This window comes from Chiloscyllium plagiosum, unplaced genomic scaffold, assembly GCF_037043375.1.
Source record: "Chiloscyllium plagiosum isolate Xiang-an unplaced genomic scaffold, Cpla_swu_hap1 HiC_scaffold_40, whole genome shotgun sequence".
Lineage (NCBI taxonomy): Eukaryota > Metazoa > Chordata > Chondrichthyes > Orectolobiformes > Hemiscylliidae > Chiloscyllium > Chiloscyllium plagiosum.
The window spans coordinates 65,970,905-66,042,993 of NW_028270178.1; the positions used below are offsets into that span (position 1 = coordinate 65,970,905).

At 43.8% G+C, this 72,089-nt stretch overlaps 1 gene segment (V, D, J or C); it reads left to right on the forward strand.

Annotated features, from left to right (window-relative positions):
• The first annotated feature begins 1,851 nt into the window (after window positions 1-1,851).
• Window positions 1,852-31,986, forward strand: LOC148138590 (Ig heavy chain C region, membrane-bound form-like). The segment is given in 6 exon segments: window positions 1,852-2,044; window positions 3,967-4,275; window positions 4,734-5,063; window positions 8,314-8,441; window positions 15,660-15,777; window positions 31,862-31,986. Coding segments are annotated over 6 exon segments (1,203 nt in total).
• Window positions 31,987-72,089: the final 40,103 nt, after the last annotated feature.

A 72,089-nucleotide genomic window follows, 5' to 3' on the forward strand; every position in this document is an offset into this window, starting at 1 on the left:
GGAAGGAGGGCAGGTCTGAAGACCTCCTCGTGGGTCTGCTCCTGGGCCTGGTCAAACTGGCCATTAACAGGTCCAGGCAGCGGGCCGTGGAGGGGGTCGTTAGGGCCGACTGCCTGCCCCTCTTCCACGGTTATGTTAGAGCCCGGGTGTCCTTGGAGAAGGAGCACGCGGTGTCGACCAACACCCTGGAGTTGTTCAGGGAGAGGTGGGCGCCGCAGGGAGTGGAGTGCATCATTTCTCCCTCCAACTCTATTTTGATTTAGTCCCTACCCTCCCCTTCACTGTTTTGATCACACAGCACTGCTCTTTGATGTGAAGGGCAGTGTTTGTCACTGGCCGCCCGGGTGTTTTCCTATCTTCCTGGTGGTGGAAATTAAATAAAGATTCGTGCACTTTGTGTCTTCCACCGTGTCTCACACCTGCACACACACACCATGGGTGCTGGGGATAAAATAAGCACTACCGCACTTAGGTGGTAGTGTGGGGGTTTAAAATAAAAAATAAAAAAATAAAAAATAAATTGTTCTGGAGGGCTCTCTAGGAAAAAAAAACTTCCGTCCCTCCCCTCCCCTTCACTGTTTTGATCACACAGCACAAAAAAATATATAACCAGGAGACCCGGGTGTCCATGGAGAAGGAGCACGCGGTGTCGACCAACACCCTGGAGTTGTTCAGGGAGAGGTGGGCGCCGCAGGGAGTGGAGTGCATTATTTCTCCCTCCAATTCTATTTTGATTTAGTCCCTACCCTCCCCTTCACTGTTTTGATCACACAGCACTGCCCTTTGATGTGAAGGGCAGTGCTTGTCACTGGCCACACGGGTGTTTTCCTATCTTCAAAGAAAAAAAAAAAAATAGGAGTGTGCGGGAGTCCTCCCCCTTTCTCTCGGGGATCTGGGGTGGAGGGTGCTGCACGCAGCAGTCCCCTGCAACCGCAGATTGCGGTGGTTCACGGACTCCCAGCCCAACTGCTTGTTCTGTGGCGCTGCGAAGTCCGTGGACCACGTGTATATTGGGTGTGGGCGTTTGCACTCCCTTTTTGATTTCCTGAAAAACCTTCTCCTCTGTTTTTGGCTGCACTTCAGTCCCACGCTCCTGATCTTTGGGCACCCGGTACGGAGGAAGGAGGGCAGGTCTGAAGACCTCCTCGTGGGTCTGCTCCTGGGCCTGGCCAAACTGGCCATTAACAGGTCCAGGCAGCGGGCCGTGGAGGGGGTCGTTAGGGCCGACTGCCTGCCCCTCTTCCGCGGTTACGTTAGAGCCCGGGTGTCCTTGGAGAAGGAGCACGCGGTGTCGACCAACACCCTGGAGTTGTTCAGGGAGAGGTGGGCGCCGCAGGGAGTGGAGTGCATCATTTCTCCCTCCAATTCTATTTTGATTTAGTCCCTACCCTCCCCTTCACAAGAAAAAGAAGATAAAACGAATACCATCAAAAGTTGTTACCTCCCTTCTAATTTAACCAGCCTATCATTTCTATGCCTCCTAGATTCCCTTGCAGTGTCCTCTAATTTTAGCCCTTCACATTGTCCTGCTGATCTTTCTGTGTGGATCTCAGCTTCTCTAGCACCCTGCACAATTATGATTCTGGTAATATCGGGGTTAGTATGATATATAAGAACTGATTGCATTTGTTATTAAATTCGTCAAATTATATATATATATATATATATATATATATATATATATATATATATATATATAATATATACATATGTGTGTGTGTGTTTCCTAAAGGCCGAGATGTTCTCCCTCCAACCCTTCTCCTAACTGTGAGCTCCAGTGAAGAAATCGCAAGCAGCAAGTTTGCAACCGTCGTCTGTTCAATCATCGATTTTCATCCAAAGTCAATCTCCATGAGTTGGTTGAAAAATGGCCGACCTTTAGATTCTGGCTTCTTCACGTCTCCCGTGTGTGAGGCGAGCGGGAACTTCTCGGTGACGAGTCGCCTGATGGTCCGTAATAGTGAATGGTTCAACAGCGCAGTCTATACCTGCCAGGTCACTCATGGAGAGAACACTCAAAGTAAAAACATCACTGCACTCCAGGGTAAGAGACACAGACTGCGAGAGCTACAAATCATTTTGAACTCGCATGTGAATCAAACACACACTTTTATTAGGCTTAGTAAACAGCACGGTACAGCTTCTCATTTACCAAAATGCCATGTGTCTCTTATTTCTGTTTGAGTGTCGCATTAGCATTGCTCATAATTCATTATTTTAACTAATCAGAAAAGCATGTTTCCTCTTTATTGAAGACGAATAGACAGTGAATTTTGTTAAATAGTTTGTTGGCTGACCATGCTGGGAGAGGCATTCAGAGTGCCGAGTCCTTGCCTGGTAGCGGCCGCAAGGATAATTTGGGGTCAGGGGTGTCTGAGAGGTATCTGATCGAAATCTAGAAAATACTGACTGACCGAGTTAGAGTAAACGTGGAGTAGATGTTTTGACCAGTAGGCGATAATAGGACCCACGGGTACAGTCTCAGAGTCAAAGGGAGCACCATCTGGAACTAAGATGGGGAGGAATTTCTTCTTCCAGAGGGTGATGAATCTATGGAGCGCATTGCTGCAGAGGGCTGTGGAGCCCAGGCTATTGTCTGTATTCAAGACAGAGATGGATCGGCTCTTGCTTAATTCAGGGAGAAGGCGGGAGAATGGGGTTGAGAAACATATCAGTCATAATCGAATGGCGGAGAAGATTTGATTGAGCGAATAGCCTCATTCTGATCCTCTATCTTATAGTTTTGTGATCTCAAAATGACATGGTAAAAATATGCAGTAACCCTTACTTGAAAATAAATGAAAATACGTTCAATACTTCATTCCCTGCTCAGGAATGACCTGTTGGCCTTGGGCATTGTACGACACAGACTTTTTTTATATCTGGTATTGAGCTCTTCCACTTCATTTATGGGATGTGACCACAGACCAAGTGGGTTTCACATTTGATTAACTAGGATAAACGTAATCTCACTGAGCTTCTTTCAGACGTTCCCTGTAATTAGCGAATGAGGCAGGTGAATAAATTCTGGTGGGAATGCGACAATAGGGATGAATGAACTAGGAATGAATGCCAGGCTAATTCAGCCTGATTTAGGATGGAGATGTTTACATAGTGATTCGTAGACATCTGAGTAAAACTAGTGCAAATTTCCATCGAGTTTGTAGATTAATTTAAGATGTTTCTGCTTTTTTTTTCAATGAAGAAAGTAAAAAATGCAGCCTGGTAAATAAAGTGAATCTACAGACCAGTCATGAACTCTTTGAAAGAAAGGAAAGACTTGAGGGGATGGGTGTTCTTCACGATGTCTAATGCTGTACTCAGTGCCTTGTTTTCAGGTCAACTCCAAATTCAACCCACAAGGAATAATGACATAAATTAGAGAATGCTCTCACACCAATAATGCCAAGTATTTTCGATTACGTGAAATATAATGAACAGAACTTCCATGGCCATTCACCGCTCCTGTAACACTTTAAATCCTCTGCAAATGCATGAAGACTAAGAGAATAATTATGACTAATTACAATTTTCCGAAATTCGGTATCTGATTTGGCACTTAGTGTGACCAGCAACGTAACGTTCATGGTCATAGAAATGAACTCATTATATACAGATTACTCTTGCCCCAAGTATCAATAGATGGTCTTAAGTAAGAGACCAACTCTGAAAGAAATATAACCCCGTGAATTACATTATAGCATCTTCGATGATTTTACTTTTTTCACAGGTTTCACTTTTTACAAAAACAGTGTTCTTTAGGAATAATTACACAGGCTACGTTATAGGTAATCACGAATTATTTCACAGATCAAAATATATGAACAATAGTAAGTATCGTTTCAGCAAGAGTTAGAAGTTGCCATTTCGAAGGTGGTTTCTTCACCCTGTGAGGAAATAACCCGAAGAGTGGGTATGCTGATCCTAAAGAGGCATTTTACATTGATTTTGATTGCTGTTTCATAGGAGATACTGTGCGCCACGATTACACGGTTAAAATCCTCCCGCCACCAGTAGAACACGTCTTGCTGGAGGCGACGGTGACGTTAAGCTGTGTTGTGTCCAATCTTCCTTCTGGAGTCAACGTCACCTGGATAAAGGAAAAGAAGCCTCTGAAATCAGAGATTGCTGACCTGTCTGGACAGAATCCCGACAGTGTGATCAGCAAATTAGATATTTCGACTGAAGCCTGGCTGAGTGGCGTTACTTTTGAATGTGTGGTGTACCATCAGAATCTACCGACTCCGCTGAGAGACTCCATCCACAAGAAGAAAGGTGAGCGGTGATATTAAAGCACAAAGAATCCCATGTGTAATTGAGATCGAGGTACATCAATGCCAAGCTTTGATTGGTAATGAGCAAACACTGCTGGGAGCATAAATGATGCATTTGATGGCAGAAAATCTAAGTATCTGATTAAGAAAGAGACAGACCAAAGGCTATTCTATTCCGATTAAATCAGATAAGGTGGGAAGGAATCTGGGTTGTGACGTCACCATCAGCAATGACACATGGACAGAATGTCCTCGTTGTGGGCTGGAAACATGGATGCGACTTTCAAATTAAACTTTTTACATCTTTTATTGAACATAGTGTCTACCACACTGCTCCTCTTAGAAAATGAATGTGAATAAATCCCAAATTAAAAATGGCATATTTTAATATTTAGTGAAATCGTGATATTGATTCTGGATTTTTATAGTTGATTTATATTTGTCTCAAATATTTTGCAGTGATTAATGCACTGGAGCCATCAGTGTCTGTGCTCCTGCCACCAACAGAAGAAATCTCCGCTAAGAGGTTTCTCTCCCTCACCTGTTTAGTGAGAGGTTTTTTCCCCCGAGAGATCTTCGTCAAGTGGACAAACAATGACAAGCCGGTGAATCCCAGTAACTACAAGAACACCGAGGTGATGGTGGAGAGCAACAACACCTCCTTCTTCATCTACAGCCTGTTATCCATTACAGCGGAGGAGTGGGCCAGCAGTGCTTCTTACTCCTGTGTGGTGGGGCATGAAGCGATTCCGTTGAAGATCATCAACAGAACTGTCGATAAATCCAGTGGTAAACATTTTTGTATACATTTGACTTGCAATGATGGACACTGTTAATTTATGTCAATAAAAATCTCAAAGTTGATTTAATAATTCAACAAAAGTAATAAAGTATTTTTTGTTCCTCCAGTTATGAGCTAAATACACAACTGCTGAATTAATTGATTCTCATTCTTACTTCTATTCCATCTGTGCAGTTCAGATGAGATTAGATTCCCTTCAATGTGGAAACAGGCCCTTCGGCCCAACAAGTTCACACCGACCTTCCGAAGAACAACCCACCCAGACCCATTCCCCTTCATTTACCCCTGACTAATGAAACCAACACTACGGGTAATTTAGCATGGCCAATTCACCTAACCTGCACATCTTAATACTGTGGGAGGAAACTGAAGCACCTGAAGGAAATCCACGCAGATGCGCGGAGAATGCGCAAACTCCACAATGTTAAATTGTATCATTAACAGGTCTGGGAAGCGTGTTTTGTGCAGTTAATGTTCCCTGCTCCGATACACCCTGGGTGAGAGACAGAGTAAAGCTCATTCATTGCAGGATTCCGCCAAGTACCTCATCCATCCTAAATCCCACTGTGATGGAATCTGACAATGTCCATTCTACATCAAGGGGACAACACAAGTTTTGATCTTGGTGTTCCTGATTTCCCGATTGGCCATTCTTACAAAATTCACGTCAGTTTTAAACTGTCACAATTCACCAATTAGAAACGCAAACTAAGAGACTTTTAAAATTAATTTTGATTGGACATACCAATAGTAAAGTGTGGAGATCAATTTGAATTTAACATTTGTTTCTGAAGAAATACAAGGGATCTTGCACCAACTCATGAGTTGACAGAATGCTTCTTTAGTTTCACACCAAAGAAAACCGACAGTTAAGTTGTTGAGGAGCACAGGGAAGAGGAGAGGAGGACGATGAACGGTCTGTACTCTTACTCCCAGTGCAGAGTTTTCTCGGTGGCGGCCCTCTATAATGTAACCCAGTTACTAACAGGAACATTCAGCTTCTTGCATACTGTTTGAAATTGTAACATTTCCGTGCAAAATAATACCTTTGAAGCATGTTTGACATGACTGGCCCTGTTAACAAATGATTAACAGTGACTCCAATAATCCAGAACTGATGTTTGCATCGTCCCGGTGTGAATTTCATAGTCTTGTCTCAGTTTTCTGGAACACATCGGATCAATTATGGCATTCTAACAACTGCTGTGCCATTGTTTCAAATACAGAGCACAAGTAACTATTTTTGAATAAACATATTCAGAAATGTTACTAAACATCTCTGGGGCAGTCGGGATTTGAACTCAGGCCTTTTGTCTCAGAGACAGAAATTCTATCACTGCAACAGGAGAATCGCACATAAAACGCTTATCTCTTCACGATGACGGGAAATGTTTCCTACAACACCAAGGTCGATGTAACTGTGGGCAATCAATTAAAATTAGAACAATAAACTTAGAATAATAAAAATTGCAGTTTGGCATAAGAGCAGAAACACACACAGATACAGAGAGATGCCCACAAGTACACACGTAAAGACGCATATACAGGCTCTCACATAAAGACAAATAATTATGCACATCCACTCAGATGTGCATATACATAAGATGTCACACACACATACACGCACAGAGCCACACATGCAAATGGCACTTGAACATTCATCTAAGCATTTACAAAAACTCACATACACCGAAAGAAAAGCTCTTACAGAAATAAACAGGGGTACTCATACATAACCATGAAAAACATAGACACACGGTAACACACAAATGGCCACAAATACATATGCATTCATACAGCACAATGCATTCCTGAAGAAGGGCCTGTGCCCGAAACGTCGATTAGCTTGCTCCTTGGATGCTGCCTGACCTGCTGCGCTTTTTCAGCAACACATTTTTCAGCTCTGATCTCCAGCATCTGCAGTCCTCACGTTTTCCTAGCACCAATGCATACAGGCATACATGCATGAACACAGATACAACATGCCAAAACTGCCCTCCTGAATGTCGATACACACAGGCACGTAAGTGCACAGAGAAAACGTTAATTTCATTATTTTCCCATTTTTATAATCACAAACATATGATGACAGAGGCAGCTTATTTTTTTATTTTGAAATCACGTTGATCAGCACATATACGCGGTCACACATACACACAAATTCAGAGTCTCACATGCAGACACGCAAGTGCACAGATCAACAAAACGTGGGGCATTTATTAAACAAGGATAATGGCACAAGCATCAACAAGCATCCACACACAATAACACAAACAAGCTTATCAGGGTATGGTTTAGGATAGATTGCCATACAAGCAGACATCATCACATAAGTATAAACATCCATCAAAACATGATGTTGCATGCTAACACTTGTTAAGCACAAACATGAAAATAACCTAGTGTAGCGAGAATCTGAAATTGACACATGAACACACATTTTAGACAGCACTAACGAAAAACGAACAGTCACAAAGACATTACGAGATAAACGTCGGCATCAATGACGTGGCATATTAGCATAATGATGCTTATACATTGTGAATTGAACAAAACTTACGTGCACAAATACATGAGCACACCAGCAATAAAGGAGCATGAATATGTTTATTCATGCACAGACTCAAACATGGGCAAGAGTGAAGTCAGAGTAAATCATGACCACATGCACAAACATTAAAGGAAAACCATGCACATCAAGCAGTTGATCAAGTAAATTAAGGGACACATGCACAAAAACGTATTCCTTAACATACAGACCCTACAAACAAAAATATGAAGCAAAGTTCTTATTGAGAATGCAACTTATTTTCATAATCTACCAAGCAATTTCTCACCAATAATAAAGATGAGAATCACATTTGAACTTTTATCTAATGATGGCCACGATTTTCAACTAAACTGCTGTCACAGCTTATATTTAAAATATAATGATATAATTAAAATAATCGTGCCTAATAAGCATTCCTCAAATAATAATATCCTTCAATAATAGATTAAAAGAAAAAGTAATTTAAAATGTTGTTACAGACAGTGAAGAAGGAACATGTGCATTTATTATTTGCAAGTTCTTGCCGAGAGTCAATAATACACTAAGAAATACAAATAGTCGCAATTGAGAAACATCTGCCTGCTTTATGAAGATGCAATGGTCTCTAGTTATATGACGTGGATGCAGATAGATCGGACTGGATCAATAAACATTTTAAATGCGTTCTCTCGGATTTATATTCATAGATTCAATGAACCACACTTGGATTGAAGACTATGAGGATGATAGTGGCAACATCTGGACAACTGCTTCCACGTTCACCACCTTGTTCTTACTGAGTATTTTCTACAGCGCTGCTGTCACACTGGTGAAGGTGAGAATAATCACATCTTTCACACGCCAAACAGCCCAATACGTTTTGTAAAATCTCTTAGTGTACCATTGAATAAAAATTAAATCTGAATGTCCCTGATCATAAATATCTGCGTCATTGCTTTATCTCTCTTTTCCAGGTTAAGTGAATGAGTTGTGGACCCCTTTGATTTTGCTGATCTGCTTATCAAGGTCTCTGAATTCCCAATCTACAATCTGTCCTGTTGCTGACTCTAACAGTGAAATCATTTTTGCTTCTCAGCGTGTAACTGGGATAATTAATCATGGATTTTCCTTTTCACTTTGATATCGTCGAGTTGATTGTAGTTGAAAAAAAGTGTAGCTGCCCAGTTGTTTAAAACCCATTTGTTTTTCTGTTAATTTGTTCCTTATTCAGAATGGTTGCCTACCCTTTATGATGAGATATTGTATTCCTTTTCTGTTGATGGTTACGATGTATAGAAACTCACAGCTCCGAGTGCACACGATCTCGTCTTAATGTGGCATCCAGCCATTGTATTCACGTCTGTTAACTTTAACATTAACGTTTGGATAAATTGCTTACTTAAATGGTTAATAAATCTCGAATGAATATGCACTAACCTTGAGTTTGCTTAATTCTTTCTTCAAGTCCAGTCAGTAATAAGGGTGGATTCTCAGAACTGGAGTTTTTCTCGCAAATAAATCTCATGGAGCATAAGTCTTGGGATCTATTTGACACACGCCTGTCAAATCCCACGAAATCAGACTGAGATCTATCAGACGCAGGGATATTACTGAACAGCAACCCTCAAAAATAATAAATTTTTGATCAGGCAAGGCAGCGCTCAGAAGTACTGGAAATATTCAGCCATTTGGATCTATGTGACGCAATATGGAATTGAGAACCAATCATAGCAACTGTTCCCAGCGTCTGGAAACTATCAGCAGAGGGGAACAGCCCCAATTTCTCAGTGTGGGCGCGGTACATCATCCCGGGAACAGTGTTGTGAATCAGTTACGCATCCTATCTCATAACTTTGCATTTTTCCAAAAATGTGGCTTCTGAAACTGGACGCAATATTCCAGGTCAGACAAGCGACTGTTTTATTTCAGTTTAACATAATTGCTTTGCGTTTGTTCGGTACAGCGTACTTGAAGTAAGGTTTATTTGCTCTTCTGTCCACATGTCATGGTACATTCTCTCATTTGAGCACATATACATGGAGGACCCTCTGCTCCTGCACCCCTTTGGATTTACACCCTTGTTATTGTATGTTCCCCTGAGTTCATCACAAAATAAAGAGGCAAGTCACATACTCCTGACACTGAGATCTATCTGACACAGCAATATTAATGAATATGAATCCTCAAAATTATAAATCACAGATTAATTTCGATCAGGGATGGCAAAGATCAGAAGCACTGGAAACCTTGCTGCTTTCCATGTCCTTTCCCACAAACTCTCTGCAAAACATTGAAGCTCTTAGCTTGTCTTCCAATACCCCAATATTTTACCTTAAATTGCTATTAATATGTTTCTGTAATTTGCCTTATAGACCAAAGCACAGCTTGAAACAACAAGCACTCCAAATACTGAATTCCGAGAGTGTACACGATAAGGCGACCTACATTCTGAAACGGCAAATACCCATTAACAAATGGCTGACAAGTACAAAACAGCGGGTGAGATGAATTTGAAATAATCAAAATATATGGAAAATATCCTGAAGCTACAACGGTGTAAGCAAGACCTGAGCAGACAGAATGGATATCGTTTTTTTTAAATTGTTATTTATATCCAGAATTTTCCTTCCAATATATAACTTTTTATTTCCCATCACCAAGTCACCCATAGCATCTTTATTTTCAGCTACTAACCATCACCAGTAAATTGAATAATTTATGTTCAAAGCCCCTCAAGGACAACCGACACCATCAAAGGTACGGCAGAAGTAGGAAGACCCAAAAGGAGATTGGAGTCAATTTTTCTAGTGGTGAAATATTAGTGCTGTTCTGACAGAAGGTATTTCTGAGGGATGGTCCAGTAAAGCTATGTGGGTGGAACTCAGAAATAAGAAGAACATGATTATTTTGAGGCAATTGTAATAGTCTCCCCAGTAGTCAGAGTGAAATTAGATAGTAAATATTTTGAGAGATCTAATTTGTGCGTAAGAGTAATAGGAGTGTAATAATAGAAAATTTTAACCTTCCAAACATAAAGTGGGACAGTCATGGTCTTAAGAGTTTGGATGGTGAGGAATTTGTTAAGTGTTGAAGAAATTTTTCTTCATTAATATGCAGATGAAACGACCACAGAAGGAGCAAACCTGTTCTACTCTTGTGAAATAAGGCAGGGAAAGTGACTGAATGGTTAGTAGGAGAGCAGTTTGGGTCAGGGGTCATAATTCAATTAGTTGCAAAATACCTATGGAAAGGATTGGCGTTATATATAAGATAAAGTTCTGAATTAGACGAGGGAAAATATTGACAGTATAAGACAAAAACTTTCAAAGATTGATTGGAGTAGACTGTATGCAGCGAAAGGGACAGCCAGCAAGAGAGGGGCTTTCAGAAGTGAGATAACGAGAGTTCAGAGGCGTGATATTCCTGTTAGAGTGAAGGTAAGGCTGGTAAGAGGAGGGAACACTGGAGGAATAAAGATGTTGAGGCTCTTGTTAAGAATAAGAACAAATCATATATTAGATATAGACAAATGAGATCAATTGAATCTCGAAGAGTACACGAGGTGCACGGACATTCTAAAGAGGGGAATGAGGAGGGCACGAAAGGAAAATGAGATAGCCTTGGTTGATAATGTTAAAGACAATCCAAAGAGATTCTACTCGTACATTAAGAGCAAAGGAGTAGAGATGTACAACATGGGAACAGTCCTTTCGGTCTCATTTTCCCATGCTGACCAGATATCCTAATCTAATCCCATTTGCCAGTACTTGGCCCATATCCCTCTCAACCCTTCGTATTCATATACATACTAAGATGCCTTTTAAATGTTGAAATTGCACCAGCCTTAACCACTTTCTCTGGCAGTTCATTCCATACACACACCATCCTCTGCATGAAAAAAGTTACTCCTTAGATACTTACAATGTTTCCCCCTCTCACTCTAAACCAAGACTCACGAGTATAGGTTTAGAGTGAGACTCTACCCACCACAAGGAAAAGGCCTTGTCTATTCACTGTATCCATGCCTCTCATGATTTTACAATCATTTATAAATTCACCCCTCAGCCTCCAACGGTCCAGGGAAGTCAGCCACAGCTCATTCAGCCGCTGCCTATATTACTCTACATGGCTGTGAATATGTACAGCCTCGAGGGATGGATTCTTAAATCATGTTGCATTTTATATTTTTTTTTACTATTAGTTACTTTAAAATGGAGGATGTGTGCCTTTTAAATTTGATACCAGTAGCACAGACCTGGGGAAATAAACTGCAACCAAAAGAAATGGAAAAACGTAATTGCAGTCCGGATAATCTCACCATATCATTCGTGTAAAAAGTAGTTCCCTGCTTTGACCTTGCAGTTAATAGAGCCTATTAATTAGTCCTGTGTTTGTAATAATTCTCATTTATCTGTCATTCTACATTTAGTTGTTATAGTTATCATGTGGATTACTGCACCTCTCTAAGTGTTTTAGCAAAAATTCAAACCAAACAAAATAAAACTGCAAATTAAATATTGTCTCTAATTATTACAAAAAAGCTATTCAATGACACCAAATTGGAAGAGGAATGTTGAAATATAGTCAACTCTGAGGACCAGAAGACGTTGCAAGAGATTATTAATTAATTTATGGTACGGTCAAAAAATTAGCAAATGAAGATCCACACAGATAAACGTAAGGTGTTACACCTTGGTAGGAATAATGTGCAGGTCACGTATTCAAAGATGCGTATTTAAGTGTGGGAGACAAACAAAGGGATCTCAGACAATTACATCAGTCATTAACCATTTCACCACAGATTCCGAAGGCTATAAAAATGCAAACAAAGCTCTGAGCCTTATCTCTAAAGGGATAGATTTGAAAGTAGGGTCCCTATAAATATTTGATTGACTATAATTATGAGTATCGCCTGTAGCTCCAATTGACATATTATAGAATGTACGAGAGAGAGTGAAGAGAAGATGTACAAGAATAATAAACAAATTTCTGACTGTGTATATCAGGGAAGAATTGTCGTGCTGTTCACTTCTCTCTTGAAAATAAGGTTGACAGTTCTGAAATTATGAAAGGTTTTGAAAAGAGAAGGTACAGATAAAACATTTCTCAATGGGGTGGAACATAACTAGAGGCTGTCAATGGAAGACAGTACCTCTAGAAATCCAAAAGGGAATTCAGAGGAAACTTCTTCACTGAAAGAATGATGAGAACGGGGAATATGTGATCAGCCAGAATAGTTGAAATTAATAGTTTAGATGTATTTCAAGGAAACCAGGTGAGCACTTGGAATGGATGAGAATAGAAAATTACAAAGGGCGACTTACATGAGGAATGATGTGAAACAGCTTGTGTGGAACATAAACACTGGCATGAGCTGATTGCGCAAAATGGTCTGTATTTCCTCTGTAAACCTATGTAGAAAATCACCGTTGTATGAAACAATCAGTGCATTAAGATCATGTAGAGGAATTATAAAGTTTCTCACAAAAAAAGTCTCAAGCATTCAGCACTGAATGTAAATGATTTTATCACATGCCCACTCTTTACTATTTGCTTGCTCTCACTGAAACAGCAGCAATCACAATACTCTTACTCGGATTAGGAATAACCCTTTGTCCATGCACCAATTGGGGGATTTTAATGACTCATTAATGGCCTCAATAGGATGTGCCAACCTGGTTCTGGGAATGTTGTGTACATTCTAGCACTTACGACTTCTTTCACTCACTTACTTTGATTTACAGTTCCTGTATTGATCGCCACCATGGACAGGAGACTGTTCCAGTATGCAGGTGGGATACCCTGTTGTGAGCAATGAGGTACTTCTTTGGGAGGGACATCGAACAAGCGTGTCTCTAGGACGCAGGAGGAGGTCTCCCACATAATGGAGGACCCGTCTGCTGCTAATAAACTGCCAGAATTGGTGGGAATAGACTCAATATGGACCACCTGAGTAGCCATCCATTCCCTTTTTTGGGATCAATAAAATACTACGGAGGTGGAAATATGAGAGGCACTGAAACTTCTTCCTTCCCTGGTCATCTTCCACCGTATTATCCACCTATCCAACTTGCAGCCTGTCCCTAAAGGGCTGATAGAACCCAGTCCCATTCCAATATTCCAGCACAAGAAGGGCTGGCAAACTGGTCAAAATTGATAAAGCTCAACATAGAACAATCTTGACCTGACTGACAAATTCCAAAATGTTACTTGAGATGAGTTCACCAAAAATGACAGAAGTACAGAAACAGGAGAAGGTTTATTTTATGTCTCAGAAGAGTTAGGAATGATGACCAGAAACACGAAACAGACATTTCCGCCACATCCCATTGGACCCCACTACCAGGGATATATTTCCCTCCCCACCCCTTTCTGCCTTCCGCAAAGACCATTTCCTCCGTGACTATCTGGTCAGGTCCACGACCCCCAACAACCCACCCTCCCGTCCTGGCACCTTCCCTTGACACCGCAGGAATTGTAAAACCTCCTCCCTCACCTCCATCCAAGACCCCAAAGGAGCCTTCCACATCCATCAAAGTTTTACCTGCACATCCACCAATATCAATTGCACCCGATGCGGTCTCCTTTACATCAGGGAGACTGGACGCCTCTGAGCAGAGAGCTTTAGGGAACATCTCTGGGAGATCAGCACCAATCAACCACACCGCCCTGTGGCCCAACTTTTCAACTCACGCTCCCACTCAGCAGTGGACATGGAGGTCCTGGGCCTCCTTCAACGCCGCTCCCTCACCACCAAACGCCTGAAGGAAGAAAGCTTCATCTTCCGCCTCGGAACACTTCAACCCCAGACCATCAATGTGGACTGCACCAGTTTCCCCATTTCCCCTTCCCCCACCTCACCCCCATTCCAAACTTCCAGTTCAACACTGTCCCCATAACTTTCCCATCTTCCTTTCCACCTATCCACTCCACCCTCCTCTCTGACATATCACCTTCATCCCCAGCCCTATTCGCCGATTGTACACTTTGCTACCTTCTCCTATCCTCCTCCCTGACCTATCTTCTCAATCCCAACCTCCAATTATCTATTGTACTCCATGCTGCTTTCTCCCTACCCCCACCCTCCTCTCTTTATCTCTCCACCCTGCAGGCCCTCTGCCTCTATTCCTGATGAAGGGCTTTTGCCTGAAACTTCGATTTTCCTGCTCCTCTGATGCTGCCTGAACTGCTGCGCTTTACCAGCACCATCTAATCTAGAATCTGGTTTCCAGCACGTGCAGTCCTTGTTTTTACGTAGTTGTTTTTTACATTTTTCTTGAATGCCCGATCTGTGAAAGTGCAATTGATCAATAACCACAAAATTAAAATCAAGTTAAAATGGTCGCTGGGTCTTCAATGTATTGCCAGACATTAAAATAACAGAAGTCGCACAATATTGCATTTCAAGCACTGATCAGCTAATTTAATGAAACAAGGTCATACTTCAAATTAAAAACGGCACACGATGGTGAATACTTCTTTAAAATTCCTCAATACGTTTACAAGAAATGACACTGAGGGCCAAAGCAAATTGCCAACTGTGGTGGCAGCAGGTGCCAACAGAGAAAAGGAGCAGGCGCAAGGAGTGAAACCACTTCTTCAACACTTTGCATTTGCCACATAGTCTAGAAATTTCAGTCTGAGATAAACTCAACACTTTAACGCTCTACTGCTGCTTGTCCTCCACTAAGTACTCAGCATTTCTTGTTCAAGGGAGTAGGGAGAAAATGTGTCAATAATTGAGAAGCCATTTTTCTTGAATGTACTATGATCGGGAGTTGTGTCCATGTCATTGTTTCTGTGATATGTCTTATCGAGTAGCATACAGCACTGAAACATTTACATCTTCATGAAACGATTTCTGATGGTCAAACATATGGCCACCAGCTCTACAGAAATTCCTTTGTCACCTTGCTGTTTTGCAAATGAAGCATAACATGGTCATACATTGGATCAAACTTACTTTTTGACTTTCATTTTCTTTTCTTTTGAACTTAAATTGTCAACTTCCTCAGAACTTAGACAGAGTTTGGACTCCATGTTTGTTTCACAGCTTCAATTGAACGCAAGAACAAATTTAGGAACTCCAAGAAAGCGCTTTCAACTACAATTAAAGAGGCGACTTGATATAGCACTTGTGGAAAATGGGATCGAATATTATGGGGAGAAAGGTATTGAGTTGGACAATCAACCATGATGGTGATGAATGGCACAGCAGACTCGAAGGATTGCATGGCCTCCTCCTGCTCCTATTTTCTATGTTTCTAAACTGGTTTAAATACTCAAGAAAAACCTGAAGTTTCAGAATTATAAGCCTTCATCACATGATTTAGGTGAACGGGTTACACACTAGATTATTTATTTAGCATATAAAGTTAGTCCATATGATCTCTCAGTATTGTTGCTTGAGGCTGAGATTACAGTACATTAGAAGCTTTCCCACCACTGAGATGAATCTGTTTGCTGGACTCATCCAGACAATTTTGAAGAAAAATATTTTAACGAAAAATATTTTAACTGTTGTGATTCTCCAGTCTCTGATTCCATACCTGTATTTGAACAGGATTAGGTTGTTGTGGACATTACCGCTGCAGCTTCAATATTACTTTTATCTATATCCGAAGTTGTCTCCAATTCAGTTGTTATCAGTTACCAACACTCTATGAAAATCAGCCTTTCTAATTGAAGCAGAAATTGCAGCAGAATTCTACTTTCCTGCCACAGATGCTGCCAGACCTGCGGAGATTTTCCAGCAGTTTCATTTTTGTTTCAGATTTCCAACATCTGCAATTTTGTTTTATTTTAGCCTTTCTAAAATTCTGTCAAACTTCATCTCATCCAAGTATCAAGTACATTTTTTCACCATGAACTGGACATCAATTTCCTCTTCATAATGCCTCAGCCAGATCCCTGCCCCTATGCAGTATAAACATGGGATGGATGATAATTGGCCCCAATCATTCTTTTGCTTCGCTTTCACTTTTTGTGACTAAGGCTGACTTTTGGATTCCCTTTTAATGTTAGTTGCCAGTCTCCTTTACTCTTCATGCCCCCTCTGAACTGTGTATATTTAGCACGGTTCTCACTGGGGTTATCAATAATCCGTATCCTTTGCAAAATCATCCAGGCAATTTTTGTTCTTGTCTTTGCCAACGTTTCCTGCTTGTGGAAACGATAAGCTGCACTGTACAGCTGAAGTTGAACATTGCCAAAATTTGTGCTTAAATGTCTTTGTTCAAATGCCCTCTTGCCCCATTGAAATCAGACCTCCTCCAACTCAGAATTATTCTGGATTGTTCTTTGTTCATTTTATACACAAGCTAACATCTTTTGCTACAATGATCAATGCTTCCTTAAGTGATCCCAGTCTAATATTTAATGCAGTTTATGAATGTTTTGTGTATGCACACAGATTATGAAGTTGGCAGTGCGGATTGCTATATCATTAGAATTCTGAACTTTTTAAATAGGGCCGTCACATTCAAAATAAGGAAATTGTGACAAATGTTTATAAAACGCCCTGCTTTTCCAACACAGCTAGTATTTATGCTGCATGCTTCAGGAAGGGATTTGAGAAGGTGCACAAAAGATCCACAAACATGTTACCGGAGATGAACAACTGCACAACTGTGTGGCTAGTTTGAAGAAGCTCGGGCTGCTCTTTATGGAGAAGAGAGGACGAAGAAGACATTTTACAAGTTTTCAAAGTCATGAGGGATTTCGATAGAGTAGAGTAAAAGGGTTTGGGAATGCATCTGGATTGTTTACTCTTTGGAGGGTTGTTGCGGACTTTTAGGGTCAAGTGGCCTGTTTCCATACTGTATGGATTCTTCTTTAAAAAGTCCTGAGAAGAAAAGGACACTAATTTAAGATTATCAGCAAATAAAAACGGTTGCAAGCAATTCTTTTTTGAAAGAAACAGCATAGTTTGGAAACTGGAATGGTCTGCCTAACAGTGTAGTGATGGATGCAGCTTCCACTGAGTTGTTCAAAAGGAATCTACAATTTTCATAAAGAGACGTTTTGCAGTATCAAATAGTAAAAGGACTTGGTAGCGAACGCCCCACGCTCAACGACCACGCCGCATATGTCTCTGCTCCCACCCCGATCCCCGCCCCCACGCCTAACGCCGTCCCGGTCCCCGCCCCCACGCCTAACCCCGCCCCACGCCGATCTCCGTTCCCACGCCTAACCCCGCCCCCACTCCCAGCTCCAGTCCCATACCAGGTCCGAGCTCCTAGCTCCCAGCCCTGCCGTATTTTCACCATCCCTCCAGACCTCCCCCTCTCTGAGGATGAAATATTAGTCCTCAGCAGAGGCCTCACCTTCATCCCCCTATGCTCCCGGATTAACGAATTCAACACGTGGCGAGGCATCGAGCATTTCTTCTGCCGCCTTCGCCTCTGCGCCTACTTCTTCAACCAGGACTCCCACCCACTCTCTCACGACCCCTTTTCCCGCCTCCAACACACCCCACCCACCTGGACACGCCGTGCTGGCCTCTTACCTGCCCTCGATCATTTCATAGCCAACTGCCACCGTGACATTGACTGCCTCAACCTCTCCACCCCTCTCACACACTCCAAACTCTCACCCTCGCAACATGCAGCTCTCCACTCCCTCCGCTCCAACCCCAAACTCACCATCAAACCGGCAGACAAGGGAGGCGCGGTGGTAGTTTGGTGCACCGATCTTTATACTGCTGAGGCTAAACACCAGCTCGTGGACACCTCCTCCTACTGCCCCCTTGACCATGACCCCATCTCCCACCACCAAAACATCATCTCCCCGACCATCCATAACCTCATTAACTCAGGGGATCTCCCATCCACCGCCTCCAACCTCATAGTCCCACAACCCCGCACCGCCCGTTTCTACCTCCTGCCCAAAATCCACAAACCTCTCTGCCCCGGACGACCCATTGTCTCAGCCTGCTCCTGCCCCACCGAACTCATTTCTGAATACCTTGACACGGTCCTGTCCCCCTTAGTCCAAGAACATCCCACCTACGTTTGGGACACCACCCATGCCCTCCACCTCCTCCATGATTTTCACTTCCCCGCCCCCCAACGCCTTATCTTCACCATGGGCATCCAGTCCCTATACACCTCCATCCCCCATCACAAAGGCCTCAGAGCCCTCCGCCTCTTCCTTTCCCGCCGAACAAACCAGTATCCTCCCGCTGACACCCTCCTTCGACTGACTGAACTGGTCCTCACTCTTAACAATTTCTCTTTCCAATCCTCCCACTTCCTCCAAACCAAAGGAGTAGCCATGGGCACCCGCATGGGCCCCAGCTATGACTGCCTCTTCGTTGGACATGTGGAACAGTCCATCTTCCGCAGCTACACTGGCACCATCCCCCACCTTTTCCTCCGCTACATCGATGACTGTATTGGTGCTAGCTCGTACTTCCACGAGGAGGTTGAACAGTTCATCCACTTTACTAACCCCTTCTACCCCGACCTCAAATTTACCTGGACCATCTCAGATTCCTCCCTCCCCTTTCTAGACGTCTCCATTTCTATCTCGGACGACCAACTCAACACGGACATTTACTATAAACGGACTGACTCCCACAGCTACCTCGGTTACACCTCCTCCCATCCTGCCCCCTGTAAAAACGCCATCCCATATTCCCAATTCTTTCGCGTTCGCCGCATCTGCTCCCAGAAGGACCCGTTCCAATACCAAAAAAACCCAGATGGCCTCCTTCTTCAAAGACCAGAATTTCCCTTCAGACGTGGTTGACGATGCTCTCCAAAGCATCTCCTCCACTTCCCACTCCTCCGCCCTTCAACCCCGACCCTCCAATCGCCACCATGACAGAACCCCACTGGTCCTCACCTACCACCCCAACAACCTCTAGATACATCTTGTCATTCTGCGTCATTTCCGCCACCTCCAAACAGACCCCACCACAAGGATATATTTCCCTCCCCACCCCTATCAGTGTTCTGAAAAGACCAGTCCCTCCGCGACTCCATCGTCAGATCCACACCCCCCACCAACCCAACCTCCACTCCCGGCACCTTCCCCTGGAACCGAAAGAAATGCAAAACTTGCGCCCACACCTCCCCCCTCACTTCCCTCCAAGGCCCCAAGGGATCATTCCATATCCGTCAGAAATTCACTGCACCTCCACACATATCATTTACTACATCCGCTGCACCCGATGTGGCCTCCAATACATTGGGGAGACAGGGCGCCTACTTGCAGAATGTTTCAGAGAACACCTCTGGGACACCCGCACCAACCAACCCAACCGCCCCGTGGCTCAACACTTTAACTCCCCCTCCCACTCCGCCAAGAACCTTGGCAGTTCCTTGGCCTGCTCCATTGTCAGACCATGGCAACACGACACCTGGAGGAAGAGCGCCTCATCTTCCATCTAGGAGCCCTCCAACCACAAGGGATGAATACAGAGATCTCGAATTTTCTCATTTCCCTTGCCCCCACCTTTTCTCAGTCCCAACCCTCAGACTCAGCACCGCCTTTTTGATCTGCAATCTTCTTCCCGACCTCTCCGCCCCGACACCCTCTCCAGCCTCTCGCACTACCTTTTATCTTAGCCTGCTTGGCCCACCCTCCTCATTCCTGAAGAAGGGCTCATGCCCGAAACGTCGAATCTCCTGTTTCTTTTATGTTGCCTGACCTGCTGCGCTTTTCCAGCAACATATCTTTCAGATCTGATCTTCAGCACCTGCAGTTCTCACTTTCTCTTGGTAGCGAACGTCGGTAAGTTCCTCTTTGAGAGCTGGGCCGAACATAATCAAATCATTGTCTCCGAGCTGTTACCATTGATGGTTGTTTAACATTGCACAAACTGCCAGCTCTCCAGTTATTTCCTAATGGTTTGTCATTTTATCAAATAATGACTAACTTAGTCATGCAGTCAACTAAACTTACTTTGCAATTTACTTCACTTGATCCAGGAGAACCTGCATTCCCATTTTCCTCACCGTTTGCTAAGACAATGTTTCCAGATCTGTAATTCATCAACGTGCACAAATTAAGTCATTTAACATAAGTAAACTTATCCAGAATTAACTCCAAAGCAGTTCAACAACAAAAAAAAAATCGCAGACTTGTCAGTCAGTATTCTACGCCTGGTCAACGAGTTTTCTTACGTTCGTCAATGACTGTGCAAGATAGTTGTGTTGGTATAGGGTTCTTTTCATTTCCACAAGATGTCTACAGTACAACACAATGAGGCAATGCTGGGGTTGGGGTGTGGAACAGATAGCACAGAGGGAAAAGATGAGAACACCATTTCTTCAGCATGTCACCCTTGTTCATAGCCATTTCTTGGCTATGCAAGACCTTCATACTGAAAGACAAGCAAAATTCAACCGTCCATTGAAAAACTTTGGATGTTTTATGCCGATTCAAGTTAGATCTCTTAAAATGTGCCATCATTTCTGAACTAGTCAAGCAGTTGTTTTCTGTGATTGTTCTCACCTGTGCTGGTGTTCACCACGCTGCCATGGGATGCCTTGGTGAGGCAATCCTGACATAATCTTGCAATTACTGCCAGAACTTTCCTTTCACATTATTGATACCAAATATAGCAGATTTCATCTGACCTCAGACCAAACGTACTTCCCAATCCAGTTCCTTTTAGTTCTGGCAAACGTCGGTTTCCACCGAATTCATGGTGTGATGTGTCAACATTTTCACAGCTGCAACTGGTCATAAAGTATCAGTTAAATCATTTTTAGTATGTCCATGATCACAATGTTAATATTTGGCACTTCATATCACCATCCAGAGTTTTGGCTGTGAGGGCAAGAGCTGGTGGGTGTGGAATAAAGAGGTCAAATAAAGACTTGTCTGCACTGGAACAGAGGGAAAACATCCCAAATGCAAGAATTTACGTTTAAATTCATTACCTCGGAAAACGAAACTCAAGACTTTATACACTATTGCTAATTTATCCCTTTCACGAACAAATGTTTGGTTCAGAATGCGAATATAGTAATTCGTCATTATTCAAATTCACTGAAGCTTCATGTCATATTAGCCAGTATTGGCTGTTTTGTTGAAAAGAGAATTTCATTCCTTTTCCTTTCCTGCTCCTCCATCCGTTCGGAGTTTACTGTAAGATCTGGCCATAATAAACACAGGAGTAATTACACATCTCCGACCTAGAGCAGTGTAATGACCTCAGTATTTAGACTTCTAATAATTGATGACATCAGTGAAACGGTGTGGACGTGCTGCTGCCTGGATTGAATTCGCCATGAAAGACGTTTATAAGCTTGCTTGATTCAAACAAATAACAATTACTTGGGAAACTGCTTGACTCCGTGGATACGCATGGCAGCTGGCCAACTTAGATTATAAAAAATGCAAAGCATTCAATGGCAACACTCTATGGGAGATAGACCAAGGTGAGGGGACCAGGAGTCGGTCACAGTCTGCAGCCATATTTCTTCAAATGTCACCAAACTTTGGAGGCCATGGCAATGATTTTGGAAGTAGTATGTAGAGGGGGTGGGGGAGTGAGTATGAGCAGGAAAGAGAAACAAAGAGAAACGATGAGGTCGGGTGAAGGAGAGGAACTCATTTCTTTATTATTTTCACTATGGCTGCATTGTCCAGAAATATAACCTCAATATTGATCAGCAAGGAATTTCCCGTCTCAGGCTTTTCGATACTTCGATGTTGGTACAAATGCTTAAGACAACTCTGTTGCAAATATTAAATTCCTCAGGAGGCAGTCCAGCAGCCACTTTAATATAGTTGCTGTTGTCTGGACTGTCATTCATAGCATTGCACAATAGATTCTGAAGGAATCAATGGTTCTTCAAAATTCCCTTTTCAATTTGTTGTATTCCAAATGAAGCATAACCAAACCACATCAAAATCCGATCAAATGAAACTTGCTTCCTCATGTTTACCCTCCTGTCTGGCAAACTTTGATTCCCATCCTCCTGATAATCTGGTCTGTCAAAATGTCCCCAGCTACAAGTCAACATGAAGCACAAATTAAACAAAGTATTTACACATATAAATGACTTGCAAGCATTTGAAAATAAACCCTGAAGATCAAAAGGCTCTTTTGAACTGATACGACTTTTTTTTTTAAAAAAGGAATCACTCTAATCACCAGGAATAATACAAATTTTGGGAGAGGCTGTGGTCTGGAATGGTGGTGTTTGCTATAGCACTGGGAGATGCTGTCAAGAGGAAGTTCCTCCAGAAATCTTAGAGAAATGTCTGCTCTCCAGAAATTCCTTTTCACATTACATTCTGTTAAAAAAGGTCACTTTCAAAAGATATGACTGCCATATATGTTGACTTTTTAAAAAGATTCACAGCGGTTTGCAGGACACCATGGTCTATTCTATTTTGAGAGATGGGGTGAGGGGAGGTGTCTGATGTAATAGTATTGGGAAGCAGAGTTAGGTAGTCGATGAGTCTTCAATTTGTTTCCCCTCATTGCACAGTCTAGTACTTGTAAGTAAACAACCGAAGACGTGAACATTGAAGGGCTCGAAATAATTATTGAAAGACTTTGCGTTAATGAATGCTCAATTATTCACCGGCTTTTAACTGGGAGGTGTTAAGATTGGGAAAATGACAGGGAAGGAGTCTGACACCTTCCCATTGCTAAGCCATGCTGACATCGACCTGTTCTCTTTGACGTCTTGACTCTTCATGATCTCTCAGGCCTGCCTCCCTCATTTCCCTGACAGTGCCCACCTTCACAGCCTCAGCGATCATCAGCACGAACAGTAGGGCTCAGAAATGTACCGATCTGTCTTACCCCTCACTGGACCAGCAGCTCTTGAATCTACGCCACACCGTCAACTGATGGGAAACAACTGATAACACATCATCCTTGGCAAAGTTCAAAGTCTCCAGGATTCAGTTCCAGCATTAGGTCTGCAGCATTAACTGCAAGATGCCACCTAAGATTTCTTTTTACAACACTCGCAAAAATTTTACAAAAATTAGAATGACAAGTCAATAATTTCTTTAACATTACACTGGAAAATTAACATTTATTGCGAAATCTTTGCAAAGTGAATACTTTGCAAAGTCTTGCAGGCAGGCAGAAAAGCAAAGTCATGGAAAAATGAATTGTTTAAACCAGACTCACAGTAGACTCACAAGGACAGTAAACTACTATATCACTATTCAAGAAATGAGAAAAGAAACAACTCCATATGTGGAAAGAAGCTCGAATGTTCTAAGCTCTTGTTCTTGAGATGTGATATGAGTAAGCATAGTTTAGTCTAAAGGGAAAATGTGAAAGCTATCCAGGCACCCTGACATGAGGCATTTTGCCAAAAGTATTGGGTCCACCCTGCAGGGTCCGAATAAACGTTTTCTTTGCTCTTGCTCGCATTTGAGTCGAGTTGATTTCATTTCCACGACGAATATAAAAGAACGGACTATAAAAGCGACAATCTGAAAGAAAAACAGAAGTTGCTGGAGAAACTCAATAGTTTTGCAGCATCTGTGGAGAGAAAGCAAAGTTCATGTTGAGTCTAGTGACCCTTCTTCATAGAGATCTGCAGTTCTGAACAAGAGTCATTCAAGTAAAAATATTAACTCTGCTCTCTCTACACAGATGCAGACGACAAGCAACATGAATTTGACTGGGACAACACTACCATTATAGGACAACCGAAATAAAGAACAGCCAGGGAATTCCGAGAAGCATGGCACTCATCCACAAACTCCATCAACAAACACATAGACCTGTTCCCAATATACCGGCCACTCCAGTGGACAGCTGAAACTGACAACCGGAAGCGGCAGGGACAGGCCACTATAAATGCCGGAGGAAACACCACAGAAGCGCTTCACAGGAGGCTCCCAAGCACTGAGGATGTCACCTAGACAGGGGCCGAAACGTTTGCAACAAAAACTTCCAGCTCGGCGAACAGAACCACAGCAAAAAGAGTAAATGTTGGAAAATCTCAACAGGTTTTGCAGCATATGTAAAGAGAGAAAATAGCTGACGTTTCGAGTCAGCTATTTTCAGCTGAGTCAGCTATATGTGAAACGTCAGGTCTTCTCTCTCCTTACAGATGCTGAAAGACTTGCTCAGATTTTCCAGCATTTTCTCTTTTTTGGTAACATGGACAATCTGAGCAATGGGAGATTCTGACAGTAGAGAAGCAACAGGAAGATTCTGTGTGGAGGCTCAGGCAGGGACAGCTGGAAGACAGTATGGCCTGGTGGTTTGGGTATGTTATCTAACCAGCCTATTCAAAGATGCTGTTACTCAACTCTGGACCCGATATTCCTGGTCCAGAAGTAAGGACGCTGCCACCATTTCTTGGTGGGCTACAGGAAAGAAGGGAATGTTTTCTCAATCTCACTCACATGGAAACTCATGTTTCTCACACTGTATGCGGTGGGGATGGAGGACACAGAGCAGATGGGAGGGGGTTAGGGATATTGTGACTATCTTTCAAAAGGAACTCACCTGTGTTGGTGATATTAACAAGACTCAATACACAGTCACTAACACAAAACAGGTGTACGTGAACTTTATCCAGAATATTAATACCTATAACATATTAACACCTATGCAGACCCCAATGTACAGGGTTAAGTCCTGGATATTAATAACAGCTTTGTGCGTGGGAAATCATGTCTCTTGAAGTGGTTTGAGTTTACCGAAAAAGTAACAAAGAGGATTGATGAGGGCAGAGCGGTGAACATGATCTACATGGACTTCAGTAAGGCATTCGACCAGGTTCCTTACGGGAGACTGGTTAGCAAGGTTACATCTCATGGATTACAGGGAGAACTGTCCATTTGAATACAGAACTGGCTCAAAGGTAGAAGACAGAGGATGGTGGAGGAGGGATGCTTTTCAGGCTGGAGACGTGTGACCTGTGGAGTGTCTCAAGGATCGGTGCTGGAACCACTATTTTCCGTCATTTATATCAATGATTTGGATGTGAACATAAGAGGTATTGTTAGTAAGTTTGCAGTTGACACCAAAATTGGAGGTGTGGTGGACAGTGAAAAAGATCACCTCAGAGTAGAAAGCGATCTGGATCAGATTCGTGACTGCGCTGAGGAGTTCAGTTTAGAAAAATGTGAGTTGCTGAAATTTTGAAGAGCAAACCTTACTGTTAATATTAAGTTCCTGGGGATTGTTGCGAAGCAAAGAGACCTTGGAGTGCAGTTTCATTATTCATCTAAAGTCGAGTCGCAGGTAGATAGGCTAGTGAAGAAGGTTTACTTTCCTTTATTGGTCAGAGACCTTTGTATTGGGATTGGCAGGTCATATTGTGGCTTTACAGGACATTGATTAGGTAACTTTTGGAATATTCGATGCCATTCTGGTCTCCTTCCTATCGAAAGGATGTTCTCAATCTTGAAAGGGGTCAGAAAAGAATTGCAGGCTTCGATAGGGCATTTTTCCTTCGAGCTTCGGATGCTAAGGGGTGACCTTATAGAGATTTACAGAATCAGGCCGGGAATGGTTGGGGAATTGGCAAGGTCTTTTCCCTGTGGTAGGCGAGTACAGAACTAGAGGACAGGGAAGGGAGGGTAGTCTGAGAGGGTGTTGGGAAACAGGGAGTGTGGGGAAACAGGGAACGGGGAACAGGAGGCGGGGAAACAGGGGCGGGGGAAACAGGGCGCGAAACAGGGGCGGGGAAACGGGATGAGGGAAACGGGGGCGGAGGAAACAGTGGGCTGGGAAACAGGGGGCGAAAGAGAGAGAGGAGAACAGATAGCGGGGGAACAGAGAGGGGGAACAGAGGGGGGCGAGTACAGCGGGCGAGTACATGTGGGAACAGAGGGTTACAGAGTGGGGAAACAGAGAGGGGGAAACGGGGGGAACAGAGAGAGTGAGTAACAGAGAAGGGGGAACAGAGAAGGATGGAACAGAGTGGGGAAGGGGGGACAGAGAGTGGGGGAACAGAGATCGGGGTTAACAGAGAGCGGGGGGCAGAGAGCGGGGAACAGAGGACGGGCGGAACAGAGAGGTGTTTGGAGAGTTATTTTATAGATCTACAACTCAATCTTGTTCCTGTTCTCTCCTCCTCACCTTAAATCCCTCTGAGGGGTCAGAACTATTACACAGTTCCTGGAAAGTAGAGTTTCAGGGAGATCAGGTGCTGAAGGCTGCATTTGTAATGCTGACTTTTATTGGTCTGTGCACAGATCAATAAATGAACCTGGGTTCGATACCTCTCTGTGTGATGTTTGCGCATTCTCCCTCTTTGAATCTCCGTGGGCTTCCTCTGAGTGCTCTGGTTCCCTCAAACAATCAAAGACGTGCAGGTTAGGTGGATTGGCTGTAGGAAATGCTTGGTTACATGGTTCAAGTGGGATGCTGTTCCGATGGTTGGTATAGTCTCATGGGCTGAATGGCCTGCTTCCACACTGTAGGGATTCTGTGACTGAGTATCGGAGTTAGGAGGTCACGTTCTGGATGTATAGGACATTGGTGAGGCCAGTTTTAGAATACTGCACTCAATTCTACTCTCCCTGATTTCGGCAAGATGTTACCAGGATAGGTCTCAACCTCATAATGGCAAGTTCCTGGGAAGTTTTAACGAACAAATAGACCATGGAGTGTGGGTTGATAGTTCCTTGAAAGTGGGCTTGTAGGTAGACAGGTTAGTGATGGTGGTGTTTGGTATGCTAACTGTTTCTGGGCAGTGCATTGAGTATAAGAGTTGGTTGTAACATTGGAATGCCCAGACTGCTGTCAATTCTGGTCTTCCTGCTATAGGAAGGATATTGGGAAACTTGAAAAAGTTCAGAAAAGATTTACAAGCGTGTTGCTAGTATTAGAACTTTTGAACTATAGGGAGGGGCTGAGGATATTTTCCTTGGAGCACTGAACTTATACAACTTTATAAAGTTGTGAGGAGCAACGACGGGGTAACTAGTTACGGGTTCTTTATTCCCAATATAGGGGAGTCCAAAATCAGAGGGCATAGGTTTAACGTGAGAGGGGAAAGACTTCAAGGGAACCGTTGGGACAACTTGCTTCACGCAGGCAGAAGTTGATGCATGTATAGATTGGGCTGGTTGGCATGACAAGTAGGACAAAAGGGTTTGTTTCTATTCTGTACATTTCTACGACTCTGTTTTGCTAAACCTGAACGGTTTCAGAAAATAACTACACGATTATTATTAGGACTGTGGAGTTAAGGGGAGAAGCTCAATAGGCTGGGGCTTTTCCCCTGGAGAGTCAGAGACTGAGGGGTTATCTTGTGGAGGAGCATGATAGGGTGAATACCCAAGGTCTTTGTTTCATCCAGTGTCGGGGAGTTCAAAATGTCAGGGCATTGGGTTTAAGGAGAGAGTGGAAAGATTTCAAAGGAAACTAAGGGGCAAACGTTTTACTCAGATGTTGGTTGGTGTATGGAATAAGTTGCCATAGGAATGATGGACGCAGGTCTAATTACAACATTTAAAAGGCGTCATGAGGGGTACATGAATAGAGTGTGTTCAGAGTGATATTCGGCAACTCTCCAAAATGGGACTGGATCAGTTTAGGATATCTGATCGATATGGACGAGTTGGACTGAAAGGTCTGTTTCCGTGCTGTATAAGTCTCTGACTCTAACTGCTTCAGCAAAATGGTGAAAATCTGTAATAAAAACAAAAAGTGCTGGAGATCCTCAGCAGGTCTGGCAGCATCTGAAATGGTGACAGATGCAGGAAACATTGCAGCCTTGAAGAAGCGTTTAAATGTTCATACCAGGCATGTGCGCTTCATGATCAGTATGGATATGATGAGGGCATTGTGTTCAGTAGCTTTATACAAGAGACCCTGACTCCATTTTATCCTGTATTTCTCTGTGATTCCCTCCATTCAGAAGCAGGCCGGATTGGGAAGCAATAGGGAATGTGAATGAGATGTGAGCTACATAGTGAGAGGATTCGAGTACAGGAGCAGGGATACATTTCTGGAAGGGCCTTGGTGAGACCACACCTGGAGTACTCCGTGTACCTTTGTGCTCCTTTCCCATTTCTGGACATCACAGTAGAAAGAAAGGACAAGGGGGAATTACAAACCTGCATATGCAGAAAACTGACAAACACTGACCAAATACTTAACTACACCAGCAACCATTCCAACACACACAAAGGAAGCTGTATCAGAACACTATTCCAACGAGCCACCACACACTGTAGCACAAACGAACTTCGAAAAACAGAGGAGAGCCATCTATACGACGTATTCAAGAAGAACGGATATTCAAAAAACACAGTGCGCAGATTCCTCAAGAACAAACCACGACAAGCAGACAAAACACAGCCAGAAACCCTTACCAAATTACCATATATCAAAGAAGTTTCAGAAATGACAGCCAGACTACTGAGACCCCTCGGAATCCTAGTAGCACACAAACCACCAACACTCTCAAACAAAAACTAACAAACTTAAAAGACTCAGTAAAAACCCATGGACAAAACCAACGTCATCTATAAAATTCCATGCAAGGACTGCCACAAACACTACGTAGGACAAACAGAAAGAAAGGTAGCCACCAGGATACATGAACACCAGCTACCCACAAAACGACACGACCCCCTCTCCCTCATAGCCCTACACACGGATGAAAAAAAAACACAATTTCGACAAGGCCAACACATCTATCCTGGGACAGGCTAAGCAAAGACATGCCAGAGAATTCGTAGAGGCCTGGCACTCCAACCACAACGCCATAAACAAGCGCATAGATCTAGATGCCATCTATCAACCCCTCAGAAAACGAACAGGAAATGACGTCACCACAAACCCCAGGAACTCCATCCAGGAGAAAGATATAAATAGAAAGCAGGAGACAACAGCTTCGCTTCACTTGGAGGTCGCCACTGATGATGTTACCTAGCCAGGTAGTGAAACGTCTGGATATCAAACCTACAGCTCAGCGAGCAAACCTATAGCCTAGATTTCTCCCAGCTCTGCCCAGGGATAAACGGTCAAGCTTGTGCAGGTCCCACCTAACCCAGAAACGGTCCCAATGCTTGAAGAATCTAAACCCTTCTCTGGTACACCATTTCTCCAGTTACACATGCAGCTGATCTACCCTCTTATTCCTGCTCTCACCAGCACATGGCACTGGGATCAAGTCTGACATTATTACATTTCAGTATCTATATTTTAATGTAAGTCTGATTTTCCTTTATACAGCTTTTAGGCCCTCATCCCTTTGTTTAGCGATGTCGTTGGTGTCTGTGTGTTCCACGACCACAGGCTGTTTACCCGCCAGCTCCAGAATGTCCTATAGCCGCTCCATGATATCACGAATCCAGGCACCAGGGTGGTAACATACCATCCTGGATTCATGTCTGTGGCCACAGAAGTGCCTGCCTGTACCCCTGACTATTGAATCCCCTGTCACTATAGCCCTGTCACTCTCTTTCCTCCCGTTCTGCGCAGAAGAGATACTGTGGTTTCATTAACCTGGATGTTGCTGATTTCCTTTGAGGCTATGCCACCAGTAACCCCACCCCAACAGAATCCCAAGCGGTATATCTGTTTCTGTTTGAGAAGGGGATAACCACTGGTGACTCCTGCACTCGTTTCTTGTCTATTTGCTTGATTTGATTGTTACCCATTCCCTTTCTGCCTATGTAACCCTCACCTGCAGTGTGACTAACTCACTAAACGTGCTGTCCATATCATTGTCAGTATCACAGATGCTCCACAGTGAGTCCACTCACAGCTCCAGTTCTGAAAAACAGTTTCCCTGTAGCTGCATATGGCACACTTCCTGCACACATAACCGTCAGCGGCACTGGAAGCGTCCCTTATTTCCCACATTGTACAAGAGCACACCACGGGACTGAGTTCTCCTGTCACACCATCTCTCTACATTCAACTGGTTACTCCCATTAAGAGAAACCAAATGAGCTATCAATTTTCTTTCACTTCAAACATTTCGATTATAATCAAAAGCCCAGATCTTTACTTAAGTTGATATGTTATACTTCAAAAACTGTTAAAAAATACTCCGCAGTATCACTTACAAAATGCCTATTCCCATTGGGACCAAGTGATTTTTTTGAATGGCCTGAACTATAACTGAGTTCCAGCTTCACCTTCTCCCTGTCTCAACTCATTCTGTTTTCACCCAACTCCAAAACACTCTCAATGAGCCAAGCAGCACTCACATTGCAGCTCTGCCATTTCATTGTTTGCTCACACCTGCACTGCACTTTGCCTCCTGTACTTTCCAATGAGCACTGCTGCCTCACAGCGCCGGAGACCCGGGTTCAATTCCCGCCTCAGGCGACTGACTGTGTGGAGTTTGCACGTTCTCCCTGTGTCTGCGTGGGTTGAGTCCGAGTGCTCCGGTTTCCTCCCACAGTCCAAAGATGTGCAGGTCAGGTGAATTGGCCATGCTAAATTGCCCGTAGTGTTAGGTAAGGGGTAAATGTAGGGGTATGGGTTGGTTGCGCCTCGGCGGGTCGGTGTGGACTTGTTGGGCCGAAGGGCCTGTTTCTACACTGTAAGTAATCTGATCTGATCTAATCTAATCTGAATCTCAATGGGAGCTCAAGAACAGCATTTCATCTTTCTATTCAGCCCTTTGTAATCCCAGAGACAACACTGAACAGTTTCTAGATGAATGCATAGTTGTCAGAATCTGGAACATTCCTCCTAAAAAGGTGCTGGAACTTGTCTCATTAAGAAATGTTATTGAGTTATGGGCTTACGAAATGTCACTTTTCTCTACAAAACAAGTAGACTAGGCAAAATTGAAGACTGCAGATGCTGGAAACCAGAGTTTAGATTAGAGTGATGCTGGAAAAGCACAGCAGTTCAGGCAGCATCCGAGGAGCAGGAAACGTTAGAGTCAGGGCAACACTGAGATGCTTCAACAGGAGTTGAACAGGTAACTCAAAGAAAACCCTACTCCTTCTCACTTATTTTCACCTCCAAAACCAAGGGAGTTCCAGAAAAGCACCTCTGTATCCAACCACAGCACTTTGCCCCACAATCATGGCACACGTAGAAGTGGAACAGTCTGTACTGGGATCCACTGGGACCCTGAAACACTTGGTAAAGACTAAACTCATCTGAGCATTGAGAGCCCCACCACATTGCATGCATTTTCTATTGTTTTCACACTTTGCCTGACTTCCCTTGTATTTTTCCTAATGAACCTGTTCAAAGTTGTTATTGCACACACCTGCACCAGTTGTGAATTGAACCCAGGCCTTTCGGTCCAATATAAGGGACATTTACACCGCATCACAAGGCATCGTCTCTAACTTCCCTTGTCCCTTAACGTTTCTGGTGTTTAGCTGCAGAGTCACGCCTGAATCAACTCGGCTATTGGGAGGAAAGGGCGAAACTGGAGGACGGAGCAGCGGCCGCTCCGCCAACCAGGGTGAGTGAGAAGCGGAGCCAAAGCATGCTCGAGGAGTGACCGCTTCAGGATTGGTCAGAAAGCAAACTATTTTGCAGGATTGATCATTCTCACTACACAGTGGAGAATTGAAACTCTCTCATAAATCAATGGGAGAATATAAGAAATAATTGAAATGTACATCTGATATTGTACATATTTCCAATCGATTTACACAACTCGAGTAAGAAACTTCATTTCAAACTCCCAGAACGATTGGCAACTTACATACTTGGCTGGTATGGTTGAATTGTAATGAACATTCTGTATGCATGCGAGACATCGCTACGACTGTAACTCGACAGAGCAATTGTTAATGACTAATATTTTACTCACGATTCTGTGCAGAAATGAATATTCTCTATAAACTCACCGATAATTTCAGACGTACGCGCAGTTGGGTTTCTATGTGGGGCATGTGTAGTGTCACATTGGTCAGGACAGTGCGAGACATGGAGCAGCTTTCTTCAGCAGCGGCTGCAATAGGCTTCAGAGAGCAGCGCTCGGAGCCTGTGTGTGGGAGCCTCGCTGGGAGAAATGGGAGGAGAGACTTCACATGGCCTGGATATAGGTTAAAAAAAATATAAAAGACCCTCCAGGCCTGGGTAAGGAGAAGGCGGTCTCTGATCAGGGAAGAGGCCCATGTTTACGGCCGCCATTTGTTTGAGCGAAGAGGGATCGCGGGCTTCAGGTCCGTCATCTTGAGAACGTCAAGTTGCAGGAGGGCGAGGCTATCGGAGTCTATAGAACCATCAGAGGAAAGGGAACACGCATTCCTCCTCTTTCAGCTTCCCTTCTGTCCTTCCTACAGCATCTTTCCCTGGAACATTGAGCTGCCTGTCCTGTCTCTCCCTCAGCTGTGTTTCTGTAATACCTTTGATATCCCAGTCCCATCTTAGATTAATTCACTAAAGACATGAATGCACCCGATGTAGTTTTCGTAACTTCAGCAATTGTAGCTTTTTAATTGCATCTATTTTGAAGCATTTAACTCACATTCAACCATTTGTAATGGTTGGATTTGAACCTGTGTCCAGAGAACATTTGCTGATTTTCTGGAAAAATAGGTTCACAGTAAGTCCACTAGGCCATCACTTCGCCTGCTCACAGATTGTGCATTCCAGTGCAACATCAAGCAAAGCCCTTTCGTCCTGCACAATTGTTTGATCCTACACTCTGGTGATATCACTCAGTATCTCTCCATGTGTATCCCTCACTGTGTGGGTCTAATTGCTGCCTCTGTCAGCGTCTCACTCTTGCAGCTACTCCAGATCCTGACACAACAGAATTCTCCACTCCAGAGATGAGGCAGCACACGCCAGGAACGGAGACTGGGATTTTCCAGATCTCTGTGGGGCTCAGTGCCATTCTACATGTGTAACCCTCACAGCATCAGTCTAATTTCCCATTATGCCTATTTCCGTGTCTTCCACAGGTACTCAGGAAGTTCCTGGCTCAATAAACTTGCCAACTGCTGGTTGAGAAGATGGTTGATCAGCTAGAGAGATAAAGGTCAGGGAAGTCGGGAGCCTTCAATAAATCCTGCCGTCAGGCAAGATCACTCCAGTGCAGAGGGCAATGAGAGGGCTCCAAACATCAGCTAACAAGACATGATATAGATATAGTGCTGGAGGGGAACACAGTACACCACCCCTTCTTTAAGTTTTGCTGTACTGAGGCAGCATCGGGAGTTCCAGTTTTCAATCCAGGCATGTGTTGTCTTGGTGAGCACCTGGACAACAGAGGGGAAAACAGGCCTGCCAGGAGAGCGTGGTAATGCTGCCTGGGATTTTCTGTTGCCTATTCTCTCTTCAACACCGTATCTATGGCTTGTCTTGTGGACGAGTGTCTTCAATCATTCTAACTCCTATAACATTTCCTATCTCTGTCATCTCCTCCCCCTCACCAATTACTTCACATACTTGTAACCTCCAGTCCAGACGATCTTCCGTAGCGCTGTAACTTGCTTCAGTCTCTACAACATGCCTTGTCTCGATAGTCTCCTCCTCCAACAAGAGGAGACATAGGGTCTGTTTCTGTGCTGCATGACTCTTCGGCTGAGGTTTCCTAAATGGAATGTGTTTGGCCCATATCATTTCAAATCTTCTCCTCTCAATGTATCTACCCAAGTGTCCTTTCCATGTTGTAATTGTTCTTGTTTTTACCATTTCTGTGTACCATCCTCTGTGGAAAATGTTGCCCCTCAGCTCCCTCTTTAAATCTTTGCTCTCTCACCTAAAGTTTAATCCTCCAGCGTTGGACTCACCTACCCTTGGCCATTCACCTTACATAGGCCCTACATGGTTTCGTAAACCTTTGTAAGGTCACCCCGTGACCTCCTCTGCCCAGGAGAAATATTGACGACAATGTTACAAATATCTCCAACTCATGCACTCAATGCCCAGCCAATAATGGAAAGTGTGCCAAATGATGCTTTCAACATCCTGTCCACCTGTGATGCCATTTCCAAGGAACTATGTAAGTGCACCTTTCTCTCCCTGTATTCGACAACACTGTCCTGGGCCATACCATTAACTGTGTTAGTCCGCCCTGGTTTGTCTTAACTAAATCCAAGATGGAAATGTGTTGCTGGAGAAGCGCAGCAGGTCAGGCAGCATCTAGGGAACAGGAGAATCGACGTTTCGGGCATTAGCCCTTCTTCAGGAATGAGGAAAGTTTGTCCAGCAGGCTAAGATAAAAGATAGGGAGGAGGGACTTGGGGGAGGGGCGTCGGAAATCTGATAGGTGGAAAAAGGTCAAGGTGAGGGTGATAGGACAGATTGGGGTGGGGGCGGAGAGGTCGGGAAGAAGATTGCAGGTTAGGGAGGCGGTGCTGAATTTGATGGATTTGACTGAGACAGGCTGGGGGGAGGGGAAATGAGGAAACTGGTGAAATCCGAGTTCATCCCTTGTGGTTGGAGGGTTCCTAGCCGGAAGATGAGGCGTTCTTCCTCCAACCGTCGTTTCGCTGTGGTCTGACGATGGAGGAGTCCAAAGACCTGCATATCCTTGGTGGAGTGGGAGGGGAAATTGAAATGTTGAGCTACAGGGTGGTAGGATTGGTTGGTCCGGGTGTCCCAGAGGTGTTCTCTGAAACGCTCCGCAAGTAGGCGCCCTGTCTCCCCAATATAGAGGAGGCCACATCGGGTACAGAGGATGCAATAGATGATATGTGTGGAGGTACAGGTGAATCTGTGGCGGATATGGAAGTTTCCTTTGGGGCCTTGGAGGGAGGTGAGAGGGGAGGTGTGGGCGCAAGTCTTGGACCTCCTGCGGTTGCAGGGGAAGGTGCCGGGAGTGGAGGTTGGGTTGATGGGGGGTGTGGATCTGACGAGGGAGTCACGGAGGGAGTGGTCTTTACGGAATGCTGATAGAGGAGGGGAGCGAAATATATCCTTGGTGGTGGGGTCCGTTTGGAGGTGGCGGAAATGACGGTGGATGATGCGCTGTACATGGAGGTTAGTGGGGTGGTAGGTGAGGACCCGTGGGGTTCTGTCCTGGTGGCGGTTGGAGGGGCGGGGTTCAAGAGCGGAGGATCGGGAAGTGGAAGAGATGCGGTGGAGGGCATCGTCGATCACGTCGGGGGGGAAATTGCGGTCCTTGAAGAAGGAGGCCATCTGGGATGTGCGTTTTTGGAACTGGTCCTCCTGGGAGCAGATGCGGCGGAGTCGAAGGAATTGGGAGAATGGGATGGCGTTTTTGCAGGGGGCAGGATGGGAGGAGGTGTAGTCCAGGTAGCTGTGGGAGTCGGTCGGTTTGTAGTAGATGTCCGTGTTGATTCGGTCGCCTGAGATGGAAATAGAAAGGTCGAGGAAGGGGAGGGAGGAATCTGAGACTGTCCAGGTGAATTTGAGGTCGGGGTGGAAGGTGTTGGTGAAGTGGATGAACTGTTCCACCTCCTCGTGGGAGCACGAGGCGGCGCCGATACAGTCATCGATGTAGCGGAGGAAAAGGTGGGGGGTGGGGCCAGTGTAGTTGCGGAGGGGTAATGAGGAAACTGGTGAAATCCGAGTTCATCCCTTGTGGTTTGAGGGTTCCTAGGCTGAAGATGAGGTGCTCTTCCTCCAACCGTCGTGTTGTTGTGGTCTGGCGATGGAGGAGTCCAAAGACCTGCATATACTTGGTGGAGTGGGAGGGGGAGTTGAAGTTTTGAGCTACAGGGTGGTTCTGTTGGTTGGTCCGGGTGTCCCAGAGGTGTTCTCTGAAACGCTCCGCAAGTACTCCCACAGCTACCTGGACTACACCTCCTCCCACCCTACCCCCTGTAAAAACGCCATCCCATTCTCCCAATTCCTTTGTCTCCGCCGCATCTGCTCCCAGGAGGACCAGTTTCAAAAACGTACTACCCAGATGGCCTCCTTCTTCAAGGACCGCAATCCCCCCCCCCCCCCCCCCCACCCACCCCCTCACCCCCCCGACGTGGTCTACGATGCCTTCCACCGCATCTCTTCCACTTTCTGCTCCTCCGCCCTTGAGCCCCGCCCCCCCAACCGCCACCAGGACAGAACCCCACTGGTCCTCACCTACCACCCCACCAACCTCCATGTACAGCGTATCATCGGCCGTCATTTCCGCCACCTCCAAATGTACCCCACCACCAAGGATATATTTCCCTCCCCTCCCCTATCAGCGTTCCGTAAAGACCACTCCCTCCGTGACTCCCTCGTCAGATCCACACCCCCCACCAACCCAACCTCCACTCCTGGCACCTTCCCTTGCAACTGCAGGAGGTGCAAGTGTTGCGCCCACACCTCCCCCCTCACTTCCCTCCAAGGCCCCAAAGGAAACTTCCATACCGGCTACAAATTCACCTGCACCTCCACACACATCATCTATTGCATCCGATGCACCCGATGTGGCCTCCTCTATATTGGGGAGACAGGCCGCCGACTTTTTTTAACCATGCTGTCTCTCCATCTGCAAACTTCAAAAAATTATGTACCTCAACACCGAGGTCCCTCTGTTCTACAACACTACCATTAATTGTGTAAGTCCTGCCCGTGTATATTGCACCAAACGCATTATCTCGTATTTATTCAGATTAAACTGCATCTACAGTTTTCCAGCCATTCACGTATTTCATCAGGATCCCTTTGTAATCTTAGAAAACCTTCATCACTGTCCACAATGCCACCCTCCAGTCCACCAGCCTATCACACATAGCTCTCTGTGGTACAAATACCTCTGCTAGGGGCCCTTAAATTTCTTCACCAGCTTCCCACAATGTCCTAAGATACATTTAATCAGATCCTGATGATTCATGCATCTTTGTGTTTTAAAATCTCCAGCACCTCCTCTTGTACCATGTGGACTCATTTCAAGACATTGAGTCATAGAGACGTACAGCATGGAAACTAATCCTTCAGACCAACTCCTGCATGACGTATCTATTCACATTTGCCAGAACTTTGCCAATATCACTCGAAACGCTTCCTATTCGTATACCCATCCACATGCCTTTTAAATGTATTTCTATCAGCTCCACTATTTCCTCTGGCAGCTTATTCCATACACTGTGCAGGAAACAGTTGTCCTTGAGGACCCTTTGAAAAGTTCCCTCACACTTTAAAGTTGTGCCCTGTCGGTTTTGAGTCCCCCAGCCTGGGGAAAAGACCTTGTCTATTTACCCTATCGATGACAATCATGATTTTAAACACCTTTATCAGTTAACTCCTCTGCCTCCCATGTTCAAGTGAAAACAGCCGATTCAGTGTTTCCCTTTAGCGCAATCCCTCCAACTCTGGCAACATCCTCGTTCATTTCTTCTGAACCCTTTCATGTTCCACAACATCCTTCCTATGGAATTGAGACCAGAATTGCACACAGTATTCCAATAGTAGTTAGGCCAAACACTGTTTAGTTCCCTGAGCGCCCCAGTGAAATATTTCTTTCGGATCTTGGTAGTTTCAGACATTGTTGCCTTCGTTGATCATTAAGGATACCGGTTTTGTCCCTAGATCTTTTTTTGCTCTTAGTACACTTGTAGACTCTCGTTGGATTCTCCTTAACTTTTTTCTGCCAAAGCTATCTCATGTCCCATTTTTGCGTTCCTGATTTCCATCCTCAGTGTATTTCCACAGCCCTGATATTCCTAAAGGGATTCACTTGAGTCAGCCACTTATATCTGACACGTGCCCCCTTTTTTCTTGATCAGAGCCTCGAAACTCAGCCAGTGTTTCCTAATTCTGTCAGCATTGAACTGGATACTAAGAGGACCATGCTGGCGCTGAACGCTCTTTTTATCTCGGTTTTAAAATACTCCTACTTGCCAGACGTTCCTTTACCTGCAAATAGCCTCCACATATCTACTTTAAAAAATAATGTCTAATACTATCTTGCTCTATTGTATAACTTGAACTTGTGGACCAGGCCTGTCCTTTTCCATCGCTATTTTCAAACTAACCTAATTGTGGCGACTTTCCAAAGTACTCCCCACTAGCACCTCAGTCCCATTCTCAACCTTGATTCCCAAGGAGAGGTCAGATTTAGCCCCATTCTCCAGTTGGGCGATTTAAATAATGACTGGGAGGTTCTGAAAAACACTTAACAAATTCCTTCCATCCAATTGCTTAACACAGTAGCAATCCCAGTCCAGGTTTGGAAAGTTTAAAATCCCCTAACGTTACAACCCTTTTATTCTAACAGATATCTGATTTCTCCTGGCATATTTGCTCCTCCATCCCCCATTGCCTATCGCTGTAGTACAATCGTAGCAACCTTTCATGTCACCTGTAAACCTACTAATGACTCCTTCTGCTTTCACATTCGAGATATTAATGTACATAATAACCAGCAATGATTCCTGCACAGATGACCTTTTTTTTATTTCTCAGTTCCACTAATATCACTTAACTGGGCGATCCAACATGAATACTCTCTCTAGGTACTGCTGCGATATTTCCCCCAATAAAAACCACCAGCTCTCCTCCTGTTTTGCCTACTGTTCCATCCTTCCTGTAACAGCTGTCCCCTGGAACATTGAGCTGTCAGTCCTATCCCTCCCTCAGCTGTGAATCTGTAATACCTATGGTATCCCAGTCCCATGTTCCCATCCATGCTCTGGGTTCATCTGCCTTATCTGTCCGGCCCTTTGCATTGAAATAAATGCAGTTTAATTCATCAATTTTCCCTCATTGTCTGCTATGTTCTTGCCTTCTTTGTCTATTTATATTGCTCTCTTGAACATCTGTACCAGCCTCAAACTTATTTCTGGCCTTACGACGGTTTGGGATCCTACAGACCTGCCAGACTAGGTTAAATCTCTCGAGCAGCTCCAGAAACTGTTCCCACCAGGATTTGGGTCCCCCTCCTTTCCCACCCTGTCTACCTATGCTTACACCTTTAGGGATCTCGGAACTTGCCCACCAAGGTCCTTGTGTTTTCATGACGTATATCGTTCGTTTATTAGACATCCCACAGTGCGTTAACTCACAGTAATGAGAAGTAAACTCCTTCTGCCATTACTCTGTCCAGTTTATTATCTGATCGATATCAGAATGCAACCTGAGATCATCCCCCTCACTGTGAACAACACCCTGACCTTTCATGTCACCTGTAAACCTACTAATGACTCCTTCTGCTTTCACATTCGAGATATTAATGTACATAATAACCAGCAATGATTCCTGCACAGATTCCCTGTGGTACACCCACTGGACATAGGCTTTCAATCACATAAACAACCCACCCCCAATTTGCATCCAATTTGCCAACTCACTTTGGATCCATTGGGCTCTTCTCTTTTCGACCAGCCTTTAATGTGGAATCTTGTCAAAGGCCTTCATGAACGCCATGTTAACCACATCATCTGCACTGCGCTCATCAATATCACAGGGCAGTCCTCTACCAAATCCAGACAGGCAATCCCTAATGTATTCCTGTCCTTTAGAATGTTGATTCATCATACCCCTCAGGATTGTTCCCAATAATTTCCCTCCCACTGCTGTCAGATTATCTACTCTGTAATTAACTGGCCTATCCCCGCTGCCCTTTTGGAACAAAGGAACCACATTAGCTATCTTCCAGTCACTTGGCACTTCACCTGTGGCCAGGAAAGTATTAAATATATCCGCCAGCGCCCCAGCAACCTCCCATAGCAGCCTGGGTGCATTTTATACTTACTGGGAATTTTTCCAACTTTTTGTCTGTGAAAATATTCAATGCCTCCTCCTTATTGATCTTAAAATATTCCAGAACCTCACTAAACCGACTAAAATCCCCGGCTACAATGCCTTTCTCCTGTGTGAACACAGATGGGAAGTTTTTAACGAAGACCTCACCTACTTCCTCTGGCTCCAAGCACAGATTGTCCCTTTAGTTCTAACAAGCCCCGGTGTTTAGCAGGTGCCTCTTACTCTCGCTGCACTTATTAAATACCTTGTGGCTTTTCTTTAACATTATGTGCCAACGATATTTTGCGACCATTGTTTGACTGTTGATTTTTAGTCCCCCCCGCCATCCACCGCACTGTTTACGTTTTTGAAGCAGTTCGTCTATTTTTATTGCTCTGTATTTTCTTTTTCAAACTCACAATATCGCTTGATCAGTATTTGCAAAATCTGCTGCCTTAGCCAATCACACCTCGCTAAACACACTGGCTCTGAATTCTCACTGCATCACATTAAACATCTCCCGTGTTCCAAATGGAGACTCCAACAAGTTTAGTTCCTTGCAGTCTCGGTTTGCCAGTCTAATGATAATTATAACGTCGATTGAAAATGATAATCTAGTGATAAATGTCCTCCTCAAGTTTAGATATTTAGCTTCTGCATTATCATTATCTCTTTCCATAATGCCTTTGAAGCCAACAGTTATTGTCTCTGTGCTCAAAAAAGCTCCATAAATCCTGATCTCTATCATCTTGTCCAGAACCTACAGCCCAACCTGTCTGTAACATTCTTCAGTCCTTACCAAAATCCCCATCTGTGCATCTACCTCTAGCCTCTGGAGCACATGATATCACTGTAACCTTCTCTAGTCCCCACAGCACTCATGCATTCACCTGTTTACAATGGTGGGTTTTGAAATTTGCTGAGTTTCTGGATAAATAGCACAGCAATAATACGACAAGGCCAACACTTCGCCTTCTCAGAGTTTCCCACCCCGGATCACTGACGCCAGTGGCACCATGAATCAAAACCCCTTCTTCCGACACAATGATTTAATCCTGATATCTTCCTGCACTCTGCTGATATCACTCAGTATCTCTCCATGTGGTATCCAGCACTGTGTGGTCTAATTGCTGCCTCTCTCAGTGTCTCTCGCTCTTGCACCTACTCCAGTCCTGAGCCAACAGGATTCTCCACCCCAGAGAGACGCACAGCACAGGCCAGGGATGGAAACTGGGATTTTCCAGGTCAATATGGCATTTATTACCATTCTGGATGTGTTTCCATCACTCCAGTTTCAGAGTCTGTTTATTTCTTTGTCTCCTGTAGGTATTTAGGAAGCTCCTGACTCAATAGACTTTCCAATTGCTGGATATCTTGTCCATCACATCATTGAGGAGAAAGTGAGGTCTGCAGATGCTGGAGATCAGAGCTGAAAATGTGATGCTGGAAAAGCGCAGCAGGTCAGGCCGCATCCAGGGAACAGGAGAATCGACGTTTCGGGCATAAGCCCCGAAACGTCGATTCTCCTGTTCCCTGGATGCTGCCTGACCTGCTGCGCTTTTCCAGCAACACATTTTCATCACATCATTGAATATGGTTCGTCAGCCAGAGAGACAAAGGGAAGCCTTCAATAAATCCTGCAGCGAGGTAAGGTCACTCTGAGCCAAAAGAAGAAAGGAAACAAACTGCACACAAGAAAGGAAAGCCCTAGAAAACCTCAAAAAAGACAAAAAAACATTGTTATATTACCTGCAGACAAAGGTCGGCTCACAGTCATCCCGAACAGAAAGGACAACACAGAGAAACCAATGCACTACACGCAGACACCAACACCTACCAACAGGTGGTGCTAGACGCGACCCCACAACTAGGAAACAAAATTACATATCTCCCAAAAACATTGCACAATTCCGGACCATTATACAAGTCGGAATTCCAAAAAATGAAACCAGACGGGACCAACACCCCACGATTCTATGGACTACCAAAAATCCATAAACCAGGAGCCCCTCTCAGACCCATAGTCTCACTACCCAGAACACCAACTTACATACTGGCTAAAGAACGACACGCAAGACTGAAATACCTAGTAGAAGAGTCACAGCACTCCATCCACTCCACCCAGAAATTCGTAAAAATCATCAAAACACCAAAATATAGGAAGACGAAACAATGATCCCATTTGACGTAACAGCACTGTTCACCTACATCAACATCGACCTGGCAAAGGAAATACTTACACACTTTTAGAAGAGACCATCACAAACACCCAACCGCCATCAATCACATTACCAACGAAAACGTCATGAAGCTAGTGGACCTGTGCCTCACCACCCAATTCACCTTCAACAATATAATCTACAAACGGCACACCCATGGGATCTCCGCTATCAGGATTCATAGCAGAAGCGGTAATGCAAAGACTAGAACAAATAGCCCTACCAAGTAACAAACCAAAAATCTGGGACAGCTACGTAGACGACACCTTTGTCATCACAAAACGAAACAAGATGGAAGAGACATTTAACATAATCAACATCACACTCACAGGCATAATGTTCACCAAGGAGGAAGAAACCGACAACAAACTCGCATTCCTGGACGTCACAGTCGAATGAACGGACAACGGAGAACTACAAACCTGCGTATACAGAAAATCGACAAACACAGACCAAATACTTAACTACACCAGCAACCATCCCAACACACTAAATCGAAGCTGTATCAGAACGCTATTCCAAAGAGTCACCTCACATTGCAGCACAGACGAACTTCGGAAAACAGAGGAGAACCACGTTTCCAATGTATTCAAGATGAACGGATACTCAAAACATACCATCCGCAGACGCCTCAAGAACAAACCATGACAAGCGCACCAAACACAGCCAGAAACCCTAACCACCTTACCATACCTCAAAGAAGTTTCAGAATTGACAGCCAGACTACTGAGACCCCTCGGACGCCTAGTAGCAAAAAAACCCACCAACACTCTCAAACAAAAACTCACAAACTTAAGAGACCCAGTACAACCCATGGACAAAACTAACGTCGTCTACAAAATTCCATGCAAGGACAGCCACAAACACTACGTAGGACAAACGGGAAGAAGGTTAGCCACCAGGATACACGAACACCAGCTAGCCACAAAAAGACACGACCCTCTCTCCCTCGTAGCCCTACACACGGAAGAAAAAAAGCACCATTTAGACACATCAGCACATCAATCCTGGGACAGGCTAAGCAAATACATGCCAGAGAAGCCTGGCACTCCAACCACAACGCCATAAACAAACACATAGATCTAGATACCATCTATCAACCCCTCAGAAAACGAACATGAAATGGCATCACCACAAACCCCAGGAACCCCATCCAGGACAAACATATAAATAGAAAGCAGGAGACAACAGCTTCGCTTCACTTGGACGTCACCACTGATGCTGTTACCTAGCCAGTTAATGAAACATCTGGACATCAATCCTACAGCTCAGCGAGCAAACCTACACCCTAAACCTCAACCTGAGCTACAAACCTTCACAAACCTTGCAAAAAAAAAAAAAGTAAGAACACTCTGAGTGCACAGAGCAGATAGCAATGGGATGGCTCCAAACATCGGCTAACAAGACATGACACACATGCAGTGCTGGAGCGGTAGCACAGTGCAGACACACCCCAGGCTCAATAACCACCCCTACTGTAAATTTTGTTGTAATGAGACAGTATCGGGAGTTCACAGTTATCAATCCGGGCCTGTGCTGTCTTAGTGAGCATCAGGACAACAGAGGGAAAGACCTCCCACAAAGGGTAGGAATGCTGCCTGAGATCTTTGTGTTCTGTATTTGCCCCCAACATAGTATCTATGGCATGTCTTGTGGACCAGTGTCTTCAATAATTTTAACTCCCATAACAGTTCTTAACTTTGTCCTCTCCTCCTCTCTCTACAGTTCCTCCCCAAAATTGAAACGTACAGCATTCCAAATTACCGTCCCTACCTCTGTAACTTGCTTCAGTCTCAACAACATGCCGTGTCTCGATTGTCTCCTCCTCCAAAAACTGGAGACAAAAAGTCAGACAGCATGGAATCAGACCCTTCAGCCCAACCTGTATATGCTAACCAGGTTTCCGAAACTGAAACGAGTCTAGTTTGACTGTATTTGATCCATGTTTCTTCAAAACTTCTACTCTACCTGCCCAAATCTCTTTTCCATGCTGTAATTGCACTTATTTCTAACATTTCCTCTGGCAGTCTGCCAATGCACGATCCTCTGTGGATAATGTTGCCTTTTGGCTCCCGTTTTAAATTTTTGCTCTCTCACCACCTGTTTATACCCTCTGGTTTTGGGCCCACCTGCCCTTGGCTATTCACCTTCCTTGTGGCCCGCATAGTTTTGCAAACCTTTTGTAAGGTGACCCGTGGCCTCCTACGTCCAATAAAAAGATTGAGGGCAATATTACAAATAGCTCCAATTCATTTATTCAATCGTCTGTCCAATGTATATAGAACAAAGTACATCACAGCGCAGTACAGGCTCTTCAGCCTCTATGTTGCGCTGCTCTGTCATACTAATCTGAAGCCCATCCCACCGCCATTATTCCATGTACGTCCATATGCCTGTCCAAATGACGACTTAAATGCGCTTAATCTTGGCGAATCTACTACCGTTGCAGGGAAAGCATTCCATACCCTTACTACTCTCTGAATACAGAAACTACATCTGACATCTGTCTTATACCATTCTCCCCTCAATTTAAAGTTGTGTCCCCTCGTGTTTGCCATCCCCATACTTGGATAAATGCTCTCCCTGTCCACCCCATCTAACCCTCTGATCAAGTCACCTCTCAACCTTCTTCTCTCTAACGTGAACAGCCTCAAGGCCCTCAGCCATTCCTCGTAAGACATTCCTTCCATACCAGGCAACATCCTAGTAAATCTCCTCTGCACCCTTTCCAAAGCTTCCACATCCTTCTTATAATGCGGTGACCAGAAATGTGCACAATACTCCAAGTGTGGTCGTACCAGAGCTTTGTATAGCTACAGCACAACCTCCTGGTTCCGGAACTCAATCCTTCTATTAATAAAGGCCAAAACACTGTATGCCTTCTTAACAACCCTGTCAATCTGAGAGGCAACTTTCAGGGATCTGTGTACATGGACACCGAGATCTGTCTGCTCATCTGCACTCCCAAGAACCTTACCATTAGCCCAGTACTTTGCATTCCGATTACTCCATCCAATGTGCATCACCTCACACTTGTCCACATTAAACTCCATTTGCCACATCACAGCCCAGCTCTGCATTCTATCTATGTCTCTATGCAACCTATTACATCCTTCGTCACTATCCACAACTCCACCGACCTTAGTGTCGTCTGCAAATTTACTAACTCACCCTTCTAAGCCCGCATCCAGGTCAGTTATAAAAATGACGAACAGTAGTGGACCCAGCACCGACCCTTGCGGTATGCTGCTAGTAACTGAACACCAAGATGAACATGTTCCATCAATGACAACTCTGTTTTCTTTCAGCAAGCCAATTACTGATCCAAACTGCTATATCTCCCATAATCCCATTCCTCTGCATTTTGTATAACAGCCGACTGTGGGGAACCTTATTGAACGCCTTGCTGAAATCCATACACACCACATCAAAGGGTTAATTTTAATCTACCTGTTTGGTCACTTTGTCAAAAGTCTCAGTAAGATTCGTTAGGCAAAACCTACCCTTCACTAAACCGTGCTGACTGTCCCTGATCAGTATATTCTAGATATTTATTAATCCTATCTCCTATAACCTTTTCCACCACTTTACCAACAACTGAAGTGAGACTCACTGGTCTGTAATTACCAGGGTTGTCTGTACTACCCTTTTTGAACAAGGGAACTACATTTGAGATCCTCCAGTCGTCAGGCACTATTCCTGTATACAATAATGATTTGAAGATCAATGCCAACAGGCTCGGCAATCTCTTCCCTTCCTTCCCAGAGGAACCTAGGATCGATCCCATCCTGCCAGGGGACTTGTATATTTTCACACTTTGCAGTATTTCTAATACCTCTTCCTTGTGAAACTCAATCTCTTCTAATCCAGATGCAAGTATCTCTGTATTTTCCTCGCCAATATTTTCATTTTCTATAGTGAACACTGTCGAAAAATATTTATTCAGTGCTTCCCCATCTCCTCTGTCTCCACACACAATTTTCCACTATTATCCTTTATTGGCCCTAATTTAACTCTTGTCATTCTTTTAGTCCTGACATGCCTATGGAAAGCCTTAGGGTTAACCCTGATCCTATCCGTCAACAAATTCTCATGTCTCCTACTGGCTCTTCTGAGCTCTCTTTTTAGGTCTTTTCTGACTTCATTTTAACCTTCAAGCGCCCTAACTGAGTTTTCACGTTTCGTCCTAACATAAGTCTTCTTCTTCTTCTTGACCAGGGATTCCACTTCCTTAGTCGATCACGGCTCACGCGTTCTGTCTTCCTCCCTGCCTGACAGGTACGTACTTATCTCGGACACACAGGAGCTTTTCCTTGAATAACCTCTACTTTTTTAATGTGTTCATCCCCTGCAGTTTCCTTCCCCATTCTACGCTTCGTAAATCTTTCCTAATTGCATCGTAATTTGTCTTCCCCCAGCTGTAACTCTTGCTTGGTGGAGTACACCTATCCCTTTCCATCACTAAAGTAAATCTGACAGAATTGTGATCGCTGTCTCCAAAGTGCTCACCTACTTCCAAATCTAACACCAGCCCAGTTTCGTTACCCAGTAGTAAATCTAAAGTGGCTTCGCCCCTCCAGGCCTGCCTAGATACTGTGTCAGGAAGCCCTCCTGCACACACTGGACAAAAACTGACCCATCTATAGTGTTTGTAGTGTAGTGATCCCAGTCAATATTTGGATTGTTGAAGTCCCCCATGACAACTACCCTGCCTCTCTCACTCCTATCGAGAATCATCTTTGCTATCTTTGCCTCAACATCTCTGCGACTATTCGGAGGCCTATAGAAAACTCCTAGCATGGTGACTTCTCCTTTGCTGTTCTAACCTCAGCCAATACTACCTCAGTTAACGAATCCCCAAACATCATTTCTACAACTGTAATATTGTCCCTGAGCAACAATGCCACAGCTCCTCCTCTTTTACCATCTTCTATGTTTTTACTGAAACATCTGAATCCCGGAATCTGCAACAGCCATTCCTGTCCCTGCTTTATCCATGTCTCCGTAATGGCCACATAAAAGCGCTGGCCAATGATAGCAAGTATGCCAAATGCCTCAATCCCCACCCTGTCCACTTGTGATGCTATTTCCAAGGAACAATGTAACTATATCCCTTGGTCTCTCTCTGTTCAATAACAATGCCCAGAGCCCTACTGTTAACTGTGTTAGTCCTCCCTGGTATGTCCTAACAATATCCAATACCTGAATTCAACTTCATCTTTCATTCCATAGCCCATTGGCCTATTTACTGCACAGGAGACCACAAATTTTGGTATTCACAAACATAACAGCAGTAACTCCTATATTTGCACCCAAAACATATCAGTCTACAGTTCCTTGGCTTCCACTTGCAGTCTTTCTTAACTATGGGCACAGCATTATTTTCATAGTCATACAGTCATACAGCATGGAAACTGTTCAGTTGATGCCGACCATAATCGAAAAATAATATCGTCCCTCCTGCGTGTTCCTGGATCACATCCATTCAAACCTTTCCTATTCCTGTACCAATCCAAATGGATTTTATACATTGTAATTGTCTCTACATTCACCCCTTTCATGGGAATTTCATTCCACACCCAAAACACACTCTGTGTAATAGTGTGAACCTCATGTTTTCTGTTTTTGAATGTCTCCCTTCTACCCTTAAGAAATAAAGCCCCTAATCTTGAAACTCCCCTACCCTAGCGAAAATACAAGTCCCATTAGCGCTACCTATAACCCTCATTATTTTATAGACTTCTATACAGTCACCTCTCAAACTCCAGGCTCAAGTGAAAAATGTCCCAGCCTATCCAGCCTTCCTTTATAACTCAAAACCTTCCATACCCATCACCGTCCCGGTAAAAGTGATTTGAACCCTCTCCAGATTAATAATATCCTTCCTATGACTGGGTGACCATAACTGGGCACAATATTCCAGAAGAAGTCTCATCATTGTCCTGTACAATCTACACACGATTTCTCAACTCCTATACTCGAAGGACTGAGCAATTAAGGCAAGTGTGCCGAGTACCTTTTATAACCATTCTGTCTCTCCTTGTTGAAAACTTCAAAGAACTATGTACCTGAACCCTAAAATCACTCTGTTCTACAAAACTACCGAAGACCCTACAATAAGTGTGAAAGCTCGACCCCTGTTTGTTGTAACCTAAATGCATTACCCTGTATTTACCAAAATTGAACGCCATCTGCAGTTTTTCAGACATTCACGCATTTCATCAAATCCCTTTGGAACCTCAGAAAACCTCCGTCACTGCACACAATGCCACCCTCCAGTCTTCCAGCCCATCACACGAGGCTATCAATGGCTCAAATATCACTGCTCAGGGCCCTACAATTTCTTCCCCAGCTTCCCACAATGTTCTGAGATACACTTGATCAGGTCCTGGGGATTTATCTACCTCTATGTTTTAAAACGTCTAGTACCTCCTCTTCTGTAATTGAACTCAGTTCAAGACAGCGTGTCATAGAGATGTACAGCATGGATACTGACCATTTGGTCCAACGCCTCCATGATGTTTCTCGTCCCATTTAGCATAACTTTTCCAATTTATATGCCCATCCAGATGCTTGCTAAATATATTTCTATCAGCCTCCACCATTTCCTCTGGCAGCGTATTCCATACATGCACCATCCTCTGTAGGAGCCAACTATCCCTTAGCTCATTTCTAAATCTTTCCCTCGCACACTAAAGCTATATCCTGTAGGTTTGGACTCCCCGCAGACTGGACAAAATTCATTATCTATTGACCCTATCCACACTCATCATGATTTTAAAAACCCTTTATAAGATAACTCCTCAGGGTAACATGTTAAATGAAACTAGCCACAGTCTATTCAGCTTTTTCCTGTAGTCAAACGCTCCAACCCTGGCAACATCCTTTTTCATTTCTTCTGAACCACAACATTCTTCCCATGGCGTTGAGACCAGAATTGCACACAGTATTCCAATAGTTGTCAGGCCAAACACTGTTTATTTCCCTGTGCGCCCCAGTCCTTATCCACAGTAAGCTCCAAAGTGAATTTTGTTTCGGATCTTGTAGTTCACATGTCGTTGGCTTTGTTGATCATTAAGGATGCCTGTTTTGTCCCGTGCTATTCCTTTGCTCTTAAAAAACTTGTAGAACCTCTTTGGATTCTCCTTCACCTTATCTGCCAAAGTTATTTCATGTCTTCGTTCTACATTCCTGATTTCCATCCAAAGTATATTCCTACAGCCCCGATGCTCCTCAGGGATTACCCTGAGCCACCTGGTTATACCTGACATGTTCCCGATTTAGGAGAAAGTGAAGACTGCAGATGCTGGAGATGAGACTTAAAAATGTGTTACTGGAAAAGCGCAGCAGGTCAGGCAGCAACCTGAAAAAGGACTTATGCCCGAAACGTCGATTCTCCTTCTCCTTGGATGCTGCCTGACCTACTGCGCTTTTCCAGCAACACATGTATAAGCTATGTTCCCCATTTTTCTTGATCAGAGTCTTAGTAGACAGCCAGTGTTTCCGAATGCTGTCAGCATTTACCTGCACATTAACAGGAACATGCTGGTGCTGAACGGTCCTTTTAACTCACACTTTAAATATTCCTAATTGACAGAATTCCCTTTTCTCCAAGTAGCGTCCCTGAGGCGGCACGGTGATTCAGTGCTTAGCACTGCTACGTTGCCTCGGTGACTGTCTGTGTGGAGTTTGCACATTCTCCCTATGTCTGCGTGGGTTCCCCCCCCACAGTCCAAAGACGAGTAAGCCAGGTGAATTGGCCATGCTAAATAGCCTATGCTGTTAGGTCCATTAGTCAGAAGGAAATGCGTCTGGGTGGGTTACTCCGTGGATGCTCGGTGTGGGCTTGTTTCTACACTGTGGGGAATCTAATCAACTTCTAAAAAGTAAATGTTTAATAATATCGAGAATTTTCTTGCCCCATTTTAACTTTTGGGCCAGGCCTGTCATTCAGCAAAGCTATTTTCGAACTAATAGAATTGTGGCCACTTTGCTGAAGTGCTCCCTCACTAACACCTCACTCCCGTTCCCTAACTTGTTTCCCAAGGGGAGGTCAGGTTTAGCTCCTTTTTCCAGTTGGGTCATTTACATATTGACTGGGAGTTTCTGGAACACACTTAACAAATTCCTTAGACCCAAACGTTAACCGCTGTGGCAGTCCGAGTCTCTGTTTGTAAAGGTTAAAATCCCCTTGTGTTACAACCCCGTTCTTCTAACAGATATGTGAGATCTCCTGACATATCTGCTTCTCAACCTTCCATTGACTATCGCTGTCGTACAATCGTAAAAACTGATGACCAATTTCTATTTCTCAGTTCCACCAATATAGCTTAACTGAGCGATCCCGCATGAATATCCTCTCTAAGTACTGCTGCGATGTTTCCCCCAGTCAAAAGCGCCAAAACTCCTCCTTTTTTGCCTCCTGTTCTCTCCTTCCTGTAGCATCTAACACCTGGAACCATGAGTTGCTAGTCCTGTCCCTCTCTCAGTTGTGATTCTGTAATACCTATAATATCCCAATCCCAAGTTCATTTCCATGCCGAATTCATCTGCCTTACGTGTTCTGCCCCTTGCACTGAAATACATGCCGTTTAATCCATTAGTTTTCCCTCGTGCCTGCTGTTCTCTTGCTTGCCTTATCTATTAATTTTGCTCTCTTGAACATCTGTGCCAGACTCAAACATCTTTCTGGCCTTACGACATTTTAGTGTCCTACAGACCATCCACAGTAGCTTACGTCCTCTGGAGTAGCTCTAACAATTATCTCCACCAGGATATGGTCACTCTCCCGCTCCCAGTTTAGATGCCTTCCTCACCGTCTGATACCTTCAGGGTTCTATGGACTCGTCCAGCAAGCCCCCTATGCTCCTCATTACTCCACAGGATCATTATGTCTGTCCTTCCATTTCATTCTTCCCACAGAGTATGACCTCACACCGATCAGAAGTAAACTCCATCTGACATTACACGGGTCAGTTTATCATCTGATCGATATCGGACTGTAAACTGAGACCATTCCCTCACTATGGAGAACACCCTCCGCTTTCATATCATTTGCAAACCTTCAACTGATATCTTCTGATTTCACATCCAAGTTATTACTGTACATAGCAACCAGCAATGGTTGCTGCACAGGTCCCTGTGGTACACCCGCTGGGCAAAGGCTTTTAATCACAAAACTGACCCACCATAAATTTTTGATCCGATTTGCCAACTTGCCTTGGATCCTGTGGACTCTTCCCTTTTGCCTACCCTTCCATGTGTAACCTTGTCAAAGGCCTTTCTGAACTCCATGATAATCACGTCATCTGCATTGCTCTCATAAATATTTTTAGATGTCATTGCAAAAATCTCAACTGAATTCATCAAACAGGATCTTCCTTTACCAAATCTGTGCTGCCTATCCTCTATCCATTTCAATGTTGGCAACACTCCTCCATCTTATCCTACAGCATCTTACTCCCTCTAATATCCATCTAAACCTCCTTATCTGTATAAACCTCTCCAGTCCTTACAGTCGGTCCCTCCCATCCTCCCTTTATGTTACATTATGAAGCCAAGTGACCGTTTCTCAGATCTGTAACCTCAAACAATCTCTGCTAGCTTCTCTACCTCGGTGACGCCCTCCGATCACTACTAGCCTTCTTCACTCTGTAACCTCCTGCAGTCACTAAAATCATCTAAGAATATGTATCATCCTATTGAAGGCTGTCATCCCTTCCAGTCCCGTCAACTCTCACTGCCTGTAGCCTTGCCCAGTCTGGAGAAACCTTGCGAACTCTGCAACCCTCAGTATTGATAACTTCATCCAGTCGAGACAACCGAGCAGAGAGCAATGAGAGTTCTCCAAACATCTGTTAACAAGACATGACATAGATACAGATCTGGAGAGGGAGTACAGTACAGACACACCCCACCCTCAATCCCCTCCCCTACTTTAAGCTCTGTTGTACTAAGACTCGCTTCTCTCCAACACTGCATCTATGGCATGTCTTTTGGACCGGTGTCTACAATAATTTGTAACTCCTATAACTGTTCCTGTCTGTGTCACCTCCTCCCTTCCCGACAGAGCTCCACATATTTGATATGTACTGCATTCCAGACGAACATCCCTATTGCTGTAACTTGCTTCAGTGTCTACAACATGCATTATCTCAGTCGTCTCCTCCTCCAATAACTGGAGACAGAATCATGCAGCACGGAAACAGTTCCTTCAATCCAACTAGTCCATGCTGACCAGGGTCCCTGAACGGGTCGCGTTTCCCTGCATTTGACACATATCCCTTCAAACCTTCTCCTCTCCATGTATCTGCCCAAATGTATTTTACATGGTGTTATTGTACTTTTCTCTACCACTTCCTCTGGAAGTTCATTCCATACCTGCACCATCCTCTGTGTGAAAACAAAAGTGTCCTTCAATCCCTTTTAAGTCATTCCTCTCTCATCTCATATTGATGCCCTAGAGAACATAGAATATGACAGTGCAGTACTGGCCCTTCGAATCTCGATGTTGCACCAACCTGTGGAGCCAATTTGAAGCCCAGGTAACCGACACTATTCCATTCTCGTCCAAATGATTACCCAATGACCATTTAAATGCCCTTAAGATTAGCGGATTTACTCCTGTTGCAGGCACTACGTTCTATGCCCCTAATACTCTAAAGAAAGTATTTCTGACATCTATCCTACATCTTTCATCTTTCAATTTAATGCTATCTCGCTTCGTGCTATGCATCGCCATCTGAGAGAAAAGGCTCTCACTGTCCAATCTGTCACGCTCTCTGATCATCTTCTATGTCTCAATTAATTCATCTCAAATATCTTCTTCAAATCCCTCAGCCTTTCCTCATAGGACCTTCCGTCCATACCAGGTAACATCCTAGTAAATCTCCTCTGAACCCTTTCCAAAGCTTACACATCGTTCCTCTAATGTGGTGACGCGAACTGTACGCAATACTCTAGGTATGGCCACACCAGAGCTTTGTACAGCTGCAGCATTTCAATTTTCCGAATCTCAATCCCTCTACCAATAAAAGCTAACACATCGAATGCTTTCTTAACAACCTTACCAATCAGAGTTAAAACTTTCAAGGACCAATGTACATGAACACATGGATGAATCTGTTCATGTACACTCCTGAGAATCTTACCATTAGCCCGCTCTGTGTTCCTGTTACTCCTTCCAAAGTGAATCACCTCATACTTTTTCACATTCAATTCAATTTGTGAGCTTTCAGTCCAGCTATGCACTGCCCTCATCAATATCCTCAATCGTAATTTCAAACAAAAATCTCAGCTGAATTTCGGAGAGTGTCTTACTCTACTAAATCCATGCTGGCTATGCATAATTGATTCCTACCTTTTCAATGTTGATACTTCTTGTCCCTAAGATTTGTTCCCAATAATTTCCCTCCCCCTGCTGTCAGATTATCTTCTTAGTAATTACCTGGCCTATCCATGCTGCCCTTCTTGAGCAAAAGAACCACATTAGCTATCCTCCAGTCAGTCGGCACTTCACCTGTGGCCAGAAATGCATTAAATATATCCGCCAGGGCCCCAGAGATCCTCCCTTACCTCCCAAAGTAGCTTGGGTTTACATTTCATTCAGAGGGAAGGGAGATCCGGAGTCTTCAAGAAATCCTGCAGTGAGATAAGATCACTCACAGTGAACAGAGCAGAGAAAATTTAAGGTATCGAACTTTGGTCTGGAAGGCACGACATCGATACAGAGTTGAAGGGTGAACCCACATTATGTTGTCCCAGGCTATATCCCCAAGCGCTTGTTTACTTTCACCTCTGCTGTACTGAGCCTTCCTGTGTCAGTGTAGGAAGTTGACAGTTATCAATCCAGACCTGTGCTGCCTTAGTGAGGATTAGTATAACAGTGGGGAAAGCCTCCCCCAAGGAGATGGTATTAAATCCTGGAATGTTGCTGTTCTATATTTCTCTCACGCTGTCTCCTGTCATGTGATAGAGTCATTCAGCAAGGAAACATACCTTTCAGTCCAACTCGGCTGTGCCAGGGTCTTGAGTGCTTGTAATTCCCAGGAAAGTTCATATTTCTGTAACATCCACCACTCCCACAATCCCGCTAGTAATTTGAATCCTCCTCCAATGTTGACGACTCTCCCTATTTGTAAATTGCTCGAGTCTTGATAACATGCCCAATCTCAATAATCTCATCATGCACTCAGTACAATACTCTCTATTTCTGTAGTTTTTCACAATAGCTACAGTACACCCTGCCTCTGTAAAATCCTTTTCAGACCATTTTCCAGCCGCAACAAAACTTCACAACTCTGTTTGCTCATCCGAGTACCTCAAACACTCTCTCTTTATGTAGCCAATACTGTGCGAGAATAATCCTGTGTCCTGAGGATGGTCAATACTATGTGTGAATAATCCTGTGGCCCGAGTATTGTGAATACTGTGTGAGAATAATCCTGTGACCTGAGGATGGTCTATTCTGTGTGCAAATAATCCTGTGGCCTGAGGACGGTCAATACTGTGGGTATGAATACTCCTGTGGACTGTGCATGGTTAATACAGTCTGTGAATAATCCTATGGACTGACGGTGTCTAATGCTGTGTTAGTAATCCTGTGACTTGGGGAGGCTCAACACTGTTAGTGAAAAATCCTGTGACCTGTGAATGGTCAAGACAGTGTGTTCAATAACCCTGTGGCTGTAGCCTGGTCAATACTGTGTGTGAAAAATGCTGAGGCCTCATGAACTTCAATATTGTGTGTGAATAATCCTGTTGCCTGAGGATGGTCAATACAGTGTGTTCAATAACCCTGTGGCTGTAGCCTGGTCAACACTGTGTGTGAAAAATGCTGAGGCCTCATGAACTTCAATATTGTGTGTGATTCATCCTGTTGCCTGAGGATGGTCAATACAGTGTGTGAGTAAATGTGTGACCTGTGAATGGTTAGGACAGTGTGTTTAATCATCCTGTGGCCATAAGCTGGTCAATACTGTGTGTGAAAATGCTGTGTCCTGAGGATGGTCAATAATGTTTGTGAATAATCCTGCGGCCTCAGAATGGCCCATACTGCGTGTGAATACTCCTTTGGTGTGAGGATGGTCAATACTGCGTGAGAAAAATGCTGTACCTGAGGATGGTCAACACTGTGCATGAATAATCTTGTGGCCCGAGGATGGTCAATAATCTGTGTGAATAACCCTATGGATTGAGAATGGTCAATATTTTGTATGAATAATCCTGTGGCCTGACTATGGTCAATACTGTGCGTGAATATTCCTGTGTACTGTGAATCGTCACTACTATGTGTGATTAATCCTGTTGCCTGCGGATGGTCTATACTCTGGGTGAATTACGGTGTGGCCTGAGGATGGTCAATACTGTGTGTCATTAATCCAGTGGTATGAGGACGGTCAATATTGTGTGTGATTAATATGTTGGCCTGAGATGCTCTATACTGTGAGTGAATAATCCTGCAGCCTGTGAATCGTCAATACTGTGTGTAAATAATCCTGTGGCCGGAGGACGATCAATCCTCTGTGCGAATCCTCCTGTAGCCTATGTCTGGTCAATGATATGTGTAAATAATGCTGCAGACTGTGTGTGGTCCATACTGTGGGTGCAAAATCCTGTACCAGAGGACGGTCATTAAAGTGTGTGAGTAATCATGTGTACTGAGGATGGTCAATACTGTGTTTGAATAATCCTTTGGATTGTAAATGGTCAATACTCTGTGTGAATAATTCTGTGATCTGAGGATGTTCAACACTGTGTGTGAATAATCCTGTGGCCTGAGAATGGCAAGTAATGTGTTTGAATATTTCTCTGGCCTGAGGATGGGCAATACTGTGGGTTATTAATCCTGTGGCCTGACGATGGTCCATTCTGTGTGTGAATAATCCTGTATCCTTAGCATGGCCAATGCTGTGTGTGAATAATCCTGTAGCCTTTGGAAGCTCAATACTGTGTGTGACTAATAATGTGGCCTGAGGATCGTCAATGCTATGTGTTAATACTCCTGTGGCCTGAGGATGGTCAGTACTGTGTGTGAATACTCCTGTGCACTGTGAATGGTCAACACAGTGTGTGAATAATGCTGTTGTCGTCAGCTGGTCAATGCTGTGTGTGAAAAATGCAATGGCCTGAGGATGGTCAATACCGTTTGTGAATAATCATTTGGACTGTGAATGTTCAATACAGTGTGAATGCTCCTGTGGCCTGAGGATGTTTAATACGGTGTGTGAATAATCCTGCGGCCTGAGGATGTTCAGTACTGTGTGTAATTAATCCTATGGCCTGAAAATGGCCAGTACAGTGCTTGAATAATTGTCTGGCCAGAGGATGGGCAATACTGAGGTTGAATAATCCGGTAGCCTGAGGATGGTCACTGCTGTGTGTGAGTAATCCTGTGTCCTGACGATGGTCATTTCTGTGTGTGAAAAATCCTGCGGCCTTTGGGTGCTCATTACTGTAGTTGAATAATAATGTGGCCTGAGGATGGTCATAACTGTGTGTTAATAATCCTGTGGCCTGAGAATTGTCAGTACTATGTCTGAATACTCCTCTGCATTGTGAATGTACAATACATTGTGTGAATAAACCTGTTGCCTGAGGTTGGTCAATACTATGTGTGAATAATCCTGTGTCTTGAGGAAGGTCAATACAGTGAGTGAATAATCCTGTGAACTGTGAATGGTCAAGACAGTGTGTTCAATAACCCTGTTGCTGTAGGCTGGTCAATACTGCATGTGCAAAATGCTATGGCCTGAGGATGGTCAATACAGTGTGTGAATAATACTGTGACGTGTGAGTGGTCAAGACAGTGTGTTTAATAATGCTGTGGCTGTAGGTTGGGCAATACTATGTGTGAATAATCCAGTGGCCTAAGGATGGTCAATACTGTGTGAGAACAATCCTGTGGCCTTTGGATGCTCAATACTGTGTGTGAAAAATCATGTGGCATGAGGATGATCAATTCTGTGTGTGAATAATCCTTTGGCCCGAGGATGGTTAGTACTCTGCGTGAACACTCCTGTGCACTGTGAATGATCAATACAGTGTGTGAATACTCCTGTGACTAGAGAATGTTCAATGCTGTGTGTGAATACTCCTGTGGCCTGAGGATGATCAGTACTGTGTGAGAACACTCCTGTGCACTGTGGATGGTCAGTGCAGTGTGTGAATAATCCTATGGCATGAGTTTGGTCAATACAGTGTGTGAATAATCCTGTGACCTATGAATGGTCAAGACAGTGTGTTCAATAGCCCTGTGGCGGTAGGCTGGTCAATACTGTGTGTTAAAAATTCTGTGACCTGAGGAAATTCAATATTGTGTGTGAATAATCATGTGGCCTGAGGAGGGTCAATACAGTATGTGAATAATCCTGTGAGCTGTGAATGGTCAAGACAGTGTGTTGAATAATCCTGTGGCAGTAGGCTGGGCAATACTGTGTTTGAAAAATGCTGTGGCCTGAGAATGGTCAATAATGTGCGTGAATAATCCTGCAGCAGGAGAATGGTCCATAATGTGCGTGAATACTCCTGTGGCGTGAGGATGGTCAATATTGTGTATGCAAAATGCTGTGGCTAAGGATGGTCAACACTGTGTATAAATAATCCTGTGGCCCGAGGATGGCCAATACTCTGTGAATAATTGTGTGGCCTGAGGATGGTGAATAATACGTGTGAATAATCCTGCGGCCGTAGAATAGTCCATACTGTACGTGAATACCCCTGTGGCGTGAGGATGGTCAATATTTTGGGTGAATAATCCTATGGACTGAGAATGGCTCATATTGTGTGTGAATAGTCCCATGGCTTGAGGATTGTCAATGCTACGTGTGTACAAACCTGTGGCCTGAGGATGGTCAATACTGTGTGTGAATATTCCTATGTACTGTGAATCGTCAATACTGTGTGTGATTATCCTGTGGCCTGAGGTTGGTCCATACTCCGTGTGAATAATCGTATGGACTGATGATACTCAATACGGGGTATAATTAATCCAGTGGCCTGAGGATGGTCAATACTGTGCGTGAATACTCGTGTGAACTGAGAATTATCAATACTGTGTGTGAGTAATCCTGTAGGCTGAGGATTGTGAACACTGTGTGCTAATAATCATGTGGAATGTGAATGGTCAATACTGTGTTTGAATAATCCTGTGGCCCGAGGATAGTCAATAAAGTTTGTGAGTAATCCTGTGTACTGAGAATGGTCAATACTGTTCGTGAATAATCATTTGGACTGAGAATGTTCAATACTGTGTCTGAATACTTCGGTGGCCTGAGGATGTTCAATACTGTGTGTGAATAATCCTGTGGCCTGCAAATGGTCAATATTGCGCGCGAATAATCTTGTAGTCTGAAAATGGTCAATACTGTGTTTGCATAATTCTCTGGCCTGACGATGGGTAATACTGTGGTTGAATAATCCGGTGGACTGAGGACAGTCAATATTGTGTGTGAACAATCCTGTGGCCTTTGGAAGCTCAATACTGTATGTGAATAATAGTGTTGCCTGAGGATGGTCAATGCGGAGTGTGAATAATCCTTTGCACTGCGAATGGTCAATACTGTGTGTGAATAATCCTGTGGCCTGAGAATGATCAATACAGTGAGTGAATAATCCTGCACCCTGAGGATGTAGAATACTGTGTGTGAATAATCCTACGGCCTGAGGATGGTCTGTACTCTGTGGTGAATAATCCGTTGGACTCTGAATGGTCAATACTGTGTATGAATACCCCTGTACACTGCCTGCTCAATACTGTGTGTATATAATCCTGTGGCTTGAGGGTAGTCAATACTGTCTGTGAATAATCATGTGGCCTGAGGATGGACAATACAGTGTTAATGATCCTGTGGGCTGTGAATGGTCAATACTGTTGGAATAGACCTTTGGCCTGAGGATGGTCAATGTTGTTTGTGAAAAATACTGTTGCCTCTGAATGGTCAATACTGTGTGATTAACCCTGTGGCCTAAGGATGATCACTACTGTGTGTGAATAATTATGTGGCCTGAGGATTGTCAATACTGTGTGTGCCTAATCCTGTGGGCTGAGAATGTTGAATATTGTGTGTGAATATTCCTGTGGCCTTAGGTTCGTCAATACAGTGTGTGAATAATACTGTGGCCTGAGGATGTTCAATACTGGTTGTGAATAATCCTTTGGGCAGTGAATGATCAATACGTTGTGTGAATAATCCTCGGGACTGTGAATCGTCAATACAGTGTCTGAATACCCCTTGGACTGAGGATTGTTAATACTTTTGTGAAGAATCCTGGGCCCTGAGGATGAGCAATACTGTGGGTGAATAATTCTGTGGCCTGAGTTCGGTCACTGCTGTGTATGAGTAACTCTGCGGCCTGTGAATGTTCACTACTGTGTGGGAATAATCCTGTGTACTGCGGATAGTGAGAACTGTCTCTGAATAATCCTGTGGCCGAAGGGTGCTTAATACTGTGTGTGAATAATCATGTGGCCTGAGGGCTGTCAATACCGTGTTCAAAAATTCTGTGGCTATTGTCTGGTAAATACACAGTGTGAATAATCCTGTGGACTGAGGATGGTCAATAACGTGGGTGAATAATCCTGTGGCCTCAGTATGGGCCATACTGTCGGTGAATAATACAGTGGCCTGAAGATGGTCCATACTGTGTGTGAATAATCCTCTGGCTCGAGGACGGTTACCGCTGTGTGTTAGTAATCCTGAGGCTTGAGAATGGTCAGAATTGTGCGTGAACAATTCTGTGGCCTTTGGATGCTCAACAGCGTGTGTGAATAATAATGTGCCCTGAGGATGGTCAAAGCTGTGTGTTAATAATCCAGGGGCCTGAGGATGGTCAATACTGTGTGAAAAAAGCCTGTGGCCTTAGATTGGTCAATACCGTGTGTGTCTAATCCTGTGGGCTGAGAATGGTGAATTTGTGTGAATATTCCTGTGGCCTGTGGTTGGTCAATACAGTGTGTGAATATTACTGTGGTCAGAGGATGGCCAACACCGGCTGTGAAAAATCCTTTGGGCAGGGAAAGATCAATACCATGTGTGAATAATCCTCGGGACAGTGAATCGTCAATACAGTGAGTGAATACCCCTTGGCCTGAAGATTGTTAATACTTTTGTGAAGAATCCTGGGCCCTAAGGATGGGCAATACTGTGGGTGAATAATTCTGTGGCCTGAGTTCTGTCACTGCTGTGTGTGCCTAATCCTGTGGGCTGAGAATGGTGAATATTGTGTGTGATTATTCCTGTAGCCAAAGGATGGTCAATACCACGTGTAAACTATTTTCTGGCCTGTGAATCTTCAATACTGAATGTGAATACCCCTTGGCCTGACGATGGTTAATACTGTTGTGAAGAATCTTGTGGCCTGAGGATGGGCAATACTGTGGGTGAATAATCCGGTTACCTGAGGATGGTTCATACTGGGTGTGAAAACATCTGTGGCCTGAGGACGGTCACTGCTGTGTTTGAGTAATTCTGTGGACAGTGAATTGTCGATACTGTGTGGGAATAATCCTGTGGCATGAGGGTGGTCAATACATTGTGTGAAAAACCATGTGGCCTGAGGATTGTCAATACTGTGTTCAATCATCCTGTGGCTGTAGGCTGGTCAATACTATGAAATTTGTCTGAAAATTCTGTTGCATGAGGATAATCAATTCAGTGTGTGAATAATCCTGTTCCCTGAGGATGTTAAATAATTTGTGTGACTAATCTGGTGGACTGAGGATGGTCATTACGGTTGTGGTAATATTCCTGGGGCTTGAGAATGGTCAATACTGTGCGTGAATAATCGTGTGGCCTGAGGATATTCAATATTGTGCGTGTGAATGATCCTGTGGCTTGAGAAAGGTCAATACAGCGTGTGAATTACCCTTGGTCTAAGGATGGTCAATACTGTGTATGATTAACATTGTTGTCTGTGGATGGTCAATACTGTGTGCAATTAGTCCTGTGACCTATGGACGTTCAATACAGTATGTGAATAAGCTGTGGTCTGTGCATAGTCAATACAGTTTGTTAATAATACTGCGGCCTGTGGATAGTCAATCAAGTGTATGAGAAATCCTGTTCACTGCGAATTCCCAATACTGTGCGTGGATAATCCTGTGTACTGAGGATGGTCAATACTGTGTCTGAATAAACTTGCGGCCTGAGTTTGGTCAATACAGTATGTGAATAATCGTGCTGCCTGATAATGGTCAATAGAGTGTGTGAATAATCCTGTCGTCGGAGGATATTCAATACTGTGTGTGAATAATCCTGTGGCTTGAGGAAGGTCAATACAGTGTGTGAATAATCTTTTGGAAAGTGAATGGTCAGTTCCATGTGTGAATAATTCTCTGGCCTGTGAATCGTCAATATTGTGTGTGAATATACTTGGTCTGAGAATTGTCAATACTGTGTGGGAATAATCCTGTGTCCTGAGTATGGTCAACACTGTGTGTGAATACTCCTGTTGCGTGAGGATGGTCAATACAGTGTGTGAATAATCCTGGTGCCTGAGGATGGTCAATAATGTTGTGACTAATCTGATGACGTGAGTGTGGTCAATACTGTGTGTGAATATTCCTGTGGTTTGAGGATATTCAAAACTGTGTGTGAATAATCCTCTGGACTGTGCATGCTCAATGCTGTGTGTCCATAATACTGTGCCCTGACGGTAGTCAATACTGTGTGTGAATAATCATGTGGCTTGAGGATGGACAATACTGTGTGTGAATGCCTCTTTGGCCTGATGATGTTCAATACTGTGTGTGAAAAATACTGTTGCTAGTGAAGGGCCAATGCTGTGTGATTAATTCTGTGGCCTGAGGTGGTCAATAATATGTGTGAATAAGCATATGGCCTGAGGATGGTCAATACACTGTGTGAATATTCCTGTGGCCTGAGGATGGTCAATAATGTTGTGACTAATCTGATGACGTGAGTGTGGTCAATACTGTGTGTGAATATTCCTGTGGTTTGAGGATATTCAAAACTGTGTGTGAATAATCCTCTGCACTGTGCATGCTCAATGCTGTGTGTCCATAATACTGTGCCCTGACGGTAGTCAATACTGTGTGTGAATAATCATGTGGCTTGAGGATGGACAATACTGTGTGTGAATGCCTCTTTGGCCTGATGATGTTCAATACTGTGTGTGAAAAATACTGTTGCTAGTGAAGGGCCAATGCTGTGTGATTAATTCTGTGGCCTGAGGTGGTCAATAATATGTGTGAATAAGCATATGGCCTGAGGATGGTCAATACACTGTGTGAATATTCCTGTGGCCTGAGGATGTTCAATAATGTTGTGACTAATCTGATGACGTAAGGATGGTCAATAATGTGTGTGAATATTCCTGTGGCTTGAGGATATTCAATACTGTGTGTGAATAATTTTCTGCACTCTGCATGCTCAATACTATGTTTCCATAATACTGTAGCCTGAGGATAGTCAATACTGTGTGTGAATAATCATGTGGCTTGAGGATGGACAATACTGTGTGTTAATAATCCTGAAAACTGAGAATGGTCAATACTGTATGTGAATACCTCTTTCGCCTGATGATGCTCAATACTGTGTGTGAAAGATACTGTTGCCTGTGAATTGTCAATGCTGTGTGATTAATTCTGTGGCCTGAGGTGGTCAATACTGTGTGTGAATAATCCTATGGCCTGAGGATGGTCAATATTGTGTGTTCCCAATCCTGTGGGCTGAGAATGGTGAAAATTGTGTGTGGATATTCCTGTGGCCTGAGGTTAGTCAAAACAGTGTGTGAACATTCCTGTGGCCTGAGGAATGTCAATAACATGTGTGAGTAATCCTGTGGCCTGAGGTCTGTCATTGCTGTGTGTAAGTAATTCTGTGGACTGTGAATGATCAATATTGTGAGGGAATAATCCTTTGGACAGTGAATGGGCAATACCATGGGTGAATAATCATCTGGCATTTGAATCGTCAATACTGTGTGTGAATAACACTTGGCCTGAGAATGGTCAATTCTCTGTGTGAATAACCCTGTGGCCTGAGGATAGTCAATACTTTGTTGAATAATCCCGTGATCTGTAAACGGTCACGGCAGTGGGTTCAAACATCCTGTGGCCGTAGGCTGTTCAATATAGTGTGTGAAAAATCCTGCTGCCTGAGCCTGTACAATACTTTGTGTGAATAATCCTGTGACCTGAGAATGTTTAATGATGTGTATGAATATTCCTGTGGCCTGAGGTTAGTCAATACTGTATCTGAATCATCCAGTGGCTTGAGTATGGTCAATACAGTGTGTGAATAATCCTTTGGACAGTGAATGGTCAGTTCCATGTGTAAATAATTCTCTGGCCTGTGAATCGTCAATACTGTATGAGAGTAATCCTGTGGCCTGAGTACAGTCAATACTGTGTGTGAATAGTCTTATTGCCTGAGGATGTCCAATAATGTGTGTGACTAATCTGGTGGCCTGAGGATGGTCAATACTGGGTGGTAATATTCCTGTGGCATGAGAATGGTCAATACTGTGTGAGAATAATTCTGTGGCCTGAGGGTAGTCAATGCTGTGTGTTAATAATTATTTGTACAGCAACTGGGCAATATCATGTGTGAATAATCCTCTGGCCTTTCAATCGTCAATACTGTGCGTGAACAAGCCTTGGCCTGATGATGGTCAATACTGTCTGTGAACAATCCTCTGGACGGACGATAGTCAAAACTGTGCGTGATTAATACTGTTGCCTGAGGTTGATTCAATACTGTGTGTAAATAATCCGGTGGCCTGTGAAACGTCAATACTGTGTGTGAATAACACTTGGCCTGAGAATGGTCAATGCTCTGCGTAAATAATCCAGTGGGCTGAGGATGGCCAATAATATGTGTGAATAAGCCTGTGACCTGTAAACGGTCAAGGCAGTCTGTTCTAAAATCCCGTGGTCGAGTGTGCGAATAATCCTGCGGCCTGAGGATGGAGAATACTTGTATGAATAATGCTGTGGACTGTGCATTGTCAATATTGTTTGCGAATAATCCCGGGAACTATGAATGCTTAATACTGTTTGTGAATACTCCTGTGGCATAAGGACGGTCAATACTGTGTGCGAATACTGTGTGCAAACCTGAGGTTTGTCAATACTGTTTGTGAAGTCTTCTGCGGCCTGAGGATGCTCAATACTGTGTGTGAATAATCCTGTGGCCTGAGAGTGGTCAATACTGTGGGTGTATAATCCTTTGACCTGAGAATGTTTAATGTTGTGTGTGAATATTCCTGTGGCCTGAGGTTAGTCAATTCTGTATGTGAATAATACAGTGCCTTGCATATGGTAAATATAGTATGTGAATAATCCTTTGTACAGTGAATGGGCAGTTCCATGCGTAAATAATTCGCTGGCCTGTGAATCGTCAATACAGTGTGTGAGTAATCCTGTGGCCTGAACACGGTCAATACTGTGTGTGAATAATCCTATTGCCTGAGGATGTCCAATAATGTGTGTGACTATCTGGTAGCTTGAGGGTGGTAATATTCCTGTCGCATGAGAATGATCAATACTGTGTGTGAATAATCCTGTGGCCTGAGGGTAGTCAATACTGTGTGTTAATAATTATTTGTACAGTAACTGACCAATACCATCTGTGAATGATCCTCTGGCCTTTGAATCGTCAATACTGTGCGCGAATAACCCTTGGCCTGAGGATGGTCAATTCTGTCTGTGAACAATCCAGTGGTCGGAAAATATTTAAAACTGTGCGTGATTAATACTATTGACTGATGTTGATTCAATACAGTGTGAATAATCTGGTGGCCTGTGAATGGTCAATGCTGTGTGTGAATAGTGTTGTAGACTGTGAATGGTCAGTACTCTGTGTGAATATTCCTGTGGTCGTGGGATAGTCAATGCTGTGTGCGAATATTATTGTGGCCTGAGGTTGGTCAATACTGTGTGTGAATAGTTCTGTGACCTGAGGATGCTCAATACTGTGTGTGAATAATCCTGTGGACTGCGGGTGATCAATACTTTGCGTGAAAAATCATGTGGCCTGAGGATTGTCAATACTGTTTTCAAGCATCCTGTGGCTGTAGGCTGGTCAATAATTAGTGTGAATCATCCTGTGGACTGAGGACTGCCACTGTCTTGTGTGAGTAATTCTGTGGCCTGTGAATGATAAATACTGTGTGGGAAAAATCCTTTGGACAGTGAATGGGCAATACCATGGGTGAATGATCCTCTGGCCTCTGAATCGTCAATGCTGTGTGTGAAGAACTCTTGTCCTGAGAATGGTCAATACTATGTGTGAATAATCCTGTGAGCTTAGGTGGTCGAAACATTGTGTGAATAACCCCGTGACCTGTAAACGGTCACGACAGTGGGTTCAAAAATCCTGTGGCCGTAGGCTGGTCAATACAGTGAGTGAAAAATCCTGCTGCCTGAGGAAGTACAATACTATGTGTGAATCATCCTGGCGCCTGAGGATGGAGAATACTTGTGTGAATAATGCTGTGGACTGTGGATTGTCAATACTGTTTGTGAATACCCCCAGGGATTATGAATGCTCAGTACTGTTTGTGAATACTCCTGTGGAATAAGGATGGTTAACACTGTGTGCGAATATTATTGTGGCCTGAGATTCGTCAATACTGTGTGTGAATGATCCTGTAGCCTGAGGATGGTCAATACCGTGTGTGAATAATGCTGTAGCCTGATGATGGTCAATAACGTTTGTAAATAATCCTGCGGTTTTAGGATATTCAATATCGTGTGTGAATAATCCTGTTGTATGAGGATGGTCAATATAGTATGTGAAAAATCCTGTGGACTGATGATGGTCAATATTATGTGTGAAAATAATCCTGTGGCCTGAGGATGGTCAATACCGTGTGTGAGTAATCCTTTGTCTTGAGCATCGTCAAAACAGTGTGAATAATTAATCCTTTGGACAGTGAACGGGCAATTCCATCTGTGAATAATCCTCTGGCCTGTGCATCGTCAATACTCTGAATAACACCTGGCCTGAGAATGGTCAATACTGTGTGTGAATACTCCTGTGGCCTGAGTATGGTCAAAATTGAGTGTGAAAAATTCTGTTTCCACGAGGATGGTCAATACATTGTGTGAATAATCCTGTTGTCTGAGAATGTTCAATACAGTGTGTGACTAATTTGGTGGCCTGGGAATGGTCAATACTGTGTGGTAATACTCCGATGGCTTGAGAATGGTTAATACTGCTTTTCAATAATCCTGTGGCCTGAGGGTATTCAATACTGTGTGTGAATAATCCTGTGGCTTGAGGAAGGTCAATACTGGGTGTGAATAAACCTGTGCAATGTGACTGCTCAGTACTGTGTGTGAAGAATCCTGCGGCCTGAGGATGGTCAATACTCTGTGTGAATATTCCTGTGACCTGAGAATGTTTAATGTTGTGTGTGAATATTCCTGTGCCCTGAGGTTAGTCAATACTGTGTGTGAATAATTCAGTGGCTTGAGTATGGTCAATACAGTGTGTGAATAATCCTTTGGACTGTGAATGGTCAGTTCCATGTGTGAATAATCCTCTGTCCTGTGAATCGTCAATACTGTGCGTGTATAATCCTGTGGCCTCAGTATGTTCAATACTGTGTGTGAGTAATCCTCTTGTGTGAGAATGGTCAATATTGTGTGTGAATAATTCTGTTGCGTGCGGATAGTCAATACAGTGTGTGACTAGTCCTATTGCCTGAGGATGTCCAATAATGTGTGTGATTAATGTGGTGGCCTGAGGATGGTCAATGCTGGGTGGTAATATTCCTGTGGCTTGAGAATGGTCAATACTGTGTGTGAATAATCCTGTGGCTTGAGGATAGTCAATACTGTGTGTTAATAATTACTTGTACAATAACTGGTCAATACCAAGTGTGAATAATGCTCTGGCCTGTTAATGGTCAATACTGTGCGTGAATAACCCTTGGTCTTAGGATGGTCAATACTGTCTGTGAACAATCCTGTAGCCGGACAATAGTCAAAACTGTGCGTGATTAATACTGTTGCCTCAGGTTGATTCAATACTGTGTGTGAATAATCCGGTATCCTCTGAATGGTTAATGCTGTGTGTGAATAACACTGTGGACCGTGAATCGTCAATACTGTGTGTGAATAATCCTTTACACTTTGAATGGTCAATACTGTGTGTGAATAATTCTCTGGTCTGCACTTGGTCAATACTGTGTGGGAATAACCCATAGCCTGAGGATAGTCAACACTGTGTGTGAAAAATTCTGTGGCCTGAGGATTGTAAATACTGTGTGTAAATAATCCTCTGACCTGAGGGTAGTTCGTGTGTGAATAAGGCTCTCCCCTGTGAATGGTCAGTACACTGTAGGAGTAATCCTGTCGCCTGTGGAGATTGAGTACTGTCTGTGAATAAGCCTGTGGCCTGAGGACGGTCACTGCTCTGTGTGAGTATTTCTGTGGCCTGTGAATGGTCGATACTGTGTCGGAATAATCCTTTGGACAGTGAATAGTAAATGCCACATGTGAATAATCCTCTGGCCCGTGAATCGTCAATACTGTGTGTTAATAACACTTGGCCTGAGAATGTTCAATACTATGTGTGAATAATCCTGTTGGCTGAGGATGGTCAATAATTTGTGTGAATAATCCTGTGACCTGTAAACGGTCAAGGCAGTGTGTTCAAACATCACGTGACTGTAGGCTGGTCAAAACAGTGTGTGAGGAGAAAGTGAGGTCTGCAGATGCTGGAGATCAGAGCTGAAAATGTGTTGCTGGAAAAGCGCAGCAGGTCAGGCATCATCCAGGGAACAGGAGAATCGATGTTTCGGGCATAAGCCCTTCTTCAGGAATGAAGAAGGGCTTATGCCCGAAACGTCGATTCTCCTGTTCCGTGGATGCTGCCTGACCTGCTGCGCTTTTCCAGCAACACATTTTCAATACAGTGTGTGAATAATGCTGAGGCCTGAGATTGTACAAAATGTGTGTGAATAATCCTGCAGCCTGAGGATGGAGAATATTGTGCAAATAATGCTGTGGACTTTGAATTGTCAATACTGTTTGTGAATACTCCTGTGGCATAAGGACAGTCAATAATGTGCACATACGTTATTGTGACTTGAGTATGGTCAATACTATGCGATAATAATTCTGTGGATGCTCAATACTGTGTGTGAATAATCCTGTGGCTGTGGGCTGGTCAGTACTGAGTGTGAATAATCCTGTGGATTGGGGATGGTCAATTACGTACGAGAATAATCCTGTGGTTTGAGGACGGTCACTTCTGTGTGTGAGTATTTCTCTGGCCTGTGAATGATCAATATTATGTGGGGATATTCCTTTGGACAGTGAGTGGTCCATACCATGGGTGAATAGTCTTCTGGCCTCTGAATCATAAATACTGTGTGTAAATAACATTTGGGCTGAGAATGGTCAATACTATTTGTGAATGATCCTGTGGTCTGAGGATGGTCAATACTTTGTGTGAATAATCCAGTGACCTGTAAACGGTCGCGGCAGTGGGTTCAAAACTCCTGTGGTTGTAGGCTGGTCAATACAGTGAGTGAAAAATCCTGCTGCCTGAGGATATACAATACTGTGTGTGAATAATCCTGGGGTTTGAGAATGAAGAACACTAGTGAGAATAATGACTGTGGATTGTCAATACCGTTTGTGAATACACCCAGGGACCATGAATGCTCAATACTGCTTGTGAATACTCCTGTGGAATAATACTGTGTGCGAATATTATTGTGTCCTGAGGTTGGTCAATATTGTGTGGGAATAATCCTGTGGCCTGAGGATTTTTAATACTGCGTGTGAATAATACTCTGGCCTGATGATGGTCAATGTAGTGTGTAAATAATCCTGGGGCCTTAGGATGTTCAATATTGCGTGTTAATAATCCTGATGCGTGAGGGTGGTCAATAATGTGTGTGAATAATCCTGTGGACTGATGATGGTCAATATCATGTGTGAAAACATCCTGTGGCCTGAGAATGGTCAATACGGATTGTGAGTAATCTTGCTGCCAGAGGATGGTCAATACTGTGTGTGAATAATCCTTTGGCTTGAGTATGGTCAAAACAGTGTGAGTGAATAATCATTTGGACAGTGAATGGATGTTCCATGCGTGAATACTCCTCTGGCCTGTGAATCGTCAAAATTGTGTGTGAATAACAATTGGGCTGAGAATGGTCAATACTGTGTGTGAATAATCCTGTGGCCTGAGTATGGTCAATATGGAGTGTGAAAAATGCTATTGCGTGACGATGATCAATACAGTGTGTGACTAATATGGTGGCCTGGGAATGTTCAATACTGTGTGTTCATACTCCTATGGCTTGAGAATTGTCAAACACTGTTTGTGAATAATCCTGTGGCCTGAGGATATTCAATACTGTATGTGAATAATCCTGTGACCTGAGAATGTTTAATGCTGTGTGTGGACATTCCTGTGGTCTGAGGCTAGTCAATTCTGTGTGTGAATAATTCTGTGGCTTGAGTATGGTCAATAAAGTGTGTGAATTATCATTTGGACAGTGAATGGGCAGTTCCATGTGTGAATAATCTTCTGGCCTGTGAATCGCCAATACTGTTTGTGAATAATCCTGTGGCCTGAGTATGGTCAATACTGTGTGTGAATAATCCTGTTGCGCGAGGATGGTCAATATTGTGTGGGAATAATTCTGTTGCATGGGGATGTTCAATGCAGTGTGTGAATAAACCTATTGTCTGAGAATGTCCAATAATGTGTGTGACTAATCTGGTGGCGTGATAATGGTCAATAATGGGTGATAATATTCCTGTGGCATGAGCATGGTCAATACTGTGTGTGAATAAGCCGGTGGCCTGAGGGTACTCAATACTGTGTGTTAAAAATTATTTGTACAGTAACTAGGCAATACCATGTGTGAATAATGCTCTGACCTGTGAATCGTCAATACCGTGCGTGAATAAGCCTTAGAATGAGAATGATCAATTCTGTCTGTGAACAATCCTGTAGCCGGACGATAGTCAAAACTGTGCGTGATTAGTACATGTTGCATGAGGTTGATTCAATACTTTGTGTGAATAATCCGGTGGCCTGTGAATGGTCAATGCTGTGTGTGAATAATGCTGCGGACTGTGAATTGTTAATACTGTGTGTGAATCATCCTGTGGCCTTAGAATGTTCAATAATGTGTGTGAATAATTCTGTGGACTGAGGATGGTCAACACTGTGTGTGAATACTCATTTACACTGTGAATGGTCAATACAGTCTGTGAATAATCCTGTGGCCGGAGGATGTAGAATACTGTTTATGAATAATCCAACCGCTTGAGGATGGTCAATACTGTGTGTGAATGATCCTGTAGCCTGTGAATCTTCAACACTGTGTGAGTAACCCTTGGCCTAAGGATGTTCAATACTGTGTGTGAATAATAATGTTGCCTGTGGATGGTCAATGCTGTGCGTGAATAATCCTTCGCACTGTGCATGCTCAATTCTGTGTAATCTTCTGGTCAGCGGATGGTCAATACCGTTTGGGAATAACCCTTTAGCCTGAGGATAGTCAATGGTGTGTGAGAAAGATCCTGTGGCCTGAGGATTGTGAATCATCTGCGTGAATAATCCTGTGGCCTGTGAATGGACAATACTTTGTGTGAGTAATCCTGTGGCCTGAGGGTAGTCAATACTGTGTGTGAATAAGAATGTAGCCTGTGAATGGTCAGTACTGTGTCGGAGTAATCCTGTCGCATGCGGAGAGTGAGTGCTGTCTGTGAATAATCCTGTAGCCTGAGGACGGTCACTGCTCTGTTTGAGTACTTCTGTGGCCGGTGAATGGTGGATACGGTGTGGGAATAATCCTTTGGACAGTGAATGATCAATGCCACATGTGAATATTCCTCTGGCCTGTGAATCGGCATTACTGTGCGTGAATAACTCTTGGCCTGAGAATGGTCAGTACTATGTGTAAATAATCTTGTGGTCTGAGGATGATCAATAATTTGTGTGAACAATTCCGTGACCTGTAAACGGTTAAGGCAGAGTGTTCAAAAATCCTGAGACTGTAGGCTGGTCAATACAGTGCGTGAATAACGCTGAGGCCTGAGGATGTACAATGCTGTGTGTGAATAATCCTGCAGCCTGAGGATGAAGAATAGTGTGCGAATAGTGCTGTGGACTGTGGATTGTCAATAATGTTTGTGAGTAATCCCGGGGACTATATATATGCTTAATACTGTTTGTGAATACTCCTGTAGCATAAGGACGGTCAATACTGTGTTCAAACATTACTGCGGCCTGAGGTTGGTCAATACTGTGTGTGAATAATCCTGTGGCCCGAGGATGTTCAACATTGTGAATGCATAATCCTGTGGATTGAGGATGGTCGATACAGTGTGTGAATAATTCTGTGGCCTGAGGATGGTCAATACCGTGCGAAAATAATCCTGCGGCATGAGGATGGTCAATAATGTGTGTAAGTAAAACTTGGCCTAAAGATGGTCAATACTGTGTGTGAATAATAAAGTTACCTGTGGATGGTCAATGCTGTGTGTTAATAATCCTGTAGCCTGTGAATGATCAATACTGTGTGTTAATAAATTGTGGCCCGTGCATGGTCAATACTATTTGTTAATAATACTGTATTCTGAGGATGGTCAATACAGTGTGCTAATAATCTGTGGCCTGTGCATGGTCAATATTATTTGTTAATAATACTGTGATCTGTGGATGGTCAATACAGTATGTGAATAATTCTGTGGCCTGAGGATGGTCAATACTGTGCGTGCATAATCCTGCGCCTTGAGGATGGTCAATACTCTGTTTAAATAATCCTGTGACCAGTGAATGGTCAGGACAGTGTG